At 39.0% G+C, this 65,429-nt stretch overlaps 16 protein-coding genes and 1 non-coding gene across 33 annotated transcripts in view; 10 read left to right on the top strand and 7 right to left on the bottom strand.

Moving 5' to 3' along the window:
• Positions 1–5,715: 5,715 nt before the first annotated feature.
• On the top strand, positions 5,716–8,218 carry CDC50 (cell cycle control protein 50A). Its single transcript, XM_011312998.1, has 4 exons — positions 5,716–5,896; positions 6,545–7,351; positions 7,409–7,574; positions 7,637–8,218. Exons 1-4 carry the CDS (start codon positions 5,845–5,847, stop codon positions 7,680–7,682), a joined length of 1,071 nt encoding a protein of 356 aa, XP_011311300.1. The 5' UTR covers positions 5,716–5,844; the 3' UTR covers positions 7,683–8,218.
• A 185-nt stretch (positions 8,219–8,403) lies between these two features.
• On the bottom strand, positions 8,404–10,132 carry asf1 (histone chaperone asf1). The gene is made up of 3 exons (XM_011313010.1): positions 9,735–10,132; positions 9,311–9,426; positions 8,404–9,074 (listed from the first exon to the last, which is right to left on the bottom strand). The coding sequence occupies exons 1-3, from the start codon at positions 9,841–9,843 to the stop codon at positions 8,703–8,705; spliced, it is 597 nt and encodes a 198-aa protein (XP_011311312.1). The 5' UTR covers positions 9,844–10,132; the 3' UTR covers positions 8,404–8,702.
• Positions 10,133–10,544: 412 nt separating this feature from the next.
• On the top strand, positions 10,545–13,722 carry LOC105271420 (uncharacterized). The gene is made up of 2 exons (XM_011312968.1): positions 10,545–10,874; positions 11,295–13,722. Exons 1-2 carry the CDS (start codon positions 10,805–10,807, stop codon positions 13,388–13,390), a joined length of 2,166 nt encoding a protein of 721 aa, XP_011311270.1. The 5' UTR covers positions 10,545–10,804; the 3' UTR covers positions 13,391–13,722.
• Positions 13,723–13,940: 218 nt separating this feature from the next.
• Cnot4 (CCR4-NOT transcription complex subunit 4) lies at positions 13,941–20,099 on the top strand. 4 transcript variants are annotated; one of them, XM_011312931.1, is made up of 9 exons: positions 13,941–14,028; positions 15,457–15,550; positions 15,614–15,944; positions 16,203–16,344; positions 16,470–16,589; positions 16,760–17,753; positions 17,984–19,416; positions 19,479–19,623; positions 19,712–20,099. In XM_011312931.1, the coding sequence occupies exons 3-9, from the start codon at positions 15,715–15,717 to the stop codon at positions 19,717–19,719; spliced, it is 3,072 nt and encodes a 1,023-aa protein (XP_011311233.1). In that variant the 5' UTR covers positions 13,941–14,028; positions 15,457–15,550; positions 15,614–15,714; the 3' UTR covers positions 19,720–20,099. The 4 variants fall into 4 exon arrangements, with proteins under 4 accessions (XP_011311233.1, XP_011311250.1, XP_011311258.1 ...); XM_011312948.1 differs by lacking the exon at positions 13,941–14,028 and adding an exon at positions 14,063–14,325; XM_011312956.1 differs by lacking the exon at positions 13,941–14,028 and adding an exon at positions 14,429–14,613.
• Positions 20,100–20,318: 219 nt separating this feature from the next.
• On the bottom strand, positions 20,319–23,689 carry ohgt (ohgata). Of its 2 annotated transcripts, none has more exons than XM_011312900.1 (6): positions 23,540–23,689; positions 22,282–22,558; positions 22,075–22,130; positions 21,687–22,016; positions 20,835–21,436; positions 20,319–20,751 (listed from the first exon to the last, which is right to left on the bottom strand). In XM_011312900.1, the coding sequence occupies exons 1-6, from the start codon at positions 23,648–23,650 to the stop codon at positions 20,544–20,546; spliced, it is 1,584 nt and encodes a 527-aa protein (XP_011311202.1). In that variant the 5' UTR covers positions 23,651–23,689; the 3' UTR covers positions 20,319–20,543. The 2 variants fall into 2 exon arrangements, with proteins under 2 accessions (XP_011311202.1, XP_011311211.1); XM_011312909.1 differs by having other exon boundaries at positions 22,282–22,446; positions 23,540–23,621.
• LOC105271387 (mediator complex subunit 26) lies at positions 22,573–27,650 on the top strand. Its single transcript, XM_011312920.1, has 4 exons — positions 22,573–23,406; positions 24,631–24,705; positions 24,989–25,270; positions 25,683–27,650. Exons 1-4 carry the CDS (start codon positions 23,344–23,346, stop codon positions 26,712–26,714), a joined length of 1,452 nt encoding a protein of 483 aa, XP_011311222.1. The 5' UTR covers positions 22,573–23,343; the 3' UTR covers positions 26,715–27,650.
• Positions 27,651–28,441: 791 nt separating this feature from the next.
• LOC105271368 (THUMP domain-containing protein 1 homolog) lies at positions 28,442–30,370 on the top strand. Its single transcript, XM_011312890.1, has 4 exons — positions 28,442–28,894; positions 28,976–29,340; positions 29,480–29,724; positions 29,801–30,370. The coding sequence occupies exons 2-4, from the start codon at positions 29,044–29,046 to the stop codon at positions 30,126–30,128; spliced, it is 870 nt and encodes a 289-aa protein (XP_011311192.1). The 5' UTR covers positions 28,442–28,894; positions 28,976–29,043; the 3' UTR covers positions 30,129–30,370.
• Positions 30,371–30,440: 70 nt separating this feature from the next.
• Positions 30,441–31,299, top strand: Pfdn4 (prefoldin subunit 4). The gene is made up of 4 exons (XM_011312878.1): positions 30,441–30,579; positions 30,666–30,770; positions 30,849–30,965; positions 31,099–31,299. The coding sequence occupies exons 1-4, from the start codon at positions 30,541–30,543 to the stop codon at positions 31,249–31,251; spliced, it is 414 nt and encodes a 137-aa protein (XP_011311180.1). The 5' UTR covers positions 30,441–30,540; the 3' UTR covers positions 31,252–31,299.
• Positions 31,300–31,867: 568 nt separating this feature from the next.
• Positions 31,868–35,162, top strand: LOC105271337 (SET and MYND domain-containing protein 4-like). Its single transcript, XM_011312820.1, has 6 exons — positions 31,868–32,375; positions 32,458–32,846; positions 32,916–33,160; positions 33,592–33,878; positions 33,941–34,224; positions 34,331–35,162. Exons 1-6 carry the CDS (start codon positions 32,189–32,191, stop codon positions 34,829–34,831), a joined length of 1,893 nt encoding a protein of 630 aa, XP_011311122.1. The 5' UTR covers positions 31,868–32,188; the 3' UTR covers positions 34,832–35,162.
• On the bottom strand, positions 34,578–39,482 carry LOC105271341 (nuclear receptor coactivator 5-like). 3 transcript variants are annotated; one of them, XM_011312851.1, is made up of 4 exons: positions 38,431–38,718; positions 37,043–38,315; positions 36,421–36,837; positions 34,578–34,663 (listed from the first exon to the last, which is right to left on the bottom strand). In XM_011312851.1, the coding sequence occupies exons 2-4, from the start codon at positions 38,289–38,291 to the stop codon at positions 34,635–34,637; spliced, it is 1,695 nt and encodes a 564-aa protein (XP_011311153.1). In that variant the 5' UTR covers positions 38,292–38,315; positions 38,431–38,718; the 3' UTR covers positions 34,578–34,634. The 3 variants fall into 3 exon arrangements, with proteins under 3 accessions (XP_011311153.1, XP_011311145.1, XP_011311137.1); XM_011312843.1 differs by lacking the exons at positions 34,578–34,663; positions 38,431–38,718 and adding exons at positions 35,279–35,816; positions 39,401–39,482; XM_011312835.1 differs by lacking the exon at positions 34,578–34,663 and adding an exon at positions 35,279–35,816 and having other exon boundaries at positions 38,431–38,717.
• On the bottom strand, positions 39,030–39,101 carry TRNAQ-CUG (transfer RNA glutamine (anticodon CUG)). Its single transcript has one exon. It is a non-coding gene; the product is annotated as a tRNA-Gln (tRNA).
• Positions 39,118–39,744, bottom strand: LOC105271354 (histone H4). The gene has a single exon (XM_011312865.1). The coding sequence runs from the start codon at positions 39,705–39,707 to the stop codon at positions 39,396–39,398; it is 312 nt and encodes a 103-aa protein (XP_011311167.1). The 5' UTR covers positions 39,708–39,744; the 3' UTR covers positions 39,118–39,395.
• Positions 39,745–39,960: 216 nt separating this feature from the next.
• On the top strand, positions 39,961–40,391 carry LOC105271331 (histone H3). The gene has a single exon (XM_011312808.1). The coding sequence runs from the start codon at positions 39,981–39,983 to the stop codon at positions 40,389–40,391; it is 411 nt and encodes a 136-aa protein (XP_011311110.1). The 5' UTR covers positions 39,961–39,980.
• A 288-nt stretch (positions 40,392–40,679) lies between these two features.
• LOC105271308 (multidrug resistance-associated protein 4) lies at positions 40,680–45,489 on the top strand. Its single transcript, XM_011312776.1, has 8 exons — positions 40,680–40,822; positions 40,882–41,124; positions 41,188–41,392; positions 41,465–43,460; positions 43,542–43,772; positions 43,859–44,089; positions 44,171–44,472; positions 44,707–45,489. Exons 1-8 carry the CDS (start codon positions 40,749–40,751, stop codon positions 45,400–45,402), a joined length of 3,978 nt encoding a protein of 1,325 aa, XP_011311078.1. The 5' UTR covers positions 40,680–40,748; the 3' UTR covers positions 45,403–45,489.
• On the top strand, positions 45,490–50,407 carry LOC105271317 (multidrug resistance-associated protein 4). Of its 2 annotated transcripts, XM_011312787.1 has the most exons (8): positions 45,490–45,850; positions 45,911–46,153; positions 46,215–46,419; positions 46,508–48,488; positions 48,569–48,799; positions 48,886–49,116; positions 49,194–49,495; positions 49,624–50,407. In XM_011312787.1, the coding sequence occupies exons 1-8, from the start codon at positions 45,777–45,779 to the stop codon at positions 50,296–50,298; spliced, it is 3,942 nt and encodes a 1,313-aa protein (XP_011311089.1). In that variant the 5' UTR covers positions 45,490–45,776; the 3' UTR covers positions 50,299–50,407. The 2 variants fall into 2 exon arrangements, with proteins under 2 accessions (XP_011311089.1, XP_011311098.1); XM_011312796.1 differs by lacking the exon at positions 45,490–45,850 and having other exon boundaries at positions 46,102–46,153; positions 46,225–46,419.
• A 101-nt stretch (positions 50,408–50,508) lies between these two features.
• Positions 50,509–50,925, bottom strand: LOC105271298 (histone H2A). Its single transcript, XM_011312765.1, has one exon. The coding sequence runs from the start codon at positions 50,898–50,900 to the stop codon at positions 50,523–50,525; it is 378 nt and encodes a 125-aa protein (XP_011311067.1). The 5' UTR covers positions 50,901–50,925; the 3' UTR covers positions 50,509–50,522.
• A 10,183-nt stretch (positions 50,926–61,108) lies between these two features.
• bru3 (bruno 3) overlaps positions 61,109–65,429 on the bottom strand; it is a 253,996-nt gene continuing 249,675 nt past the window's right edge. For 9 of the 10 annotated variants that reach the window (XM_011312724.1, XM_011312688.1, XM_011312698.1 and 6 more), the window contains 3 exons: positions 63,985–64,143; positions 62,025–62,206; positions 61,109–61,889 (listed from right to left, as the gene is read on the bottom strand). In XM_011312724.1, the coding sequence (XP_011311026.1) occupies positions 62,082–62,206; positions 63,985–64,143 (284 nt within the window). In that variant the 3' untranslated portion in view covers positions 61,109–61,889; positions 62,025–62,081. The remainder of the gene's footprint in view (positions 61,890–62,024; positions 62,207–63,984; positions 64,144–65,429) is intronic. The other variant, XM_011312672.1, reaches the window with a different exon arrangement.

The following is a 65,429-nucleotide window of genomic DNA, read 5'->3' as shown; positions in this document are numbered from 1 at the left end:
GCGCGGACATTTTGCCGTTGAGTTTGAACTGTCGGTGCTATTTTGGGGGGTTATTGAACTGATAATCAATGACATCGACAGCTATTGAAGTCCAATTGCATTTATCGAGGCGCAAGTGCGCGCAATTATTGACAGGAATGGAAAGAAAAATATTGAAAAATTAATATCCGGTCTGTATTGTTGATTTAATTCTATTTTTCATCGAGAAGAAATAAATCTTGTGCGCAAAAGATTTCAGGTTTCGATTTTTCATTATAATGAGAATTATTCCCTAGTCTAATTATTTCATTTTTTAATTCATTCCAATAATTACTATTCTAGTTCTCATTTTTAATTGCAATTCCAATTATTCTCCGGAAATTAATTTGAGTAATTAAAAAACCGGGGAAATCCTCCGAATATATTTTAAAATCTTCATTTTCTATTTAGGATTTTTTTAGAATTCCCTAAAAATTTCCTGTAAATTCTTTTCTCTCATTTTTTTTTCTCTGGTAATTTCCAATTAACTTTCTATTCCTGTACGTGACAAATTAATTTTTAATTCTTCATTCCTTTTTATTGAACATTTTAAACTGGCGAAATAACGCGGAAATAATGATACAACGACCGGCGATTGCGGTTTGTAAATTTGCGCTGAATTTTCACGTACATTACGGCATTTTGAAATGTCAGGGGTGAGACATTTATTGTCGGTGTGATATACACGCACCATTGTCCCTTTGAATTTAAGGCAATGTCGGTATAATGACACGTCGTATTTTTTAACTCGAGTTTTAAATATAGAGTGAAGTATTTTCGTGGAGAGTCGAATGCAAATGAATGGAGTAGTTGACGCATTGCGGACTCGGCACAAATTATTGGTGCAATAAACAACAGTCATTTTTCAAAGGATTATTCCCTTTGACAATCGATGATACGAGTTGAATAAATAGAATGGAAAAATTATTATCATCCAATATAAATTAGAGAGCATTTCATTTTATTTCTTATTCGCTCTTTGGTATTTATTGAAATTGAAATTTATTGGTATTTTCCTCTCTGTTATGCATTCATTAGAATTCTCAGACTTTATTCGAATGTGATTATAAATTGGAATGAACTCATGGATTTCTTCTTCGTACTATGATAATCTTTACATTTTGAAACACCAGGTCATTGATAAGGGGAAATATCTGTTGAAATAAAATTAAGAGATAGAATTCTGAAGAGTCTAGAGCGGAATTTCGTCGAGTGATCATCGACTTTAACGGATTTGACGGAAAAATTGAATTGAACAATTGAATAATGAAGTTTTTTATTGCTGTCGGATTTTTTCTGTGTCTCCTACAGCTGTCGACTCAAAAATCAAGATTCGGTGAGACCTCAAGACATTTAATCATTATTTTTCTCTGTGTGGAAAGTTCCAACAGAAACTCAACGGAATTTTCAGAGATTACGCTAGATTTCTCTAGTAATTTCGAGTGATTATATTTAATTACGTTAATATCACTTTGTTTATTAATTCTTTCGTCACAGAGGGAAATTGCGACAATCTGAAAGAGCAAATAGCACCTTACGTAAATGGATGTAACCAAATCACTTGCGATGGAACACCTTTCGCCCGTATTTCGCCGTAAGTCCGTCAAAATTAATTTTCCTTGTCAATCGTTAATAATTCGGAATTGAGAGGAGATACCAATTTTTTTATAAACACCTTTTTTGTAGCTCTTATCGTTCTCTACAAAAAATGTCAATACAGAAAATTCGGTATGTGCCCTCGATATCGTCTAAAAACTGTCCGAAAAAATTCACTTCTAGTTTAGATTAAAATTTAATCAATAACTTGAAAAATTGATCATTCGGTTGGATAAATTTCAGATGCGGTCTCGTCAGACCTCAATGTGGCCCCGGAAAAACTTTCGTCGGAACGAAATTCGATCATGAAAAGGAATATCCCGAATGCTGTGTCCAGATACTCTGCGAATAAATCTGTCAATTGACTGTTAATTAATCAAATTCCCACAACTGTTACTTTTGCTCGAACCAATTCTATTAATTATTAAAAAATAAAATTATCACAAAAAAAAAATTTGGAATTACCCCAAAAACATTCACATCAAATTCCCCTACTCCTGTACATTTAATTGTTATTATTAATTCCGTTAATTATTTTAATTCCCTCCACGATCTTGTGACATTGACACATACCTCGATAACCCCCGCTGTTCGAAAATAGATGATAAGAGACAATTCGTAAGACTTTCTAATCGTCGATAGTAATTTATAATTTTTTAATACAAAATCTCTTTTTATTTAAAAAAAAATGGATTGCAGTGAGAAAAAATGGCATTTTGGGATTCCAGAAATTGAATTTCCCACATAAATCTTTTAGTTCAGGAGCTGATAGATTTATCTTTTTCATGATAAATCATCATTCGGATGATGGGGAGAGGTCATTGGTAATCGATTGAAGTGATCAATCGAGGATCAACTATCATTAATTTATCGATAGCCTTTCAGTTGGAACACAAAGTTTAGCCTGTGAATATCGAGGGACTAGAACGAGCCATGAAAGGAATTGTGATAATTACTCTGTTATTGTGCATGACTCGCCTGTCAACACAAATACCGAGAATCTGTAAGATAATATTTACAAAATCACCACTGAGTTTCAAAAGATTTCACTTGAGTCTTTGAAATTAAATCAATTGGATTTCTACACTGCATGATAAATCCATAAAGATGAATTCATGTATCAATTTTAATTTATTAAAAAATTAATGTCATTTCAAACATTTGGGGAATCAATTTAAATAATTCAATTCAAGTAAAATCAATTTCAATTTCAAATAACTCATTGAGTGAATGATTAATGAAAATTCAGATTATTTTTTGCGGAGTTAATTCACGTTTGGAGTGAATTATATTATTGTTGTCTTGATAATCATTCCAAATGTCTGTCATTAAGGTTTTTTTCGTAGGGGGAGATTGTCGTAATGCCACACAATTCCTGGAGCCATACGTAAACAGCTGTGTTGATATCCGATGCGATGGATCACGTCGTGCTTCAATAACTCGGTAATTATCTCTAATTTCCTTTAATTACTTTAATGATAATTAATGGCAATCGATCTGTCATTGCAGATGCACCCAAGTCGCGCCGATCTGCGGACCGCACAGAAATTTCGTTGTCATGAGATTCGATGACGAGAAAGAATTCCCCGACTGCTGCGTGGAAATTATTTGTGAATAATTGTAATCACTGAATCATCAATAAAACAATTATCCATCTTTATTGCAATTTCTACATGAATAAATAATCCCATATTTCTTTTTTATGTTCCAATTTTATTTCCCGTATTTACGGAAGTATTCAATTATAATTCTATAGATCAATCAATGTTTTAATTCCAATTACAATTTCTAATTGACAATTGCGTTAATTGGAGTGGAATAAAAAATTATTGACAAATATATTTGGGACAACAATCGGGATAAACTTTTGAGTCGTCTTGTGGAATTGAAGTGGCTACCATTGGAGGTGAACAATTAACAATTCCGATTTGCGGACAGCTGTGGGAAAAAATTGATATTGTTATTGACGCATACCAATCAATAATTAGATCATGAAGAATTACCCAAGTTTGTGGAACCCATCGCCATCGCACGTTATAGAAACGCAGCCATTGCTTTCACCTGATATATCAGTATTACTGCAGTCCCCCTCTATTAAAAAATATAATAATATAATATAACAAATTACAAGATAATCATCGATCAAGTCTTACGGATTTGCGCCATTTGGAGAGACGGATGCAATAAACACACGAGAACACTGAGAATAATTACAATTTTCATTGTGATAATCTCTTTTGAGAACTGATGTTCGATGCTGCGAAATTTCTTCTGAACTAGACGGCATGTGGTTTTATTATCGCATTTATATATGCCCTCAGTCGATTAAAAATCGGAATCAATGATGACCTACTGTGCATTTTCAGAGTTTTGTGTTTTCAATTGATAATGTCCTTCGTCGGTTGATTATCGGAAAAATTGGGGGACGTCTCTTTTCAGAAAACTGAACTTTACGTTAGTCACAGATAAATATATCTGTTCAATAATCTTCGGTCGGATGGTATAATAAATATTGAATTACGGAATAAGTATCTTTCCACTCATAAATCAGATCTAAATATTGTAAACAGAATTCATCGGTTTTTGCCATAATATTTACAGCGAATGACACATTTTTTATAATCTTCCTGCAGTGATGTAATTCGGTTATTCAATATTGAAAATAGTGAAAATTCCCGAGATAATTACGTTAATTCATTGAAGTAATTAATCTGTTTTATGAAGCGAATGAAGAATCAGCGAATTTTCGCTGACTATATATGAAAATCAGAAGTCAGGATGACCCGAGGCGATTCTTTTCTCCGGTGTAACTCAATTTCGAAGATAAAATTGAATTGTCTCGTTGAGTAAACACCGAAAAGTCGCTCGAAGAGAAATAAAATAAAACTTTGAGAAACTTTAACTTTGAACTTAAAGTCCAGTGATCACTTGGCAGTCAGTATTCCGGTCGTCATGGGAAACCACCAATATCATTACTATTTGGCGATCGTCCGCATCCCCGTAGATCACCCCCCCTTTCCCCCGAATTGTACGTGATCCGAGTGTCCAATTTTGGAAACTATGTGCACCAACAGTTATTCCACACTTCGAGGATCGATTTCTAACCACCGAACTAATCTTGGAATTTAACAATTTTTCTCGCTCCGGATGCGTCTGACGGACTTCAATCAAGCGAGTCCTTGCGGGAACCTTGACCTCATCTCCTGGAGCTCGACGAACTCGTCAGGATTGATCGAGAGTCATTTTATTCATTTATTACTTGGTTACCGATATTTATAAAATTCTATCAGATAAAAAATGAAATTGGAAAGAAAATTGATTAATTAATGACGAGATTATCAATCTCAATTTTCTTCTATGATGTAAATTAAAATATATTAATTAATTACGGGATTTCTATAAAAATTGAGATGGGGGTGGAGAATCTGTTGGAGTCGATCTGTAATTCCACAGCAATATATTTCATCAAGCAAACATGATACATCTGAAATGAACTCATCAATATGATTCAAATGAATCATCCTTCGAGGGCCCTATCATAAATTTCTAATGATTAAGCATCATTTCACAAAGGCTCGATGAAACATTGATGACTCGCCCGCGCCAAAATCAACATCCATCACAGAAATCAGTCCCGGCATTGATGCGTTCTCAATAAATGTTCCATTCATTACCTTTGATGACTCGTTTTCAGTAATTACTAAATCATCAAATGACGGAATTGAAAGGTCCACTGGATGTTCCCGAATTTCGCGATCGATTCAAAATAGAAATCCACGTGCTGTCCGCGAAAAAAAATTTCGAGTCAAATTCATTGGGAAAAGGGACTGTTTCATTTTTATTAACAATTGATTGTCTATCTATTAATAATAATAATAAATAAATCCCTCAACCCCAGGGAAAATACCGAAACAAAAATTATTCTGCCTTTATCAATTTTTTTGTCGATCGCAAAACCGCATGAATGTACAATCGAAAATAATATTTATTAAATATTAACTCCGGTATGAAATTAAAAAATTGTAACTCAATTTTGAATTTACCGCGCTGAATGTCATGCCTTGAAGATGGCGTCGCAGTCATCGAGCTGTCAGGGATTGGTCGAGATAACGACTTTTGTCAAACTAGGTCATTATCGAGTGTTAGCAAATGAGGAAAAATATTCACGTGAAATAAAAAAACAAGTGAATTTACTAATAGATTAGTGAAACCAATAAGTCAACTGTCACAATGACGAGTGTCAGTGAAACGAGTTCGTTGCCAAAGACTAAAAAACCATCAGGTAAATTTCCAAATGCTCACGTAACCTCACGTATTCACCCAAAACAATTACTTCATTATCAGAAATTAAATTTCATCCTCAGAACAATTGAACTCGAAATTTTTAAAAATCCTCCATTACTTCTTGTTTTTCTTGCTTTTCTTTTTCTTCTTCTTCTTCTTTTCAATTGACTCTTGTGTCACGATTGTAAACATTGACAGCTCACCTTGAAACCATTGATTTACATTTTTGTGGGACTAAATCCGTCGCAATTTCACGATGGAAGGAATTAAACGAGAACAGATTTCGTAGAAATCGTAAGAAAAATATCACCAGATAATGATGACTCAATTTATCTAATGTAAATAAATCTATATCATCCCAATACTCTTTTCGATCCAATTCCAGACCCTTCCCCCAGAAAATCCTTCCACTCCAATAAAATGGATACATTTATTTAGATAAAACAAACCAATTTATTCTGTTCAAGCATTTCATTTTTCATTCGTCCTATTCACTCGGAATTAATTAATCACTTAATGGCAATGAAAATTAAATATCTCTTTCGAGAAAGTACGAAAAATTCAAATGAATTGTCTCCTGTGATTGGGATTTCCCATTTTTCCGGATCGAATGTTATTAATTTATTGTTGTTATTATGATTATTAGACAGTGCCTTCAAACAACAACGTCTTCCCGCATGGCAGCCAATCCTGACAGCAGGAACAGTTCTCCCCACATTTTTTGTTATTGGAATAGCCTTCATCCCCGCAGGAATCGGTCTGTTGTACTTCTCCGAGGAAGTGAGAGAGTATTCCGTGGATTATACAAACTGCAAGTCCATCCAGGATAATCGAAAGTGCTCGGAGGTGATTCTGAATAAACCGGGAAGCATCTGCCAGTGCAACGTGGATTTTCGCCTCGTCGAGGACTTCAAAGCGGACGTCTACATGTACTACGGCCTAACGAACTTCTACCAAAACCACAGACGATACGTCAAATCGAGGGATGACAATCAGCTGTTGGGACGACTGAGTGATGAAGTGTCGAGTGACTGCGGTCCCTTCGCATACTCCGAGGGAAACGATTCAAAACCCGTTGCACCATGTGGAGCAATTGCCAATTCCCTCTTCAGCGATGAGTTGAGTCTTTACTCGAAGGAATTGAAGAAGGATATTCCCCTCATCAAGACGGGCATTGCCTGGCCCTCAGATAAGAATATTAAATTCAAAAATCCACCTGGGGACCTCAAGAAGGCCTTCGAGGGATTCGCCAAACCCAAAAATTGGACTAAACACGTGTGGGAACTCGATGAGGAAGATCCCAGCAACAATGGCTTTCAGAATGAGGATTTAATCGTCTGGATGAGAACTGCTGCTCTTCCAACCTTCAGAAAACTCTACAGGAGGATCAATCACACGGAACCTGTATTCAAAGGACTCATCAAAGGAGATTACGTCCTCAGGGTTAATTACTGTGAGTTTTTTTTTCTGTCACTTGATTTCTTTGAATTACAATTGAAATTTATTGCAGCCTATCAAGTCTCCTCGTTCGAGGGCAGCAAACGGATGATCCTGAGCACGACTTCCCTCCTAGGAGGCAAAAATCCTTTCCTGGGGATTGCCTATATCGTCGTAGGATGTGTCTGCCTCGTTCTAGGGGTTGCACTATTGATAATTCATATTAAATGTTCGAAGAGGTGAGGAAATTGGCAATTCAAATCGGCGAATGATTTAATTGTTCATCGACTTTTTGTTTCAGCACGAATGAGATGATTAATGTAAATCAACACACGCCTTATCAATAATCAGAGGAAGGAATTAATCCAGCAGGATTTTAGCACGAGTTCATATTCTCGAAAACTCAGTGAAAGTCACGAGTGTTTTTTTCATAAAAATGCACATGGGACGTTAGATTAATATAGTTCCCCGCGAAGAACCCTCGGTAATTTATTTATTATCCACAGAAATTACTCTGGTTTGATTTTCTAATGGAAAATTTCCAATGACGATTCATTTTCTCAAATTGATCAAATATTCGTTACAATTCTGTTGCAAAGTGATAAAACTAGATAATTTACAGTCTTATTAATCGATTTCGCTTTTGAGAATTTAGTCAGCTACAAAAAAGTCCTTCGGGTGCTTCACCTCAAGTTAATAGTTTTCAAGGTAAATTATTATAAATACGAAATTCGGTTTATCTGATTTTATCACTTCGCTACTCACTTTATCAGTTGCCTAATTCGTTTTGTTTTATTATCCAGTATTAGTTTATCTTCTGTTCTCACATATTTACTCTAAGACGATACAAATGCATTTGACATGCGTTATTTTAACTGTGAAAGGTACGAATTAATAAAAAATGAATGAAAAACTCCAGTGACTTCTGTTTTAGGTAGAAAAATGTTATATTCCTCTCATCAAGATAATCCGTGTATTTACACTATTACTCCTAAATGCATTAATTAAAATATTAACGATCTAATCGGCACTCCAAGGGATAGATTCCCTCAATGAACACTCACAATATCCTAAAAAATATACAAACACTTTATTTTAAATTCATCTCGTACACTAGATTTCCATTGGGGAGTGAAAAAGTGGGTGAAAATTTTGGGAATAATTGTACGAAATAATCAGGGGAGGATTCTTCCTAATATAACGAAAAAATATAATAGAAATGAATAATGATCATCAGGAATTGATTCTGATGAGTGGAACGAGAAAAATAAACGAACAGAAATGATATTTAAATATTTAGAGTCCCTCGGTACCCGAGACAATCAACTTTGAACAGTCCAGTGAGGATGGCGAAAACACATCTCCTCTCACATAACTTCCATACTGTTTTGAGTGTTTTCACTAAAGCCTAGTTTTGAGGATGATGCTTCCTGGGTGCTCTCCTCCATCGTGTGATCCTCCAGGGCGTCTTGGGTGCCGTTCGTTGTCGAGCCAACACCGTCGTCCCAGTTTATCTTGAATCTAGTGACTCTGGGTTTGTCACCGAGAATATTTCGCTGGACTTTGTCGAATTGTGGCTGGGCTGGGGGATTTTCACGTAACTCTGGGTCTGTGTACTCGTTGTTTATGAAGTAACCGACTCTCACGAACTCGTTTCCTCGGTAGGAACACGTTAGGAGAACTACTGTCACTCCTAGGGCGTCGTTCACCGGGATACGACTGACGTCTGGGGGGTCAGCCTAAAAAAAAAAAACATTTTTATTGAATTACAAAAGTGATGAATTGAAGAATTATCTGTTAATTCGGAATTCGTATTTGTTGAATTTTGAAATCTCTTAGAATTTTAATTTCCCTTTATGGTAGAATAATATTTACAAACACTCAATTAATCGATGCTGAAAAATCCATTCGAAGAAGTTCTCAATAACAACTCGAACCCCAGCGCTTTCTAATGACTTTTAATCATCGAACTTACCTGGAACACAAACATGTGTCGTCCCTCTGGAATGGGTCCCACGTAGATGGTGTCCAGGATCTGATCAAACTCTTCAGACTCTGCACTCCCCACATAAATCATCTTCCACTCAAGATCTAAATAAATTAACACATTTTACACTCATAACCAAGATCAAGATTTCGAAAAAAAACCATTAAAAAAATTAATTCAATTGATCTAAAACTAATAGACGAATACAAAGAAAACTCCAAAAAATTCCCCAAAGAAATTCCCTGCACGAAAAAAATGCTGCGAAGCAGAAAAAAACAGCAAGATAGATCCCGAATGATTGAAAAATTTAATTGCCTTAGTTTTCATGATGCGAAATTAATTAAACCGAGTCCAAAGTCCCCTAACCTCTGAGAAACCCTCCCCTAGCTCTCAGGACGCCCCTAGGAATTACCTTCTTTGAGTTCCTCGATACACTCGAAAGTCACCTCAAACTGGAAAGGATTGAGAAAAGGCGATGGATTGTCGAGGACCGCGACATTGGCCAGCTGTACCTTAGCCATTTCTCAAAAAATCCTGGCACTTCTCCAAAATAAAAAAAAAAATCTCTCAAACACCTCCAAAGCCCAGAGAACCCACTCTGGCAGTTCCTGGAGAGAAATCCTTGAAAAACAATAACTTTGAACAATGCCCCAAGTAAATCTACTTCAGATGATACAGATGAGGTAAAGCACAATGGATCCGAGATGAACGAATGACCGAAAACCAACGAAAACTGGTGGCTTTGGCGGGCTGAACACATCGGCTGGGCGGCAAATGTATTCGTGACATCCCGCTAAATTCCACGAACGAAAAATTCCACAAGAGCCCCAGACCCCTAGATCCCTTACCTTAAAATCCCCTGACATCTCTCTTCAGGATTGAACATCACTTTCCCTCAGTCGACAAGCGAAATTCCCAGGAGTTTCTCCAGCACATCCCTGGAAATTCCATTCCCATCCTCTTTGAGGGTTTCAGGAAATTCTAGGGGTCATGGGATACTTAGGAAGCCACTTGAAATCCCTGGAAATCACTGGAAATCACTGGAAATCACTGAAAACTCCCTAGCGAAGTCAGGGAAGCGTCAGGGGAGGCCGAGGAGATTCAGAAAATTCCCTGGTTTCCGGTGAAATGTCACAGATGTCTCCACGAGTAAATTTTTGAGATCCTGGCATTTTTGAAATGGCGGAGGTACTTCTTGCTGTTTATGGAAATTGGAAAAATCAAGCCGACCACGCCATGAGGTGCATTTCCCGCCAACGAGGGTAACACCTACGTGATGATTTTCGGCGGCAAACAATCGTGAACAGATCCTCGGGATGTTCTCACGTTGGTGATGAGATTCGTTGGTTATTGGGAGAAATTGTGGATTTTTCTGTGTGAGTTCAAGTGAGTTCCAGCCAACCCTCTGGCTTTTCATTCAGTCTTCAGGTGATTATCGTCAACTTGGATTTTGTTTTGTTTTTGGGGGATCCAAGGGAAAAAATGCTGAGTGTGACGACGGCGACGGTTCACAGGGCTATGTGCCCTGGAACACCTCAGAATCCTGGATCAGGTGAGTTGTTTGGGTGTTTTTTTTTAAGACAGTTGAAGGGGATTGTGGCGTGATTTCCTGGGGGGATATCTCTGGGGGTCTGTCCAGATGCTTCAGATGTTCCAGGTACTCTTGATGCTCTCGCGGATGATTTCAGATGAAATAATACCGATTTGTGCATTTATTCAAGAAATGTAAGGATCAACTCATTTCCCCAATTTTTGGGAATTTGATGCGTTCACTTAATATCGATCGATTTCGACAACTATCCATTTTACGGGGAAATGTTATACGACCTTTTTCGTGGGAAATTTAATGAGCTAAAAAAAAGTCCTCTACGGTTTTTATCTTGAATTTATAGTTTCCGAGATAAATAGATAATTAATGAGGTGTTTGGTGAAAACTTTGAATTAACTATTATATTTTGCAATATTGTTGCAGATCGAAAGGAGAGATCTTGGAGTTGCGACTACGATGGAATCTCAAAGCGCCGGAGAGCGTCATCATCAAGAAAAAATCTGTCCCTTCATCTGAGTGATCCCTTGGAACTAAACATTGAGGTCTCGAGTCACCCAATTTTCCCGAAGAGAACTCCAAAGTCCAAGATCCCCACCCCCAAGGTCCAATCCTGTTCTATCAACACTTCAAAGTCTCGAAAACATTCTGTGGCTGTATTAAAAGAGGAAATCACTCCCTCACACAGTCTCTGCTTCAATCCCCTGTACAAAGAGGCGTCACGAAAAGCAGAAGAGATCTCAAATCCCTCGAAACGCCCTGATGACGAGATTTCCCAGGCTGCCCCATTGACCGAATCCCCAGATATTCCCCCCGAGGAAGACGTTAATAAAGAACCCGAAGAGAAACAAAATGAAGAAAAAATTCCAACCGAGGAAATTACCGAAGCAACTGATGCGAATCCCTCGCCAAAGGACGAGCCCCTCCTCAGCAGCTCGCCCCACCCTGCAACAGGTGGAAAACGCAAACGAGAATCAGAATCTCGTCTGTCTCTAGCCCTGAAGCTCCTGAAATCGACTGACGACGATGCAAATTACTCTCAACGTAGACCAGACCTGGACTCAACCGTGGACGAGCCAGAGGACAAGACAGTGATACCCCAGCCGACCCCAGAGGACGTCGTGGATCCCCAGCTGCACGATGACAACTGGAACACTGAAGACAACTGGAATAAACTCCAGCAGGAGCAGCAGTGGGAATACAATCAGCAGGACAACTGGGTGATACCTTACGACGACCATCAGGAGATCTGGCAGAATTCCCAGTCGAATAATTGGACTAATTGGGATGATGGAAGTGCTCCAACTCCTGCAGACGGTGTCTTCGAGCAGGTACACCCTGAGGAGCCATACTACATGACAGGTTTTCCAAATCCACCAGCTGAAAATCGTTGCTGGCTCAATGCCACTCTCCAGACAATATTTGCCTTACCCCTGTTGGATCACCTGGGTAATCTAGACATGACCAAGTGCTCGAAACTCACTAAAACCCTGATGGCCATTCAGCTATTCTGGAAGAAGGGACCAGCTGACAAGGACATGACGTATCAAACAGTCGCGCGATTTAAATCCCAACTTGATATCCTGGACGACTCGTACTCGTCCTATCGTCAGCAGGACGTCTCTGAGTTCCTGATGAAACTCCTGAATCACGTGAAGACCGACTGCGAGAAAATTATCAAAGAGATGAAGAGCTCAGAGCAAGAAGTGGAGACTGAGAACGTACCTGAGGCCTCGAGTGTTGTCAAGCACCAGAGATCACCTCAGACGTCGACAAAACGATCTCCTCTCACCCAGATCTCCCCATTCAAGAGTAGAAACTCTAGTGAAGCAATAGAGGGCTCTTTGCCCAGCCCAAAGCCCCAGGAGTCACAGGAGCTCGAGGAGTCGATTCAGAATCCCATCGACGAGTTCTTCCTTCTTCCTATGATGGAGCACTACGTCTGCCAGAACTGCAGGAAACATCGACAGAGGAATATCGATAATATGATGCTCTATGTCGATCTGCCTGATAACGGGAGTGATCCCATCGAACTCGCTGCTGCCATCAGCAAAACCCTTGAGCCTGAGGACAGAACTCTCACCTGTGGCAAGTGCAAGTGCGAGGAGCACAAGCTCTACACGACATTCAGAAAATCACCGAATGTTCTCATTGTTCAGATAAATCGGTATGGAATGAGTGATGGATTTGTGGCGAAGATGAACTCGATCGTTCATATTCCTGAGGAATTGGAGATCAGCAGTGAGGAAAGTATCAATGAAGAGAAATCACCACAGAAATTTGTACCGATCTGCACTATTGCACATGTGGGAAGTGCTATGGATTGTGGACACTACACGAGTTATGTGAAGCATGGGGACCAGTGGTTTTATTATAATGACATGAGTGTCACTCCGATGTCCACCAGTGAAGCCCTGACTGCTGCCCAAACCACTGCCTATCTCGTATTTTTTGTCAATGTTGATATTCTCAACAAGTCATCGAACACTGGAGATGTCACGACTGATGAAGTGTCACGATAACATTTTTTGTTTTTGTTTTTTTTTTCTTCTTTTTTGATGATTGATCATCTCAATTTTGCAATTTATACTGGTCCCCTGGACTTCCTGGACTTTAGGATTCAATTGAATTGCGTCCTAAGGACGATTATCTGCACTTGAAGGTGTACGCACTTTATGTTTTGTGTCTACGCAATTATTCGGGGGGGGAGACGCCGTTTGTATTTTCAAAACGCTTTGGCATTTAATTATTTAGGGATACGTGTATATATTTTCTATTGGAAAACCGAGGATTTTTAAGGATTAGTGTTCTCAGAGAGTCATTGTATTTTTCTGTGTGTAATTAAAGAAGTTTATCGAACATATTTTCAATAAATTATGATATTTCTACATGAATTTGTGGGAGCAGTCGACGTTTTCATTATTTTATTCGTACCCTTTAGCTTTGGATAGAAATGAAATTCAAAAAAACCCTCCACCCCTGGACTTCCGTCCTCAGGGCGGAAAAACCCACGATCCCGATGTTCACCTGCGCAAAACCCTGTGCGCAACTACACCAGTGGATTTCATTGGAAACAAGGGGGCCCTCTCGAATTCTCACACACATAAAAAAAAAAATTTCCCAGTAGAAAAAAGATATTTGTAGTGGAAAAGTTGAATACGTAAGTAAACAACAACTGAACCCTCCCCTCTCGGAAGCCATTGCCCGATCCCGAAAAAAAAAAAATCCGAAAAATCTCCAAATCCGAAGTGACCCCCAAACACCTAAAATTCGTGAATTGTTGTTCCTCCGTGAAATTAAGGTTAAATCCAATGTTCAATCGTCTCTCTCTCCAACCCATCAATTGCTCTAATTCCCTCTCCATTCCCCTAGTCCTCCAATTCACCCCAAGATATTTTTCAAAAAAATTCTCCAGTGAAGTGTAAACCTGTGACATCAGTGCTAAATCCTTGAGAAGGTGAAAGAGAAAAAAAATATATCAGAAACTGTCTTTAGGCTCATCTCGAACATCTCTGATTACCCCATCGAATTACTCCCTACGCTCTTGTCCCTCTGGATTTGGATTTTCCAAGACAGATTATCGTCCCATGGTGATGATAAAAAACGTCAGAAAAATTCCAAAACAACAGGAACAACGTAAATTCTCCGTGCCCCCCACCCCCTCTCCCCCACCCATCTGTATTCACTACAAAGAGACAGAGACAGTGAGAAAACGTGAAGTTATTGAAAATAATCCGAATTTTTGGTATAGTTATTCGAATAATCGAGTTAGCGTTCTGAATTTGTTAATATTCGAGCGGTTGTTTAGTGGTTGAGTAATTGTGGTGGATTGAATCATAGAAGTCTCTCCCCTCTCTCTCCTTCATGTCTCAGGGCATTCCGACGCCATATCCACGATCACGAGTAATTGGATTATCCTGGGGCTTTCCTGGATTTTTAATTTTCATCGAGGAGTGACTGGCACTGGGTGGGGGTTGCATTAGAGGGCTTTTTTTTTTCTTCTCGTTGTTGCGTTCTTCGGAGACTGTAGCGCTCGTACTGTGACGTCTGACGAGGGACTAACCCAACAGCTGTTTCAAGCCCTTCGTTATTTCGGACTTTTGGTGATTTTTTGAAATTTTTTTTTTGGGTTTTGTCGATCTTTGGGCACGGGGGGTTGGAGGTTTCGGGGGTCAGTGTTTCGCGGACTTGGGGGACTCTTTGTCCTCGGAGGTGACAGCTCCTGTCAGAATTGTTGACCACTCGGTTGTGCGTCAGTTTCAGGGGGGGATGGCTCACATTTTTTTTTCTGACCAATTCTCTCAGATTTTTTTTTCGTGGGTTTTTTATAGGTTTTTTATGGTCATTTGGGGTGGAATATGTGGGAGGGAGAATGATCGGTGGGTTCAGTGGTTTATAGCTCGTGGGGGATGAGAATGTTTGGGGGTTTGAGGGGGGTTTGAGGGGTGAGAGGATTTCTTGGAAATGAATAAAAATTGAGATGATTTTACTCAGGTGTTTTCGAGATATTGAGGATTCATGACGCGATTTTGTACCTTTGAATTTTTTGGTTGTCCAATTTTGACAGATGATGTGATTTTTGTTTCAGACAAATACACAGCGTGACTCGTTATTTCGGTCGAGGTGGTGCAAAGGTTCCCGAGACATTAGGATTTAAACTGGTGATTGGATAAATCGAAAGAGTGAGTGACTTGACGAGTTTCGCTGGTGAATTTTTACAATTCTGTTTGACGATTGTTTTCAAGATTGTGAAACAGTGGAGACGAGGATCTGAGGGATACCGAATTTATCAGTAAATCAAGGAGTTTGTTGAGAGGGTGACGAGGAAATTGACTGGAGAGTGATAATGTCTGTATTGAATCAAAGTGGTGAGGATGCTGTGGAGTGTCCACTGTGTATGGAGCCCCTGGAAGTGGATGATCTTAATTTTTTTCCATGCACATGTGGATATCAGATATGCAGGTTTTGTTGGCACAGAATTCGGACAGATGAGAATGGCCTGTGTCCTGCCTGCAGGAAGGCCTATTCGGAAAACCCCGCCGACTTTAAGCCCCTGTCCAAGGAGGAAATATCGAGGTTTTTATCTTTATCAATTTATCCCGAAAACCATCCACTTCACAAAAAAACGACACGCGACTTTTTTGCTGAGGATTAAATTCCTGAGAAAAAATGTTTTTTCATATTTTTTCCTAAAGTCAATAGTTCCTAAGAAATTCAGGATTTAAGGAAACAGTAAAAATTGGAATTATTTGCCTTTTGCATTTCGCTGCGCAAATAAATTATAATAAATTGAGATGAATTGGAAAAATGGATTAACGAGAATTACTTCGACAGGTTGAAGGCTGAAAAAAGGCTGAAGGACCAGCAACGTAAGCAACGGGTAACGGAAAATCGAAAACATCTAGCTAATGTTCGAGTAGTTCAAAAAAATCTTGTGTTCGTTGTCGGTCTCCCCATGCGCCTTGCGGACGCCGATGTAAGTAGATTAGTTGAAAAAAATGGGGCCAATAACATTCATCTTAATTCGTGTTGAATTCAGTGGATAGATACCCCCAAGATAAACACCCCTTGAATCATAATCACTCACAACAAGTATTCCAGGTTCTCAAGAGACACGAGTATTTCGGTAAATTCGGAAAAATACATAAAGTCGTTATTAATCAGAGTACATCGTATGCGGGTTCCCAGGGGCCCAGTGCGTCGGCGTATGTGACTTATCAGGTTTGTGAATTAAACAAAAAATTAAAATATCTGCCTTCGACTCTGCCATATCATGGAAAAAATTTTTTTTTAATCACACTAACTCCAGAATTCCCAAACCAATTGATAAAATTCTCAAAGACAACCAAAAAGCCATTGACCCTTGATAACAAGTGAAACTAATTCCTCAGCGCCAGGAGGATGCCCTGCGTGCGATAGAGGCAGTGAACAACATCCCAGTGGACGGTAGAACGATAAAAACATCCCTGGGAACGACGAAGTACTGTTCCCACTTCATGCGAAATCAGGGATGTCCAAAGCCGGACTGCATGTACCTTCACGACCTGGGGGATCAGGAGGCGTCATTCACGAAGGAGGAGATGCATCAGGGAAAGCACCAGGAGTACGAGCGAAAATTAGTGCAGTCGTTACACGTTTCGGCGTCTCTATCAGTCAATCGAAAACCAACGCCATCACCACCAGTGACAGGCACGACAATTCGTGAAAACGGTGCAGTGACAACATCCCAGACAAAGGAGGCCTGGCCCTCGTTGCAACCTGGCCAAACACCAACACCGACAAATCCTAAAGACACTCCACCCCCAACGCAACCTCCACAGGCCAATGGATCAACCCCTGCCCCTGGGATACCGTCGTCCCAATCAAACAATACTTCACAGCAGAATAATAATAACAAGGGCGAGGGCATTGGTTCAAATTCACGTCGTGGCAAGAGCAACAGCGAGAGCAAAGTCCAGGCAGTGCGAAACAAGCATAAAAATAATCAGAATAAAGAGAAACATGGAACAACTCGTACAACATCGAGATCAGAGTCTAGCTCTAGTGGTCATGGTGTCACAAGTGATAAGCAAATGGAAAAGGACATCAGGTGCTTCGTGGATGATCAGAGCTGTGAGGCTAGTGCCAATGGCAGGTGCATCGATGATCAGGTGAGACAGAGACAGGACAGCGAGTCAACGAGTGTCGAGAAGAGTGTCAGGGATATTAAATTAAATGGTGTTACACGTAATGGTGAGCATTCGGAGAGTGAGAGTGAGCCACAGAGGGAGGGAAGTACACCAGCTAGTACAGCATCAAGTAGTTCTGATCATACCTCTGAGTGTGGCAGCAATGGACCTGAGAGACTCGTTGTTCAGGATGATAACTGCGATACCACTGTTTTAGGTGAGTCTCAATCACTCATGTTTTCTTATTATTTAATTTATTATAAAATTGTATATTTGGAAAAGTAAAACATGTTTATTACCCAAGAGATTATTTAATGTCGAAATAAAAGGAAATCTTAATAAGTGAGAAGTAGAAAGATATATTTTATTTCGACATTAAACACAATAAGTGAGAAACTATATAATTCGAGTCTTGTAGTGTAGAGATGTTTTCAATTCCTGTTTCAGGCACATCACCGATAACGAATACAAGCGCCAGTCTAGCGTCAGTCAGCCAAGCACCGCCTGGTTTGCATCAAATAAATACAAATTCTAATGGACTGCAAACGCAAGTCCACCATCGATCGTTATTTCAAACGGATAATAACAGTTTCTTTAGTTCCAATACGTTTCAAAAAATATCCACTGTCGTGTCAGTGCCCCAGAATTCACAGTCAGCAAACTCCAGTATCGACTGGACAGCCCCAGCACTCTCCTCGATTCCCGATTCTCTGCCCTCGGTCCACTCAACTGAGGATTGGCAGGCAGCATTCGGTTTTGAGCCTGAGAAGCGTACCACAAATCACCAGCTACCCCCAACAAGCCCCACAGCATCACCCAGCGTGCCTTTCAACGCTGACGCCTTCCTAGACGACGAAGACTATCCCGAGCAGTCCTATCAGAAGCTCCGGGACTTTGAGCCCTCACCAATGATAACGACAGCAACACCAGCCTCAAAATTCATGGCCGACTTTCACCAGAATTCTCTGCAGCAGAGGCTCTCACTGCAGGCGCAGCAGAATCAGGAGAATTGCGAGTACATTAAGCAGAATGGTCACAGCATGGAGAAACCAGAGGATCCAAAGGCGGACGATGATCTGGGCTTCGATCCCTTCCACGAGACCCAGAAGGCACTTGCTGAGCTCATGGAGAATGAGATGCAGCTGCAGCAACAGAGACTCATCCAGCAGCAGCAGCAGCAGCAGCAACAGCAGCAACAGCAGAATCATCACAATCATCGTCACAGCCACTACTTTCATCAAACCCAGCTGCACAGGGGCGACGAGACGACAAGAAATCACCAGAATCTTCAGAATCTGCCTCAGCACTTTCCCCAAGTGGCACATCTGCATCTTCATCAGGCACAACAACTCCAGAATATTCAGGTGCTGCAGCAGTCACACAGTTTAATCTCACGTCTTCCACAGGGAATGATTGCCACTGGGAATCAGAGCCCTGCCCAGCCCTCGATGCCTGTTGCCAGTATTGGGCAGAGGTCCAGGCTACCACCACCTGGATTTCCAGGCTCTACGCCCAATCATATGAATTCATTTGGCCTAGGGATACCCAGGGCTGCACCCAATAACTCAGCACCTCAACAGAATTCATATTTACCCAATGGGAATATCATTGCACCACAGGGAATTAACAAGTGCACGAGTGAGGGAGTCTATGGGATCAAGGACTGGTGTGAGATTAATGGACAGCAGGGACCAGGACAGGTGTTCAGTCATCAGATTGGACAGAAGGGCTGGAATAATTTTGGACCTGTTGCTGATTGGACTAGTATTGATCCAGCTATTGTTAGCTCATCGAGACCTGTACCTTTTCAGGGCAACAGCACGTGGCAGTTCTCAAGGATTCATCAAGGGACTCACAATGTTCCACACAGTGCGCAACAGGTGGGTTATCGGAATAATTCGTTGATGGATTTTTTAATGGCATTTTGTGATTGAATCTTCAGGAACAGAGCGCACCGGCTCAGCACTGGGCAATGCAGCCACCTCCTGGATTCGGTGGTCCATCATTGAGTCAGTTGAATGGTCAGCAGTCCAGCACAGCTGCACAACCGCACACTAAACTTATTTCCGCAGGGCCGGAAATCGAGAGTGAGTTTACAGATTTTTTTTTATAATCCCAGGAAATGGATTTTAAAAATTATCCATCGACTCAACTCACTGATTTTTCGTTTTCCAGACTTATAAATTAAATCACGATAGAAAAATGGAATCATGAGATGACCAGATGGCTAGGGATCACGGTACCGAGACGAGTGGATTGAATAACCAGTTGGAAGAAATAACGAAGAAACCATTGAATGACGGGTTCGATGGTATTCTCGACTATTGGCAGCAGGATTTTCCCCCAGAGTCTCCTTCACTCATCCTGCGCCCCCCCCTGATCTAAATTTGTAATAAAATATTTCTTCCACACCGGTGACACAACAAAAAAAAGAAACAATTCTGATAAGAGGAAAAATATTAAATGATTTAATGAAAAATGAGAGAATTTTGGGACCGCTAAACGACTATTAGCGGTATGCGAATAGAATGGGAAAATGAAGAAATACAAAATATGATTATAATTATAATGATAATAATATTAACGATAATAACAATAATAACAATGATAATAATAATAATATTAATTAATAACGGAGCGCGCAATGGCATCGAAGCAATTATTTGGTGATACAACTAATTCATATTCAGTGAATCATTAAATGAGAGGAAATCAGTCATCTAAATGCTTGTTATCCAATTCCATTGGTTCTGGTGTTCAGTAAATTTTGAGAACGGAAATATTCAGGATCGGAATTAAACCACTGCATTTTGCCAATTGACCTGTCAATTTTCCAAATGTGATGATTATGAAAATTTGTCTCATCAGATCTCCATGATTTTGGAAATTATGAGAATCCACAGTAATGTGGATTGAGGGAGGGAATGAATCGATTCAATCCGAGAAAGGCGGCATTTTTTTAAAGATTATTGTCTCGTGACAAAAATAGGAAAGGTAAGTTAATGTGTTATCCCCCCTCGAGATCGAAAATTCCAGAGGAGTCGTCGCAGTCTTCTTCGTCGTCCTCGTCGTCGGGTAGTTCCGAGTCTCCCCAGACGAGTCCAGCTCGGGTGAGACCCCAGAAGGATTTTGGAGTCAAGTCCGATCGCGTTGCTGTGAATTTCCAGCCCTTGTGGTACCCACAGTGCGCACAATTGGCGATTGTCCATGCGTATCTGTAATTTTCACAGAATGAATATCGCAGGGAAAAATCTTGATGGTCTTCCAAATTATTCATGCGAATTGGAGATAAACTGACCCAGGGAACCAACTGCACTCAGTAGACGGTGGATCAGGCCTGAGTACGAGTTCCCGAGCTCGATGGAGTGTCACAGTTTCATGAATAGCCCCAGCAGGATTGCAATACGCACTCTGGATGCCCTCAGTATTCATGGGGAAGACGTCCGCCTGTTTTGCAATAACCGTCCGACAATCCGAACAGACGAACAACTTCTCCTGGAGTTTTGCGAGTAATTTAGCCTCGACCTGAAGCCTCTGAATGGCGCAATCCATCTCCAGGAGTGAAATTTTCACTTTGTCCTTCATTATGAGATTCTGTGCGACCCAGAAGGATAACTCCGTGGGGTCAGAGGGTATGTTGATGCCCCTGGAACGCACGAAACGCAGGTAGTGATGGATTTTCATCGCCAGACGACGGGGATTGTACTGGTGATAGACCCATGCTGGCCACGGTGTCAGTACTGACTCCAGTTTAGCCACTTTGTCCTGATCTTTTGCGTCCTTTTCATTCTTGGGAATTACCCGGAGACGATCCAGACACGCCAGACGGTCTTCGTGGAAGGGCGGACTCAGTTCCGTCTCAGGTAGAATTTTTACGTCTGCGGAAATCCGTCCTGATGACTGCAATTTCAATGTTTCGATTTTAATGAGGGGTTATTACCAAGAGATCAGGAACGATAAACACTTTACCCTTCGCTAAATCGCCATCTTTCTGAGAGTTTTAATATTTATCATCACATTAACAATATTGACTATTTAAATATTAGAAATAATTAGTTGAGATTTTAACGTTCAAATTCTAATTATGAGATGCAATTAATTTTATTCATTTAAATTAATTAAATTAATGTGAGGGTTAATTGGTGCTCACACTTCGTATTCGGAGAATCCTGAACCTCTGCCTGCCTTTGGCTTTGACCCGGACCCCATCGGATCCCGTGTTCTCGGAATATTCGTAAATTTCGGCAGTTGTACCGATGGGAAATCCTCGATCATACCTCAAGCAGGCGACACCAAATGTCCTGTCTTTTTTTATGCATTTCCTCAACATCTCAATCGTTCTGATATCATATTCCATTATCGGTAGTGTCTGTCCTGGGAAGAGAACTACCGATTTTTCCGCGAGAAGCGGCAGATCCACGTAAATTCCGTTGTCCAGGAGAGTTCTGCCTCGTAAAACTTCGAGATCGTTACCTAGATACTGTTTTTATCGAGATTATTAACATCGTCTGGATCTTTCGATGGATTTATCGACTTACTGAGTGCGAAGTGGCGAGAGTCATGTCGAATGTATTTTCAGGGGCTCCAGGGGAGTCTGTAAATACAAAAATTGAACTCTGAACCTTCTTTCTTATTTAAATAAAGAAAAGAACATTGTTGTTCACAAACATTATTTATTTGTCATTATTCTTAATGTTCATGATTGAAATTAACCCCTAAACGAAAAGAGAAGAATAAATTCCTACCTTCGATCTCCTCGACTCCATCATCCCCATCCCCGGGTGCAACCTCGGCATCCATCGTTGCGCGAAAATCAGCAACCAACGATGAAAGCCCCCTTAACCACTGAACAATCACTTTCTCCACAATAATCCCCAAAAACTCCAAAACCTCCCCAGTCCCCAGTCCTCCTGAAAAATAAGTCCCCAACACCTTCAAATCCGTCGAAATCCCTCGAAATCCCAATCTGTTTCGCGCATCCAGAGGTGGGGGTACGAAACAATCTCCAACAATCTGAAAACTCTACTCGATATTTCGACATTGCGATTAATCGATACGACATTATCTCGATACTGTGATATGTCGATATGTCGACCGTTCGACTCGTCCCTAAAACCGAAAAATTGAATTCTCAATGTTCGATCGACAAAGAATTCCGTAAAAACCGATTCGACTAATGAACGACGGGTATTAACGATGAAAACCAATAGAATTCCGGGAACCAAGAGAATTTGTATTTCCGTCGTATCTCCCGCGGATTGGCGGAGGTAAACGGACACGAGCGGAGACCGGCGGAGACTGACGATAACAACCGACAGGCGGGTAGTGGGGATACGTAGAGAGCCGAAATGCGGCGTAAAGTGTCGAACATACGTAAATGAGAGACAGAGGGGACGAAGGACTGTATGTTTCGGATGTAGGAGGCACTTGGGAGGCAGGGAGGGCACGCGAGCGAAGGGGCCAATGCCAGTACCTTCTTCGTCGCCATTGCCAGTGCGTTCTCGCCCTCGCATTCGTGCGCTACAACTCGTGTGCGACGGTTCTTAAATGCTGAGAACGATAACTCGCAATTATTCCAAAAAAACCGTCTAAACAAGAGGCAAAAATCATAAATATCACCACGAAAAATAAGAAAAATCACCCCCAAAACAGCTCACCCACCATAAAGCTCAGCCCCTGTAAACAAGACAAACTCCCCATCACACCGAGTAAATCATTTGTCAGATAATCATTTTGAAAATAATAAGTACCAGGAGCACAGTTGTGGGCCCAACCCCCCCAAATAAATAAAAGTGAGCTCTCTACCGATGCAGCAGCATTGCACCGAGCTCACCCAAAAATTGTTGAACTCGATTGATAAGGAGTACAATGTAAGTAATTTATCAATCAAAACCGGGTTGGGGGGGCTTTTTTTTAAACGACGAATGGGGGTTTGTATATATTTTTTTTCTCGATTATTGGGATGTAATGAATAATCGGTGATACATAACCCCCCCGACTTACGTTCGAAAAGTGTGTGTTTTCACCGACTAAAGCCCGACAATTCCGCCGTCCGTACAGGCAAACGGCTATCGTGCCACTCTCGTTTACTCGTCTCCGTAGCCTCAACTCCATACTATCGTGACATTTGAATTTGTGTTGGTGTTAACGTGCGACCAGTTGGTCACACACACACGTGATTAACGTGGGGAAATTCATTCATGTGCATGATGTTGCGTGGGTGTGTGTTGGGGAACGGGAAGAATGGCGACCACGACGTCGAGATCGAGATGATGATGAAATTTGTATTTTCAGGATTAACTGGATATTTTTAAGTTGATGTTATTTTATTATTCGTTGAGGGGGAATTTTTTTGGGGGGTATCCAGGGTATTTGGGGTGATTTTTGGGGAGCACTCGGTTTGGGACGTGTCACCTCGTGTATGCGGTTTTCTCGATAATTTCATTATGAATTTCAGGGATTTTGGGAATTTAGCTGATACTTGGGCCCTGGATGAGGGTTCAGACACGATGAAATAGTTTTTTAGAGTATTTGTTTATGGGAAAAGACTGATTTCAGTGGATTTCAAAGTTGAATGACTCTTGGGAGTTTTTGGTGGGGTAATTGTTTTTTGGGATGATTTCTCAGGTTTGGGTTGTTTTCTGTTGAACAGGAGAAATTGAAGTTATTGGTTTGCCTTTGAATAATTTGATGGGGAATTGGGTTTGGGGGAGGGAAGGGAGAGGAAAATGGAGACATATTTTTTTTTATGCAAAGTTGTTCCTCTTTGCAATGGACTCAGAATACCCTCGACTGGGGAATGAATTCTTTAGTTATAAATGTTTTGACACGATTGAACTGTCTGTTTTAGTCTGTCGTATGTTGATTGGTGTAGGGGAATTTTTGTTGATTTTGTTGTCGTTTTTTTGGATAAAGTTTTTTATCAGGAGGATATTCATCATTTTTTGGAGTTTTGGGAGGGATTCTGTTGGAGTCTTTGCTCCAGAGGAAGTCGTCTCCTAGAACTCTCCAACTCTGAGATTTAGAGAAATGAAATAATTCTAATAGCTCATTAAGAAAATGGACTAGATGATGAGGTGTACGTGATATTTCAGGTCGTCGATATGGGCGCAGTCGTGGATGTCATCACAGCCCTGGAAAAGACGACAATCACCAAAGAAGTGCTCGAGGTAATCCCCACAAATGACCAGAAACTCATTAAAACGATTCAAGTCATGTGCCTCTTCCTTGAGTTTCCAAAAACCGCTATATCTCCGAAACTAACGAAGCTAGAGCAATTTTGATTATAATCTTTTTTGTAGACCGAATAAAAATCTACGAAAAAGGTTCTCACAAAAATTTCGCAACCTGCGTTAGATTTCGAGTTATTGACGGAATTGGAATTGACTTGAGATGTTTACCTTTTTAGTCATTCATTGACGATTTAGTTATGAATGATTATGACTGATGTAGAGTACACGACTGGGAAAACACATTAATGAACTACGGAGGCAAACGACAAATGACGCACTGGCTAAACGTGCTAAGGATTTGGTGCGGAGATGGCGAGAAATGGTCCTACCGCCCACCAATTCGTCGTCACAAGTACCAGCACCAGTAGCTGGGGTCCAGGGAATAAATGGAACGAAACCACAGAGCCCAGGGGTGCGGATTTTGCCCAAGTCTCGTAGTCCACCTGGGAGTAGAATTTTTAAACCACAGAGTCCACTTCTACGAGATGGAACAGCGTTGAAAGTATGAGAAATCATCAATCAATTAATTAAACTTATCCCTTAAAAATTGAAAACCAATTAAATTCCATTTTTAGTTGAGTAGTAAAAATATCTAATCTATCCTGTCAATGCCTATTAGAGTTTCATCAGGATTGCACTTAATTCCCTCAAACGACGAAATCAAGGCCCACGAGGTTTTCGGGAAAATGACGCAATGAATTAGTGAAAGTATCGACAAAAACTCAAGTCTCTGGTTCTTAACATAAAAAAAAACAGCCCTCGAAGTCGATACTTTCCTCTTCCCCATTCACTCGAAATTTCTCAACTAAATTCGATAAAATGTCAATCTATCGCCATGAGAAATAGTTTTATGACTGAAGACTCTAATCACAATTTATAAACGACAAAACTATTTAAAAAATGAAAATCTCCAGGTGCTGAGTCCAGCGCTGTCCCTGACGAGCGAGCAGTCGCGCTCACCAAATCCAACACCCCCTAAGCACCATAATCACCGGCTGAATCAAACGATATCCCCAAAATTATCAGCAACATCACAGAATCCATCGCTGGACGCAGTGCCACGCACCCACAGCTCAAACAAACGTCTACGAAAAGACGATACAGACGTCCTGAGCCCGACGAAGGACGAGCATACAATTAAGAAAGCCCGGATAAACGGTGAGAGCATAAATACTAATATAACAGATAACTCGCAAGTGCCTAGCCCATCGCCAATAGATCCAGGTGTTGATTCACTGATACCGGACGACAGTAGCCTGGACACTGGCGTTGGGCCGAAAAAACGTGGACGAAAGAAGGGAAGTAAATCAATGAAGAGCCAACAGCAGCAGCAGGATCGAGTCAAGGAGAAATTGGCTAGTATATCACGTAATCCAAAGTTGAAAACAACCCAGGAGTTGTTGGCGGATTTGCAGGCCAGAGGGTCAACAGGCGCTGGCACCTGTACCAGAGCTACTGAGCCACCAACAACTGAGGAGATACTCAGGGGCTCTGAGGACGTCACTTATACCAGGAATAATCGAAATAAATTGACTAATTTGGGGAAGAAGAATGGAGACGATGTGGATGGCGTTGAGGATAATCATTTGGATGGTGGACAACGTGATCTTACTGTTGAGGAAATTCTAGCTAAGCTACCACCTATTAATCATGACACCATAAGGTGGAGTGATGATGAGGAGCCTGATAGTCCAGCCAAAAGGGATGTCAATCAGGATGACGTTGACAGGCTGCATCAGCAGTGCGTCGAGGGACTCAATGGCAATTATCAGATCAGAGTTAATTCCCAGGGGAGGGACGACGCATGTGATATTAAGAGGATATCGAATTTTCGCAGAAGGAGTAATGATCCTGATAGAGAGTTTAAGGAGTGGCATGAGATGTTAGCTAGGCCAAGCTATGACGGCCAAATCCTCCACATATTGCCTTACGTTATCATTGATTAATTAAGGGCTTTACAGCTGGTGGAAAATTCAATTGGTCAATTATCCAGGGGATATGTCTGTGGTCTACCGATTCTCCGGAAAATATCTGTCTCCCATTTTTTTCTTTCGGATCAGTTTTTTGAGAATATCTTGGAGACCAAGGAAGATACAGAAATTTTCGTCGATCCCTTTTTCATAGCTCTCCTTTTTTTAAAGGGAAAATGTATTCGCGAAAATTTCGATATCTTCATTCAGTTAATGAGTATCAGCTAAAAACTGGCCTCGAAAAATGCAATGAATTACTGAATTATTGAGAATAGGTTGAAGAAGTCTTTTTAATTGCCCCGGGCACGGATATTAAAAACCAGAGACGTATCCACGTGGAATGACAGGTGTATCAAAGCTGCAGCCACTTGTTTCTTTTTTTTTCTTATTTTTTTTTCTTTTCTGGAATTATCAGAACTCGAGCAGTCGTTGGGGCTCTTATTTTGTCATTCTCCCATGTCTTCCGTTGGTCGTTTTTTGAATTATTTATGCGATCGCTCGAGTTCTGATTATCAGGCAATGGGAAGTGAGAGAATGTCGTCGATTTGCACTGGAAAATGAGTTGTTGAATAAAAAAATTAAATGGAACTCCAGGACCAGGGCAATTGCCTTGTTAGCACTTGGTTTAGCGTAAAAATGATTAATTTGAGGTTTTCTTTTTCAATTATTATTACTTAATCAATTCAGTGATTGAAAAGAGAATTATTGTTCATTGAGTTTTTTTTTTCCTGGAATAGTCGTAACTGTAAATAGATGATGTATAATAAGGAATGGAGAGACATTGAATTCGTTACCGAGGGGATTTGGGCGATCAATTTTTCGATCCCATCAGGAATAATGATGAAGGTTGCAATTGTAAATTGTCCAACAAATGTGAAGTGTGACTGAGAATAGAAGCTGTGGTGAACAGAAGTATTTTTTTTTTCAGTTATTTTTCTCCTTTCGGCTCGGACAATATGTAAAAAAATTCACGAGAATTTATAAAATTTCGGTAGCAAAAAACTAAAAAGTAACGACTCATACTTGTCAAGTTTTCGAGGGATATCTCTGGATCTGGAGGAGATAGCGATAACTTCGTTAGAACTGATTTTGTGGACTTTAATGCGGACTACAAGAAATGTTATTATACAAATTTTGATATCTCCGTCGGATGCAGAGATATTCGGCGAAAACTTGCTTATAAGATTAGGGAGTTGTTATTGTAGGTTTTTGGTACCGATTTAATGAGACAATTGTAATTATGGGGAAACAGGATGAATAAAAATTTTGGGGAACGTGCGTACGGTTTTTATATTCTTACTGAAGCGGATCGTACCAATCGGTGAATTTTGTGGTTGAATGCAAAATTCTGGTACATTTGAAATTAATTGAGGTGCCTTTTCATTGTTTCTATGTTCATCGAGCGTTTTGTTTTCTCTCATCATCACTCTGTCATCTGTGATTCAGTGGAATATATCTCGATGATGAACAATCCAAAAGTTCATTAACTTCTGCAAAATCATTCGAGAAAAGAGCGAAAAATGAAAAAAAAAAACAGTTAAGATAAATAAACTTGGGAGTTTTCTCCACTTTCCCTCTGTCAAATGGTCCACACTAAGTATAAAAAAATAAATTATATTTTGCACTTGTAAAATTATTCGATTTTTGTTCCAGAAAAGGAATTTTCAAAGATTTTAATATAAACGCAATGAAAAATACAAAACCAAAAAAAAAATAAATATCCATTATCAATTTTTTTTAATCGCATTATTCGCGTCGGCTGATTATTATCATTTCAAGAGTACGTAGGAAACAATGACTCGGAGGATCAACAGCAAATGAAAGACTGAAAAAGTGTCCCATATGAAAATTATTTTGTGCGCACGTGTTGAAAGTGTATTAAACAAAAAAGAAATATCAGCGGATGAAAAATCAGATAAACGCCAAATGTCCGTAAAATGCGTTTGAATCGTTTGAATTCATGTGAATAATGAGATTCATTCAAATATATAAATACGTTTGTGACGGTGTAACGCGTTTCAGTCATGAACGCGGAAAAGGAAAAAAAAATAAAGTTATTTGTATTTCTCAATTATTCTCTCGCTAAATCTCCTACCTTCTAAGTTTTCCCAAAATAAATACTTTATAAATAAACACAGATGAATATTTATATAAATGTATTAAATATTAACAGATTTTCCCATTTTAAACAAATTGCATGCCCTTGAATTAATTTCAAATTTTGTTTACATTCCTAGAATTTCTAACCCCAAAAATTCATGTGACTGTGAATTAATTGACTCGAAATTTTAATTGAATTATAACGATGGAAGACAAGAAGAGGAAATGGAATAAGTCCTGGGGGTGTCAGAAGAAGTCTAAGCAATTGTACATCGACGTGGGTATGACTGGATTTCTGTGCACTTGCAATTTTAAGGAGAAAGAGTGCATCAGAGATGCCTACAGACTCCTCGAGTCATTTTGCAGTGAAAAAAATTCAGTGCCAGAAAAACCCGAGACTGTCGATGAAAATGTGGAGGACGAGGACATTTCTGATGCCCTGAACAAGGAAATCCAGGCACTCAGTGCACAAGGCAAAAAACCCAACGAAAAGAACTTCCAAGTGAGGACAGAACTCGATAATTCATCATTCAATTACAACTGTTATTCATTTGTTCCATAATTTTATATTTCTTCATTGTTTTGCTTCTATTTACATCTAGAAAGTGATTGGTTAATTAATTTGATTGAATTATTGACAGTACATTGACACTGGAGTTAAGAACGTCATCTTCATGCGTTCAACACTGGCAGATCCTCTGGAGCTCGCCACGAGGATAATCCATCACCTGGACGAGACTAAAGAGCCTCGGAGTAGATTTATACTGAGACTTATTCCAGTCTTGGGCATTTGCAAAGCCAATATCGAAGATATCAAGGCAAAAGCCAATGATTTAATCGACAAATACTTCGTGCAAGAGCCCAAGACTTTTGCTATTGTCTTCAAGTAATTATCCAGATGATCACAGCAAATTGCATAATTTTTCTCGTACATTCTATCTGATAAATAACTCGAATTGCAGCCGACACTACAATAATTCAGTGCAGAGGAACGACGTAATCGAGGCCCTGGCAGCTCTGATAGCAGAGAAAAATCCAGGGAACAAAGCAGATCTGAAAAATCCTGAGATTGCTCTTGTTGTGGAGATTATTAGAGGACACTGTCTCCTGTCAATTGCCCCAGAGTACTTCAAGTACAGGAAATACAATTTGACAGAAATTTGTGTGGTAAAAGAAGAAGGGGAGAAAGTTAAGAATGAGACTGAGGCGAAAGAAGAAATTACTGAGGAAAAAGAAGAAGAACCTCCAGAGGTTCTCAAAGCTGATGACGAAGCCCTGGAGATTAAATAATTTTTATTTATCGTTCTATTTTTCTATTTTTTCTATTTTTGAGAACATAAACTGTCCAAGTCCTCTGAATAATTTTTATTTTTCGTTTAAATTCGTCGTACTCGTGAAAAAATAAGAATTTATGTTTTATTTTCGCTCTAATTTGTTTCTTTTTCTGAGGACCAGTATTTTTGCTAATTTACGAGTTGATTCTTGTACTAAGAGCTGACGAAAGACTAATAAAGATAATATTTGATTCATAATGACATAATGAGTAAAAAAATTATTTCTCCACACGATAATAATTATTTCGACACTCACGCCTCTGGCAGTTATTCCTGGAACTCCAAACGAGCCCGGAAAAACCGACAATTTCTCATCGAAATTTCTATAATTACCACAGAAAAAGGTGTAATTGAAGTAATTAGGACAAATGGCAGGAGGAGCAAAAGCCCAAGGAGCTTTCCAACCGGTGTGTAATAAAAAATTCCTCAAAATTATAGTTTTTTAGTAAAAATTCTCTGAAAATTCACTCTAACCTCTTATTTCTCACCCCAGGACTCTGACATTCACATTTCTTATGAAGATCAGCAGAAAATAAACAGATTTGCCAAGCAAAATGCACAGATGGACGATCTGAAAGAAGAATTAAAGATCAGACAGGTGAAATACTCGTGAAATGTCACGTATTTTTGTGTTCTTACCATAAATGGTCATGATTCATCTTCTTCGTATCTTTAGAATGATTTGAAAAATCTGGAGGATGCCTGTGACGAACTCGCACTGATGGATGATGATGCCAAGATCCCTTACAGGATTGGAGATCTTTTCGTTAATCAGGATCTCGAAAAAACACAGGTTCGATTTTTTTTCTAGCGATTTTTAATGATATCAAACTAGATAACCGAGATATTCATAAAAAAGCTTCTCTTGGCCAGAACCCTCGGTTAAAAAAAAAATAAATTACTTTTCATTTCTCTTTTTGTTGTAGAAAACCTTGGAAGAGGCTAAAGAGAAAAAACTCGCGGAAATATCGGAATTGGAGAGCAAGTGCTCCGATTTAAAGACAATCATGACAGATCTCAAGGCCCAGCTCTACGCGAAATTCGGGAGTCACATTAACCTGGAGACTGATGAGGATTGAGTTATAATTTAATAAATAAAAACTGAAACGCTTTATTTCATCATGCAACTCTCCACTTCATATTTCCCCGCTCTCACACGTCAAATATTTCAATAAATTTTTATATACTAGACTGGAATTTTCTATTGATTCATTAAAAATGAATAAAAATCTCTCTTCCAGAAAAGATTAATCGAATCTCAAAAGAATCTTCAAATATTCCTTCAGATTTTTCAAATAATTGATGGAATTTTTGGAGAAAGCATTGGTTTTTAAAATTTATCGATTATTTGATTTTATCGATTCGAATAGAATAAAAAATCGAGGCGTCGATTCTAAATTTTCCCGGGTAGTTTGAGCCTTTGCCAAATGAGAATCAACTCTTCAGAATAAAAAATACCGACAAACATAGAACCACCGAAAACTATTATTGGATGTTAATTATGACCTGGAGGTCTTATTTCTAATTTTTTTTTAATGTTAAATTATCAGGGATTTCCTGAGATTTTCCCAATGACAGGAAAATTATCCCTGGGAAGTAGTGACGATTGGATCATTGATGATGGCACGTGAGGCTTGTCAATCCTTCGAAAAATGTCTAGGTACGGCTTATAACGGCCATTCGTGGATAATTTTAGTCATCACCTCAGTGAGTTCAAGTGTCTCGTACTGAGACTTACCGAACACCGGCTTCAATGCTCGTCAGTCTCTTCACAACAGTTCAGTCTTTACTAAATTATTTCAACCCCCAATTAAAGATTTACATTAATCCATCTCCTGCGAGAAATTCCCCTTTCAATTTAAATCATTAAAGTGATCACGCGATAAATTATTTATACGTAATTATTGGGATCAATCGAAATCGATCGGCGAGTGATAATTCGTTTTATTATTCGAGGGTGTTAATTTATTAACGGAACTATTCGATAATTTGAGATTTTGGTAATAATTCGGTAAAATGGATTTGGCCAGGGACTTGATTCTTATGATGAAATCGAAATGCAAATCTCACGTGGGGTACGGTCTCCAGGCGGAATGTGAGAGTCTAGTGGGTCATATCCTGGAGAATATGGCAAAATCACAGATGCCGGCGCTACGGATTGATAAGAAGAATGACGAAACGTCGATGAAATATCGAGAGGAAGGTAACGTGTAAGAAAATAATTGCCGAAAAATTTTCCATTAAATTGTGAAATTTCAAATTTTCCGAGGGATTTTTTTCTCCAGGAAACGAGTATTTCGTCGCTGGAGACGATGTAAAAGCCATCGAAACGTACACGAAGAGTTTGGCATACGCAAAATCGAATGAGCAGATGGCGTATGCCCACGCGAATCGCTCTGCAGCGCTTTATCGTAAGAAAATGTATAAAGAGTGTATAATGGACGTGAAAGAGGCCCTAGACCTCGAGTACCCCGAGGAAAAGCGGAAGAGGCTGGAGGAGCGCGGGCTCAAGGCCATGGCAGAGCTCGCGAAATTATTGAATGAAAAATCCACAGACCTTGATGATGATCTGGAAGACTGCCCGTTCACTCAAGTTGACTCCACCCAGAAGAAGAGGTTTCCTCTGATTTCAGTTGAAGAGGCGGAAGCTCCTAAGAAATCCCTCGACATACATGTATGGAAAAAATTGATGGACTTCCACTGGAATTCTAGCTCGTGATGATTTTTTTTTTGGTGCCTTCAGGTGCCCAAGGAGATTTCGGTTTCTGGAGAGGCCTCAGGGACTTTTGTCAAGCCCAGGTACCTTCTGCATCCTGAATACATGTCTTTTCCTCATGGACCCAGCAAAGAGGCTCCAGCTAATAGTGATGGAGTGGAAATTTCATTCTCTAAGAAGTATGGGAGACATCTCATGGCCACAAAGGAGTTCAAGCCTGGGGACATCCTCACGATGGAGAGACCATTCTCCTGGGTCATCTACAGGGACAAGTGAGAGGTTCTGAATTTATAGGGCAATCAATAATTTCGATCAATTCAAAATTTGTCCTGGCAGATCCCTAAAAATTCTGTTGATTCCCAGAAATATTTTAGTAAATTACAGAACATTTTTTGTTTTAATCGCCTAGGGATTTCGAGGAAATTCTGGGAGTTCAGGAGAGGTTCAAGCATTGTTTACAATAATTCAAGATACTAAAACTTATAATTAATAACTGATCTGATATATTTCATTAAGAGAACATCTTAAAAATATTTTATCATAACAAGTATTCGTAACGACTTACTTGAAAATATCTAATTAACAAAATAGGAGTTTAAAACATTGACAATAAATTAAATTTTCCTCCAACTCATCCCTCAGTTGAGCTCCTGGAGCTCGAGTTGAATGGTCAAACCACAAAAAATGAATTTTCTAAATGAAGGTTCTACACACACTGTCACCACTGCCTGGAGCGCTGCTACGTCCTCTTGCCCTGTCCTGAGTGCCCAATCTCTCAATACTGTTCAGAAAAATGCAGAACAGAGGATTGGGACTGGGCCCACAAGATGGAGTGCCCAGTGCTGTCAGGACTGGTGAATCTCCTGAACGTCGACGAGGACAAGGTGCGAATGGTGATGAAGATAATCAGAATGCTGATGCCTGCAACATTGAATGGAAAGAGAATTGACGAGTTGAGGAGTGACATGAAGAATGCTGAAATGAATCCAGGTGACTTACGCCTTTTTAATTTATTAATCGACTGTATAATATTTGTTTTTGCCACCTGCCAGATGACAGAACTGCTGGCTTCACTGATTTGGGAGTTCTGGAGAGCACCAGTCCCAGATCAGCTCTGAGTTTAGCAACAAATATGATTACAAGACCTATTATTGGAATTAGTGCATTCGCATGTGTTTCTGCACTTGGTGCGATGCTTTTGGCAACTCAGACTGGTTTTTTTGGGAGGAAGTACAAGTGGAATGAACTCAGAGACATCACTAAATATCCGGACATCAAGTTTTGTGGGAGTTTGATGCTCAGGGCCTGTGTCATCACCTCCTCTAACTGTTTTTCAGTAAATTTTACTTTTAAAAGATATGGGGAGAATTTGGAGTATGTTTTATCTAGTTTAGACTTCAGCGCTTATTGAGTCTAGTTGATATGATCATAATTGTTTTTAGATTCAGCCTGAACCAGGAGTGAAGTCCGGCTCAGGGCTGTACGTGACCCACAGCCTGTACAATCACTCGTGTGCTCCAAATACCTTCAGACATTTTGAAGGACTCACCATGATAACTCGTGCAATGGAGCCCATCCATCCTGGGGATCAGATATTCACAGGATACGGTGCTGACTACTCCTACATGCCACTGGCAAAGAGAAAAGAGAAACTTCTCGATGAGTACTTCTTCGACTGCGAATGCCCAGCATGCATCAACGATTGGCCCACGTACGATGAGATCCTGAAAAATCATGTGGGTTCCATCACCAAGGACAAAAAACTCGTTCAACGCCTGAAACCATACAAACAGAGATTACTGGCAAATAAATACGACATTGAGGCTGTCAGGGAGGTGCTTTGCATCCTCCATGCTGACGTTAAGATGCCATGCGAAGAGATTTTACATGGAGTTCAGTACCTCAGGAGTTTCTACTTGGGTAAATTACACAGAAGTCGTTAATCATCGCTTATTCGCTACTCTTCGATATCTTCTCAATTTACAAGGCCTTCACATTTTTTTTCGCTTTTTTGCTTTTCTCACGGATTTTGACGATTCAGATTCAACACTTTCTTGTGGTTTTTAGATCCCTAGAGGCTTCAGGAGTCTTCGATGACGTGGGAGAGATTGGAAGTTTTTTTTTTCTTCGATTTATTGATACTCAAATATTACATACATCGTGATTGAATTGAATACATTGTACACGTTAAAGGAAATTGTTTAGGAAATAATATTCTAGATGGGACCTGTGGGCACCAATTAATTGAGAATAAAACGTAATTTCACGTTTTTACGTATTACTCGTAATTGAACTGTTTTCAAGTCATTGAAATGTTTCAGAATCTGAAATGATTTCGTATATTCAGTCTCGAAATGATGTGGAAAATTAAATAATCTCACACGTGTGAAAGGATCAATCGATAATTCATAATTATTCCGACTATTTCCCTTCTGATTTTGTTCTTTAAATTTGATTTTTTCGAACGTTGAATTCCCTCCTAATTTAATCCATTTAGTTTTTTACAATTTTTTCACACGTGAATTAAATATTGACTGATTTGATCCGAATTTAATCAGTGGAAATAACATTTTTTCCATTTTTCTATCAATGGAGGCGATACAATCAAGATTTTATTTAATTCTGACTATCTCCTACACGTAAAAAATGAATACAGTATTCATTGAGATTGATAATAATTGAATAAACGAATAAGCTGAGGAAATAATTCTTAATGAATAGTAAAAATAATTTAAAGACGATTTATATTGGGGAATGCAGCAAAAAGTGGTTGTGCAGATGAAGTCGTCGACTGCGGATCTCCAATGCTCTTGAGGAGATTTCCCTGGAGAAGACTGTCGAGTGCTTTCTGCACAGTTGGATCGTTGAGAAGTGGAGATGGAGTCACTCCAGTTCCAGATGTTGATGATGTCGATGTTGTTGACGTGTCTGCCAGTAATAGGATAAAATAATAGGATGAAAACGTCCATTTCTTTTCATTATTCAATATTATCTCTGATATTCTTTAAGATTTATAGTTGTATTCTGTACCTTTTTGTCACCACTTTATTCTTTAATTAATTTTAATCACCCGCGAGCGGTTCAATCGCACGTTTTCTCCGGGCGATAATTCCCGAGTAAATGAAATAATATCACGCGATAACGGAAAAATCGTCTGGTTGAGAATTCCATCGCGTGTCGATACCGCGACTCGGCGAAAATGTGCAAAAGTAATGCATCAGATCCGGAATAAAAACCAAAACGTTTTCTTTTAAATTAAAGAACGCGAGGCGCACGGCGCCAGGAACTCGTCCTCCAGTGGGAAATCTCCAAACAAAATCCCTTCGGAATTCAATAAAACATTTTTTACTGAATATTTCAGTAGGGATTCAACAGAATTGTCCAGCGAATGTGCCAGATATTTCAGTGAAATAGTGTCATGCATTGGAAATTGTTAAAATCATTCCCTAAAATCATCTAAAATCTTTCGCAAATTGTTTAAAGTTGATTTGTGAGGCTGAATAAATTCAGGAATGAGATCCAAGTGTTTTACCTGCGGCCCATGTTGCTGGTGGGACTGGAACTGGAGCTGGGGCTGGTACTGGGCTGGGAGCTGGTGCATTGGCATTTGGTCGGTTACTGTTGAGAATATTCAATATCCTCGACTGCAATTCCGCTTGTTTGGGGTCACTGACTCCCATTGTACCTCCAGGCATGTCCTTGGCGTCCCCCAACTCCACCTGAACCTGCTCCTCGCGTTTTATCTCCAGGTACTTGAGAACTCTATCGTACTGGAGAACTGTCAGCTGGTGATTGTCCGCGAGCATGTTCAGTAGCACCTGAATGGCGTCTGGATGGCGATCACTGGTGAATGGAGTGTTCAGGGGAACTCCACGCCCACCTGATTTATAATTACTGAAGTCACGGCTGATCAGGTTCAGGGCGTCCTCCACGGGCATATTTCTGTGCTCTGAAAACAATAATTTTTGTTTTCTATTATGCAAATGGGGAGGATATCACGAATTATTTTTGAAACGTTTTGGACAATTGAAATCCTTCATTAATATTTGAATATTTAAAATATGAACAATAAATGAAACAAGATGAATAGCAAAAAAAATTAATTATGACGATTTTTTTCTAATGGATAGAATAATGAAAAGAAAAACAATTACCTTGAGGAAGTCCATGAAGAATATTGAGTGTCAACGAGTGATGTTCAAGGTTGATTGGCACAACAACGACAGCATACAAGCATCCCCGATTGGCGATATTCCCTAGGACACGACTGAGTGACACCTCCTCATTAGGAAACAGAAGATCAACAGTGAGTCCCATTTTTTTGAGTCGAGCCTCGATGGCCTCAGCGTATTCAGTCAAGCTCTTGTGAACGACAATGATCTCGCAATCATTTTTCTCAGCAGGCGGATAGTCTGGATGGCCCATGGGCCTGACATTGGGTCCAGGCATCATATCCCTGAATCGATCATCGAATCTTGGCTCGTTGTAGTCCCTGGGCCCAAATCCAGTCCTCATTTTGTTCATCTCCCACTCCCTCGTCATTTCCTCTCTCCCACGATTCAGTGGACTCCGATCCCTGAAATTATTCCCCAGGTTGTCTCGATTTTTATTCCTGTTCTTTCCACCACGACTGCCTCTTGTTCTTGTCTGGTTGCCACCCTGATTGTTCTGGTTCTTGTTCTGATTTTGATTCTGATTCTGATTGTTCCCGGGGCGATTCTGATTGTTGGCTTTGCCCTGATTATTATTGGGTCCGCTGTTAGCGTTGGAGCCATTGGAGTTGCCACCGGACTCCTCGGATCTATTCTGGTGCTGCGGGAACTCGTCGTCCTTATCCTGAGTGAAGTTGTTATTCTGATTTTCAGAAAACTTCTGGTCATCCTCTAGGTCGTCCTCCTGGTCCTCAGTGAAGTCTCGCTGGGGAGGGTTATCAGAGGACTTCGGAGGATCCTCGAAGGAGCTATTTTGCTGATTTGAGCTATTGAACGAGCTGTTCTGCTGGTTTGAATTGTTGAAGGAGGTGTTTTGAGGAGTTGAGCTGCTAAAGGATTGAGATGGAGTGAAACTTTGTCCTGGGGGAAAGCTCATGTTACGTTGGGGTTGACTTCTGTTGGGAAACTGCTGATTACTGAAGGAGGAGTTGCCGTCTTTCTTCGCAGGCTTCACGTCAATTCGTCGTCCTTTGAGCATCTGTCCTGCCTCGTTCCTGATGGCAGCCTGAGCCGACTCCTCGTTCTCAAATTGGACAAACCCAAAACCTCGATTCATCAGGGCACCAATTACTTGTCCGTACTTGGAGAAGTGCTCCTCCAACTCCATCTTCGTCATCTCGTCGGTCTGGAGATTGCCAATGAATATACGACAATTCGCTGTGCTGGGGTCTTTCAGCAATCGTGCACTCATTTTTTCTCGGATTGTTTGTTTATCCTGGGGAGAAAGGAATCGTTAAATTGAGCATTCAGAGGTTAACTGGAGTTCGTGGAGGAAAAAGTGGAGTGGAGTCTCTTAAAAGAATGGAAGGCAAGGTCTAAATGAATTTTACCTTTGACACTGGTTTTAAACACCTCCAACTCACACTTTACCCCTTGGAGATGGTTTTGTAGAGTTTATTGGCAATCGAGAATTCTAACTAACTTTTCCACACTATTACTCGCGCATGCGCATTGCCGAGACAGGTGTATCCCTCCGCCGGAGGTTAAAGGGGATGTTAAAATTAATTACAATAATTATGTTGCAACGATCAAAGAGTGTAATTTGGGAGAAATAAGATAATTGGAAAAGCCTTTCTGACACTTTAATTGGTGTTAATTATGAGAGATTCCGATAAGGCTGAGAATCGAAAAGGCAAAGAAATGGTGTCGAACCGATTTACGAGTGTTGCCGATCGTGTGGCGTCTAATATTCTCTTTTGATTTCTTCAATTGATTTTCTTGATTGAAAGTAAAAAAAGGCTTCAATTGTGTGTTTCAATTATATAGATTTTTTAACTTTGATATTCCAATCGATTCACTTATCATTTTATAATTATTGCAAAGAAGTTGCTCATTTTTGATTGAGGTTGATTTGCCATGTTTGTCGTGTCTGACTTGAAAAAGTTTAGCCTTATGATTTTAATGTGTCAATTGGAAGAAAAAAAAATAAAGGTCCCACCGAGATTTGAACTCGGATCGCTGGATTCAGAGTCCAGAGTGCTAACCATTACACCATGGAACCTTGGATGAAGGTTAACATTTCGGTCTTGGTACTTAATGAAAAGAAATATCAAAAATGCATGCTAAAATAACCGAATCATTATATCCATAAATTAATTTGACTGTTCGTTTTCTCATTTCGCAATTCAATATCCCGTTATGAATAATTTTATTTAATAATTGTATGAATAGAATTGAAATTTCATGCGACTAAAATGAGGATCGGGATATTTAAGGAATAGGAGAAATCGAATAATCTTCGCCAAAAACATATTGTGGCCCTGAAAAGGGCCGATGTAGATAGACTGCATAAATTTTAACCTCCAAATCCGTAAAGAGTGCGTCCTTGACGTTTCAGTGCGTAGACGACATCCATAGCTGTGACAGTCTTCCTCTTGGCGTGTTCAGTATAGGTAACAGCATCACGGATGACATTCTCCAGAAAGACCTTGAGAACACCACGAGTCTCTTCATAAATCAATCCCGAAATACGTTTAACACCTCCTCGGCGAGCCAAACGACGAATAGCTGGTTTAGTAATGCCTTGGATGTTGTCACGAAGAACTTTTCGATGGCGCTTGGCTCCTCCTTTTCCCAATCCTTTTCCTCCCTTTCCACGACCAGTCATTGTAGTTACTTTATGTAGAGAATGTTCCACTGGAGAGTTCCTCGCTGGAATGATGCTAAAAATTTGAGTGTGCGCAGTTTTATAGACTCCTGGTACAGTAACCCCCCACTACCTCAGATTGAGCCAATCATGAGACAGGTCCAGGTTTACCCCCTCTACCACGCTGAGAGCCAATGGGAATGTGTCGCTGGGTGATATATTGAGGAACATCGCAGTACGGAGCACAATTTTTTCTCATCCACCGAAGCAGCATCCTTACTAATTGGAGACGCAATGGCTCGTACTAAGCAGACAGCTCGAAAGTCAACCGGCGGGAAAGCACCGAGAAAACAGCTAGCTACCAAGGCCGCACGTAAGAGCGCGCCAGCAACTGGAGGAGTTAAAAAGCCCCATCGCTACAGGCCGGGAACAGTTGCACTCCGTGAGATTCGCCGTTACCAGAAGAGCACAGAATTGCTCATCCGCAAACTGCCTTTTCAACGACTTGTTCGTGAGATTGCCCAGGACTTCAAGACCGATCTTCGATTCCAGAGTTCTGCTGTGATGGCTCTTCAAGAAGCCAGCGAAGCTTATCTCGTTGGTCTTTTCGAAGACACCAATCTTTGCGCTATTCATGCCAAGCGAGTCACCATCATGCCCAAGGACATCCAGCTAGCTCGACGCATCCGAGGAGAGAGAGCTTAAATTATTTCAGTTTACATTGAAAATAATCGGCCCTTTTCAGGGCCATATATGCTCTCCAATGTGGGATTTACAATTTCGATAATTCATTAAATTTTCCGTGTCTGCCGTGGCTTGCAATAAAAAGTTTACAGACAAATACAGTCGCGACCTCCGAGAGACTAGCACATGCGAAATATGAGGATCAACAATTATCACTTAATTACACATCAGAGATAAAACGGGGAGACGTCGTCGATGCCAATAGGAATGCAGTGAATTACAGAACTCAGTATTATTAATGCACTCTGTTCAATCTACATCGGACCTTATTGTAGTAGATATTGCTCCGTTCGAGATAATTGTGTTGTCAGTAAAAAAATGGATAAAACTATAAAGCGTGAGAATCCAAACCCACGGAAAACAGCAAATGTTTTTAAAAAATTATCATTCTGGTGGGTGTTGTTGGTCTGAATCAGTAAAAAAACATTATTAACGATTCATTTATTCTCAGGTGGCTAAAGCCGTTTTTTCTTTATGGAAAAAAGAACGATTTAGAGAGCAAGGATTTATACAACACTCTACCCCCTGATCTCAGTGAACCACTTGGGGATGTTTTAGAGAAAAATTGGACAATGGAAATAGCCGCAGCACGTCGTACTGGAAGAAAACCTCGACTTTTCACTGCGATCAGAAAAACATTCATGTTATCGCACATTTACTACGGCGGATTGTTATTTTCTCATTCAATGATGTGGTATGGATATTAACGGACGTGACTTGTTCCAGTGTTTCATTTTCTGTTTAAATATATTTGTAGTGTACTGCTGCCTTATGTTCTCGGCCTTCTTATCAGTTACTTTGCTCATGATTCAACAATTACGACAGGCGAAGCATATGGGTATGCGTCGCTAGTCGTAATAATATCAATTCTCATGGCTTTGATTGATCATCATTCGAATATGGGACAAATGGAGATAGGAATGCGCCTGCGAATTGCAAGTTCTTCATTAATTTATCGAAAGGTTATTCGATTTATATAACGAAATACTGAAATAATTATTTATAGTTAATTCATCAGTGTAATTTCCTGACAGATTCTGAAACTTTCCAGGAGTTCGGCGAACAAAACAGCGGGTGGTCAAATAATAAATTTATTATCAAATGATGTGGGGAGGTTTGATCAGGTATTTATATTGCTTCACTATTTGTGGATATCTCCTATTCAGTTTATAGTGATAGCCTGTTTAATCTGGCAAAATGTGCAAATGGCCACTCTGACTGGAATTTTTCTCCTCGTGATTCAAACGGTACCAGTACAAACATATTTGAGTAGATTAACAGCCAAATTGCGAGCTAAAGTGGCAGTACGTACTGACGAACGTGTCCGACTGATGAGTGAGATAATAACTGCAGTTCAGGTTATCAAAATGTATACATGGGAGAAGCCCTTCCTACGATTGGTCTCGTTCGCGAGGAAACATGAGATCGATGTTCTTACTGTAATGGCATATTGGAGGGGAACTATACGAGCATCTATGGTCTTCACTGAACGTACAACATTATTTTTCACTGTGATGACGTATGTGCTTTTGGGAAATACTATATCAGCTGCAAAAGTATTCTCTATGGCCCAGTATTTCAATCGTCTACAGGCTGGAGCGACTTGGTACATCCCGACGGCTCTGACATCTGCATCAGAAGCGACAGTCACGATAAAGCGACTGGAGAATTTCTTACTACTCGAGGATAATAAACCGCAGACTGTTGAGCAAACATCAACTGAAGCAGCTTCAATAAAAATTGAACAAGCCACTGCATCTTGGGATCGTGCCTCAATAACAAAGACATTGAATAACATAACTACAACGATAAAATCGGGCAAGTTGATTGCAGTGGTGGGTCCCGTTGGTGCTGGGAAGAGCTCTCTGCTGCAATTGATTCTTGGAGAATTGGATTCAACTGCTGGACAGGTGGCAGTCGGTGGATCGGTGTCGTATGCTAGTCAAGAGCCTTGGCTATTTACAGGAAGTGTGAGGAATAATATACTCTTTGGACAGCCCTATGATGGGCTGAGATATCGTCAGGTGGTGCGGGCTTGTGCATTAACCAGAGATTTTATACAACTTCCTCAAGGGGATAAAACGTTAGTGGGTGAGCGTGGCACGTCACTCAGCGGAGGACAACGCGCAAGAGTCAATCTCGCACGAGCAGTCTATCGCAAAGCTGATATTTACCTTTTCGATGATCCTCTGTCGGCTGTCGATGCACACGTGAGTAAAAGTTTGTTTGATGAGTGTTTCAAAGAATATCTAGGTGACAAAACAAGGGTTCTAGTTACGCATCAGGTGCAATACCTCAAGGATGTAGATTTTATTATCATGGTAAATCATGGAAGAATTGAAAAGCAAGGGAGTTTCAAAAATTTTTCACCCGATGATTTCAAACTATTACACGCTGATACCGAGGTGGAAAAAGAAGAGGAATTAATGGGAGAGAATCGAATGGTTAATGGCCGAGGGCTTGCAAATGCGGTCTCTCAAATTTCTTACTCCTCGGGAGCTGATAAGGAGGAAGAGGATGAAGAACCTGAGGAGACGGAAGAACTTATGGGCAAGGGAAAAATTTCGAGATCGTTGTTCGGAAGATATTTCGGAGCTAGTGGCAGTTATTTTTTTCTGTCTATGTTCGTTGTACTTTTAATAGCCGGCCAATTAGGCAGCAGTGGCTCGGATTTTTGGGTTGCTTATTGGACTAATCAAATAGAATTGCAACACAAGACTGACATCCTGCAAAATTATTCCTTGCATATTGAAATTGCCAGAATTTCTGAGGATAGCAATACGACTCGTATTGAAAGTGATTTTCCTCCTCCAATAAATTTAACACGCCCAGCTCCTCGAGATGAATCTTATGATAACAACAGAGCTCTTTGGATTTATGGAATGTTCGTAATGACGTGTACTATTTGCACAACATTGAGGAATGTTGTGTTTTTCAAAATTTGCATGAGCGCAAGTAAAAATCTTCACAATCTCATGCTTGAATGTCTGCTGCAAGCTCCCATGAAGTTTTTTGACAGTAATCCTTCAGGTACCCGACCAAATTACTGTAAACATTATTACTCAAGGTCAACCAGGTGTTCATACAAATTTTATTAATGTCATTCCGCAGGACGTATAGTCAACCGATTTTCTAAGGACATTGGATGCGTGGATGAACTTCTCCCCATTGCCCTCATAGATTCCATTCAAGTATTTGCGGTGATGGTAGGAATATTATCTCAAGTGGTTATTATTAACTGGTGGACTATATTTCCGATGGGTGTGATGGGCTACTTCTATTTGAAAATAAGATCATTATTCTTGGCCACGGCGCAGGACCTGAAACGACTGGAAGGAATCAGTAAAAAATTGCAATATGTTGAATGCTAATTATATTATTAATGTATGAATATTCTCGGGATGAAGTCCTCTGTTCAATAATTTTAGCAAAGAGTCCAGTGTTCTCCCATGTCAACGCATCTCTGGCTGGATTAGCGACCATTCGATCAGCTGGGGGCCAGGAAATGTTGCGGAAGGAGTTTGATAGCCACCAGGATGTTCACACCAGTGCCAACTCGTTATTGATCTCATCTAGTGCGGCCTTTGGGCTTTGGCTAGATATAGTGACCATCGTCTTTGTTGCTTTCATTACTTATAGTTTCATTATTCTAAAAAATGGTAACAATCCGCTATTTTTTTCTCATCTCATCACCGAAATTTCGATGTTGTAATATCATGGTATGAATTGGAAATATGCAGATACAACATCCGCTGGAAATGTTGGCCTGGCGATATCACAAATTTTGATTCTATGTGGTATGCTTCAATACGGAATGCGCCAGACTGCAGAAATGACAGCTCAAATGACATCAGTGGAGCGTGTGCTACAATTCACTGAGTTGGATAAGGAGGGGCCTTTCGACAGCCAAGCTAATGCAAAGCCACCAGCCACTTGGCCTCATCAAGGACAAATTAAATTTGATCACGTGTATTTCAAATATTCCGAAAAAGATTCTCCTGTTTTGAAAGATTTGAATATCAATATCGAGCCAGGCTTAAAGGTAATATCAGCCTCTATAAAATCTCATATGATTATTGCCTGCAATGAATATATAATTGTTGGCTAGTAAATTTTCAATCAGCCTGCGAGATAAGATAAAATAAAGACATTCTGCAGAATAAAAACGTAACACGAGTGATAATAAAATGAAAAAGTGTCACGATAAAATCGAGAATATATATATATATATATATATAAATTTCTCATAGTACTTATAGGAATATTATCAATTTAGGTGGGAGTAGTGGGACGTACTGGAGCTGGTAAATCTTCCCTCATTGCTGCACTGTTCAACCTAGCACAACTTGAAGGAGCCATTCACATTGATGAAGTTGATACAAAGAAAATCGGCCTGCACGACTTGAGAAAGAAAATATCCATAATACCGCAGGAACCAATGTTGTTTTCAGCGACACTCCGTGATAATTTGGATCCCTTCCACCATTTCAAGGATGATCAACTCTGGGCTGCTCTGGAGGATGTAGAGCTGAAGGGTTACAGTGAGTCTCTGGATTATTTAGTCACTCACGGGGGCGCCAATTTCAGCGCTGGCCAGCGACAACTGCTCTGTCTCGCCCGGGCTATCGTCAGGAATAATAAAATAATTGTATTGGATGAAGCAACTGCTAATGTTGATCCAGCGACCGATGCCCTCATACAACGAACAATTCGCGATAAATTCAAAGACTGCACAGTTCTGACGATAGCCCATAGGCTCAATACTGTTATGGATAGCGATAGAATACTCGTGATGGATCATGGTCAAGCTGTGGAGTACGATCTTCCTCATAAACTTTTACAGAAGCAAGACGGGTATCTGAAGAGGATGGTTAATGAAACTGGTACTACCATGGCAGATAGATTAAAAAAAATTGCTGAAGACGCTCATACTCGTAATGGTCCGAGTGATGATGAGACACCCAACACATAGCTGGATTCATTTTATTCTCATTTGCACCCAATGTATTCATGTGTATTATAAAAAAAATACAATAAATAGACCTGAAAAAAGTGGCTATCCAAGGGCAATCTCTTCATCTATTAAAATATGAATGGTTCGTTTTTTTTAAATTTCATCAAGTGATGTTTGATATAAAATTCCACCTACTGGTGTCCGTTGGAGCTACACAACGTTTGATAAAACATTTCGAAGATAACGTGGGGGCACTTAACACCAGTGACAGTGGCGATTGTGGATTTATTAGCTATCTTTGGTTTTATAATAAAGGAGTCTGCCGAATCATGCAGTTCAAACGAAGTTGATATTTAGCCCACGCGAATAATTTGATAATTGTAGTGGGCAGAATGGACAAAAGTACAAAATATCACAATCCAAGCCCTCGAATCAGAGCCAACGCCTTCGAAAAATTATTTTTTTGGTGAGTGTTTACTCAAATTCGATGAAGAATTTTCAAATCGCCTCTTTTATCAATTGTCAGGTGGCTGAAGCCTCTATTCATTTATGGGAAGAAAAACGACCTGGAGAGCAAAAATTTATACAATACTCTGTCATCAGACCTAAGTGAACCCCTTGGGGATATTTTGGAGGACAATTGGAAGAAGGAGATTATCGGAGCACGTCATGCAGGTAGGAAACCAAAATTCTTGAAGGCAATCAGAAAAACTTTCATGTGGTCGTACATGTATTACGGTGGTCTGTTATTTTGTAATTCAATATTGAGGTAAAATATTGACGTAAAAAATCTAATTTGGATTCGTATCTTTTTGATAACATCTCTGCAGTGTTTTACAGCCTTATGTCCTCGGTCTTCTGATCAGCTACTTCGCTCATGGCTCAACAATCACAACAGAAGAGGCGTATACGTACGCATCACTCCTCGTAATAATGTCAGCCGTTATAGCTTTGATTGATCATCATTCAAGCATGGGCCAATTAGAGATGGGAATGCGATTACGAATCGCGAGCTCTTCATTAGTTTATCGGAAGGTGATTCGATTACTCTTATGTAATGCTACATCCATTATTTATAATCAGTAGAATATTAATGCCTGTGATCTTATGATTGCTCTGATAGATCCTGAAGTTGTCCAAGGGATCAGCAAACAAAACCGCTGGGGGGCAGATAATTAACTTGTTATCTAATGATGTGGCGAGGTTCGATCAGGTATTTGCAATGCTACACTGTTTGTGGATAATTCCAATACAGAGTATAGCAATAGCGTATTTAATTTGGAAAAGTGTGGAAATAGCTACACTGGCTGGAATTTTCCTCCTTGTGATTCAAACAGTACCCGTCCAAGCCTATTTGAGTAGATTGACTGCTAAACTGCGAGCTAAAGTGGCGGTTCGTACTGATGAACGTGTGCGACTGATGAGTGAAATAATAACTGCGGTTCAGGTGATTAAAATGTACACGTGGGAGAAACCATTCCTACGGTTAGTCTCATTAGCTAGGAAACATGAAATCGATGTTCTCACTGTGATGGCATACTGGAGAGGAGCCTTACGAGCATCGATTGTCTTCACTGAACGCACAACATTATTTTTCACTGTGATGGCGTATGTGCTTTTAGGAAATACCATATCAGCTGCAAAGGTATTCTCTATGGCCCAGTATTTTAATCATCTGCAGGCTGGAGTAGTGTATTACGTCCCGATGGCTCTGATAAATGCATCAGAATCAACAGTCACGATAAAACGACTGGAAGATTTTCTGCTGCTCGATGACAATAAACCACTGGCTGTGGAGCAAACACCAGCTGGCGCGGCTTCAATAAAAATTGAACAGGCTACTGCGTCTTGGGATCATGCTTCAATAACCAGGACATTGAATAATATAAATACAACGATAAAATCGGGCATGCTGACTGCAGTGGTGGGTCGAGTTGGCGCAGGGAAGAGTTCTCTGTTGCAATTGATTCTTGGAGAGTTGGATTCAACTGCGGGGCAGGTGACAGTCGGTGGATCCGTGTCATATGCTAGCCAGGAGCCTTGGTTATTTGGAGGAAGTGTGAGGAATAATATACTCTTTGGACAGCCATATGATGAGTCGAGATATCGTGAGGTAGTGCGGGCTTGTGCATTAACCAGAGATTTCATACAACTTCCGCAAGGGGATAAAACGCTAGTGGGTGAGCGTGGCACGTCACTCAGCGGTGGACAACGTGCAAGAGTTAATCTCGCTCGAGCAGTTTATCGCAAGGCTGATATTTATCTTTTTGATGATCCCTTGTCAGCTGTGGACGCACATGTTGGACGAAGTTTATTTGAAGAGTGTTTTATGAAGTATTTAGCTGATAAAACGAGGGTTCTCGTCACTCATCACGTTCAGTACCTCAAGGATGTTGATTTCATTGTCATGTTAAATCATGGAATTATTGGGAAGCAGGGTAGCTTTAAAGAATTCGGACACGATGACTTCGCACTGTTGAATATTGATGCTGAGACTACGGATGAAGAAAAAAAGGAAGAGAATGGAGTGGCGGATTTGAAAGTGCCTCTAATCTCCCAAGTCTCTTATTTTTCTGAAGTTGATAAAGAGAAAGACGAGGAAGACGAGGAACCTGATGAGACGGAAGAGCTCATGGCCAAAGGAAAAATTTCAAGGGCACTATTTTGGAAATACTTCAAGTCCTCCGACAGTTATTTTCTCCTTTTTATGTTTCTCGTGCTCTTGATATTGGGACAGTTGGGAAGTAGTGGCTCAGATTTTTGGGTTGCTTTCTGGACAAATCAAGTGGAATTGCAACATACTGGAATCTTGCAGAATTATTCCTTAACCGACGAGACTCTTGATAGTGCTAATCGTGATAAACTCGAAAATGCTGGAATTGTTTTTATAAATTCAACTGCTCCCGAATCGAGTGGCGCTCATTACCATAATAATATGGCATTGTGGATCTATGGAATATTAATAGCGACATGCACCATTTGTACAACAGTTAGGAATTTAATTTTCTTCAGAATTTGCATGCATGCAGGCAAAAATATTCATAATCTCATGCTGGGATGCTTGCTGCAAGCACCAATGAAGTTTTTTGACAGTAATCCTTCAGGTACCCGACCAATTACCGTAAATATTATTGTTCAAGGTCAACCAGGTGTTCATAAAAATTTTATTAATGTTATTCCGCAGGACGTATAGTCAACCGATTTTCCAAGGATATTGGATGCGTGGATGAACTTCTCCCCAATGCCCTCATAGATTCCATTCAAGTATTTGCAGTGATGGTAGGAATATTATCTCAAGTGGTTATTATTAACTGGTGGACTATATTTCCGATGGGTGTGATGGGCTACTTCTATTTGAAAATAAGATCATTGTTCTTGGCCACGGCGCAGGACCTGAAACGACTGGAAGGAATCAGTAAAGAATTGCAATATGTTGAATGCTAATTATATTATTAATGTATGAATATTCTTGGGATGAAGTCCTCTGTTCGATAATTTTAGCAAAGAGTCCAGTGTTCTCCCATGTCAATGCATCTCTGGCTGGATTGGCGACCATTCGATCAGCTGGGGGCCAGGAAATGTTGCGGAAGGAGTTTGATAGCCACCAGGATGTTCACACCAGTGCCAACTCGTTATTGATTTCATCTAGTGCGGCCTTTGGGCTTTGGCTAGATATAGTGACTATCGTTTTTGTTGCTTTCGTTACTTACAGTTTCATCATTCTGAAAAATGGTACCTCAGCTATTTTTTTCGCCTCTAATCAAAGAAAACCCGTTGTTAATATCATAATGTACATCTAAAATATGTAGATACAACATCCGCTGGAGATGTTGGCCTGGCTATATCGCAAATTTTGATTCTGTGTGGTATGCTTCAATACGGAATGCGCCAGACTGCAGAAATGGTAGCTCAAATGACGTCAGTGGAGCGTGTACTACAATTCACTGAGTTGGATAAGGAGGGGCCTTTCGACAGCCAAGTTAATGCAAAGCCACCAGAGAAATGGCCGTGTGAAGGGCGAATTGAATTCGATCACGTTTATTTCAGATATTCGGATGAAGAAGGTCCTATCCTGAAGGACTTAAATATTATTATCGAACCTGGCATGAAGGTAACTCAAAATACCGTTAATAAATCACGAGAAAGAATACAAAAACGATAGCGATAAAAAAAGCCTCGTATACAAATCTCCTCTACATAAAAAATAACATATGTTTTAATATTCATGGATATTATTAGGTGGGAGTAGTGGGACGTACTGGAGCTGGTAAATCTTCCCTCATCGCCGCACTTTTTAATTTAGCGAAACTTGAAGGAGCCATTTACATCGATGCAATTGATACAAAGAAAATTGGCTTGCATGATTTAAGAAAGAAAATTTCCATAATACCGCAGGAACCAATGTTGTTTTCAGCGACACTCCGTGATAATTTGGATCCCTTCCATCAATTCAAGGATGATCAACTCTGGGCTGCCCTGGAAGATGTGGAGCTGAAAGGTTACAGTGAGTCTCTGGATTATTTAGTCACTCACGGGGGCGCCAATTTCAGCGCTGGCCAGCGACAACTGCTCTGTCTGGCCCGAGCTATCGTCAGGAATAATAAAATAATCGTATTGGATGAGGCAACTGCTAATGTTGATCCAGCGACTGATGCCCTTATACAGCGAACAATTCGCGATAAATTCAATGACTGCACAGTTCTGACGATAGCCCATAGACTCAATACCGTTATGGATAGCGACAGAATACTCGTGATGGATGAAGGTCAAGTTGTAGAATACGATTGTGCTCATAAACTCTTACAGAAAGAAGACAGTTACTTGAAGAGTATGGCTAATGAAACTGGCATAATCATGGCTGAGCGATTGAGAACAATTGCCAAAGAGGCGTATCGAAAGAGTCAAGCAAAATAATTTGAAATTTCTTTTTCAATCGTTCAAGTTCGATTATAACATTTAAATGAAAGAATGTACTGAATAATAAATACAAAAGAAAAAATAAACAGCTTTCCTGCTTGGAATGAAACAGTTATGACTAATTTAAATGTTAAATTAATAAATGTTTGCAAAAATTGATATTATCCTTCGTAATAATTTTTTGTGGCCCTGAAAAGGGCCGATTGTTATTGCTAAGCGATTTAAGAGCTGCTTTTCTCAGTTTTTTTCGGCAACAGAACAGCTTGAATGTTCGGAAGAACACCGCCTTGTGCAATCGTAACTCCAGACAACAGTTTATTTAATTCCTCGTCGTTACGAATAGCCAACTGCAAATGTCTCGGGATAATTCTAGTCTTCTTATTGTCACGAGCAGCATTGCCTGCCAACTCCAATACTTCAGCAGCGAGATACTCCATCACTGCTGCTAGATAGACAGGGGCTCCGGCGCCAACTCTTTCGGCATAATTTCCTTTGCGCAGGAGACGATGAATACGGCCCACTGGGAATTGTAGTCCAGCTCTGCTTGAGCGAGTCTTGGCCTTGCTCTTTACTTTTCCTCCTTTGCCACGTCCAGACATCGTAGAATTTCTGTTGTTTACTCGGCGAGAGTTAGAGGTGAAGTGTGCATAGGGCAGAACGTGCGCGAATTATATAGACTTCGGCGTGCGCAGCGCCGAGCCAATGGCAGTAGCGTCGGCTCTGATTGGCTCGGCGGTGCAAACGCCTGAGGGCTTAAGACAACGGCCGTTTGTTCCCCACGCGCATTCCCCTCCTGATCATCGTGCAGTGCAGAGGTCCAGTCGATACCGGCGGCATTAAGCCCTAGCAGTGAAGCAATGGAAAGATGACAAGGAGTAAAACGGCCTTTCAGAAGCATTCTGAAAGGCGTATTTTAGCAACGCCGCGGGCGATATTCTTCAAGAGAATAATTGCGAAGACTTTACAGTTGGCGCGTTACGTTTAGACGTTCTACACTCATCTTCCCAATACTAAGCAGCTGCTATTAGTCGTAAAAAGACTGGATTTTTCGACGATGCAGTTTTCGGCGGGGAGGGCGCACGAGGATTATATAAATACTGGGGCTTTGGAGGAGCTCGTCAGTTGCAATTCTGATCTCCAAGCGAACGGGTCCAGCCGAGAGGGGAAGGATCATCCACTAACGAAAATAGTGGGTGCTGATGGCTTTGAGGATAGTAACTTCATGAAGACTCTTTACTGTCTTCGGTTAAATCGCGGCTTTCGGGCCCAGCGGCGAACAATTTTGGATCGCGCGCCGATACACATTCTCTGACAAGTCTGGATTTATCATCCGAACCGAATGCAGCTGATGTCCTAATGTACCATACTCCCACTGATCCTTCCTTCCTGGATTCCAGAAAGTTTTTGCCATAGCGTGGTAGCGAAATTAACTGCAAGTTACGTCGGACGTTTTTTGACTCGAGGGGAAATGTGAGTTTACTTTTAGTTTAATTAATTGAACGGGGTGAAATAAACAAAGCAAGAGCTAAATAATTCTCTAAAACGAAGAACAATTCAATAATCGAATTAATTTTCATTTAAAATGAAATTTATCCAGCACGGTTACTTAGTTCAGAATTAGTTCAATTGTCGAAGAATATAATATTAGTGTTTAATGATTCCTAATTTAAAATATCTTGATAATTTAAATTAAAAGTAAAAGATAAATAATAAAAATATTGAAGAGATATAATAAAATAATTATAAATATAGTTCAAAATACAACTTAAAAGTAAAAGATAAATAATATAAATGGTAAAAATAATGAAGAGATAAAATAAATATTAATGCAATTAAAGGTACAACTTAAAAGTAAATTATGAGATAATAGTCGGTATTTGCACTTGAGGGTGCACTAACTGATCGATTGAGCACGGGCAGTGCAGTGTACCCTGAAATGTTGAATAACGTATACCACTCAGGCGTTTATTTTGTTCTTCACACGTGTGCTTGTGAAATTCACCCGAGTGAAAAATGAAATAAACTCCTAAAGTAATATATTATTAAATTAATGTGAATATCGTGCAGTGAAAGTGATGAACAATTGTGATAGTATTTCCTGCCATATCGATGTTTGTACTTGCAGCACCATCTCCAGGATAAATGGTGAGTCCTACCCTCAACAAATATATTAGTACCAACTGGCACTAGGATCGATCTTCATTCATTGGATAGACATTTATTATTTTTCAATGGATAACATTTGGCGGTTTCATTAGTAGATTCTCAATTATTCAGTACTCGGGATATTGACCATGAAAACTCGTAAATTATTAATAGGAAATAATGTTTATTATACAGTGTACATATTTATTAACTTCATTTATTTTATTTCTGTTATAAATTTTATATTAATAATTATATTATGCTTTGCCGAGCGACGAATGCCTTTATCAGTGTGCGCTTAGACTATAACAATCTCCGTAAAAAGTATAGAAACTTCTGTTTGTTAATGTATTTTTTTTTATTTATTTTCATTTCTTTGAAAGCGATCAATCAATTAATCATTGATCACCAAAGAATTTCCAAAATATGTCGCGCTGAAAACGGCAGAATCGTTCGGCACACAAATGAAATTTACTGTCGAAGTTGAAGTAATTGGCGCATTGTATCTTTTTTATCTCCATTTTCACTTTTAAATCGCTCAGTTTCATATCTCTTCCCTTCGCGTTTGGCTTTCACCCCATCTTAAATGAATTCCTCCGTTATCTTTCTCATCTCTCGCAACTCGCCGGCTCTGTTATCTTCGAAAAAAGTGGCGTATATTCCCTATGTTCGCATCACACTTGGACGCATATATAGATTAGTTAATCCCTTGACAAAAATTTTTTTCTCATCCTCATTTTCTCCCTACAAATACTCGACCCTAGGGTTAGTATCAGTTTATTCTTTATTTTCATATAATATGTATAATAATAGAAATAATGTCGTTAATATATCTATAATGATTACCGTTTTTTCATTTTTTTTTCTTCTTTTTAATGATAAAACTATCCGAATGGTACATTCGCTCCTAGTGGCCATGTTCGTACTAACTAATTGTAAGTGATTCTCCTCATCGTCTTTAATAATTAATTCATTTCCCATCATTTCACTTCATATTCGTTTCTTTATTCCTCATGTAGTCTGTATGCGAGTTAAATAATTAATTCTTTTGGTTTTGAGTGTGGAATAAGGTACGTCGTACATAGAATACTTCTCGTCTCAGCGTTCACAAAAAAGCTTACCGAAATTGGGATGCGATTGCGCTCACACGAACGTACGAACATTGCACGTTTTCATCTTGCCCATACTCATAGCCATTTACTCACTTGATTTCTTTTCGATATTTTTCCCGTAATTCACACGTCAACTCTTGGTTCTGCAAACTAGAAATAACTATTGCCACCTGATTTTTTCGCGAACGGCTGATTGTAAAAAAGGAAATAGAAAATATGGAAATTAATAGGAAAATTGCAACGATCACGTCGCGTGCTCCGCCCGTACGTCCTTTTCCCCTTTTAACGATTTACTTTCAATGTTTGACGTTTGTGAACGAGTCTCTCGTTCGTGTGTGTTTTTTTTTTTTAATAATTTTATTTCCTGCTGTCGCCCAAAGTGACGACAAGCGTAATGTGCTTTCGTTTTCTTTATTACTGAAAAAATGACGATTCATAAGGCGCGAAGAAAGTAAAATTTAACCGGGGAGAGATCAAACGCTTTGCCAACCCCCAATTGATTCTTCAATATTTTTTTTACCGTTGGAAATGATTTTCTATTTCTCCGCAATCTCGGTCTAATTCTGAATCAACTGATACTTCATCCCACTAGTTGAAATAATAATCACATGAAAAATCTCTTTTATTATGTTAAGAATTGTTATCTAGCCTGCTAACGTAAGTGTTTGAGTGATAATTACTGCAATTATTTACTCATTGTTTAGCATATTACTGTGTATTTTCCCCTTATTAGTTTTTTTTCATCGTGTATTGATTATATCAATAGTAATAAATCTACCTAATTACTTCATTTTTTCATTAAATATAATTGCAATAATAGGGGGAGGGGGAGGGGGCATTTTCCATCGTAAATCCACGCAAAAATTCGGAGATATAACATCGTATTGTCGCACAACGCACTTTCAACCGTATTCATTGCAATTATATAGCTTTAAACAATAAATTCGAAAGTAAAATAGTTACTTAGTCTAGTCGAAACTTAGTCGAAAGATTTGATTTTAATTGATCGCTATACCTCAGCCTCGTGCCTCATTTTTTTTCTTAAAAAATTGAAGAAGTAAAAATTGAATTGTAGACTCAGAATTTTTACATCGACGAGAATAATTGAAACCATAAAACGTGAGAGATGAAATTTTACGCGAGGATAAAAATTCGTAACTTCGCGTTTTACAATTTCACTATGAATATCTCGACTTCCTTTGTTCAATTTCATGGCACTAGATCCTGTAAAGCATCAAATTATTTTAAAAAATTAAATTAAACTGACAAGAATGACCCCACGGATCCACCGAATTTTGAAAATTATTTTCCATCGAATTCTGTCTTGAATGTATTCAATCGGTTCATCCACTCATGCATTTATTTATTTATTCATTTATTCATTTATTTATTCATTTATTTATTTATTCAATTATTTATATCATTCTGTGTGTGCCTCCCTAAGCTCAACACACTGATATGCTAAGACCTCATCTTTCACTCACTCATTTGCACTAGTGATCTATTGTGTACAGTTATTTACCTTCATTTTTCATTCAATTGCTTCATATTACATCGTTATCTCTGTGTTTCACTTCTAGGACTTTAAAATCCTCTAAAGATTGTGACGTCCTTCAATCCTTCCGTCCTGGCCCATAATTTTCCTATTTTCCGATTACAATATAATTCTATAATTTATAATGACAGTAGTGGTAATTAAACTGCTCAAGATGACAGTCAAATGATGGTTAATTAATTATGATTAATTCTTTATCCGTTCATAGAACTATTGTATCTTCTTCTATCACTCACATGCTTTCATTATTACAATCCGTGAAATTTTTTGACATCGAGTTTCGACATCCAGTCCTTTACTGATTATGTAAAAATATACAGATTGGGAATGGATGAGTCCTTAGACTATTAAAAAAATCTACCACCCATCGGTTCTTTCGGCGTTTCTCATTCCTTTTTATTGAATACTTCAAATTGTCAATATTGCAATGAGAAATTGATAAAGAATGTACAGCATTATGAATAGAAATTAAAGCCAGGGTATATCAGCTCGTTATAATTATCTTAATACTGCTCATCAGATCGTACGAAAAATCAAACAATAAAATAATAAAAAATAAGCGTATATAATTGATTCTGGACTAGATTTATCTGGGCGAAACTAGACTCGAGTCTATGCGTAAGGATCACAGATTTTTTCCAGCATTTTAGTTGTCGGCCAGTTGAGAAAACTAAAACCTCTCGTCATTCTAATTTTTTAAATATCGTTTTTAATATTGATAATTTTGGGGAGATGTATTTCGCGTACATGAGCCGACAAAATCCACCTGTTGATCAACTGTTGCGTTTGTTGAGAGTCATGCGCACATATAATTTCTCATAAACTCCTTCTTCATAGGTTTTATCTGACCTCATGAATCTCTAATTAAATAACAAATTGATATTTAAGCTGTTCATGGAATAGCTGTTGAATTATTCCAACACTTCCCAGAAATGCCGTCTCCTATTTATTATTCACATCTCGACTAGAGTTACATACGGAAGTATATAATTTGCGCAGGTATACAAGCGTAATCAAGATTTGTCGAAAGCGGAATGTATATATTCACTTCCATTTACACCGGTCATGGTATTCCGTTCGTATTTTCACTGGGTTATTCATTCATTTAGAAATAACTTGCGACGATTAAATATTCCTTCATATTCACCAATGAAGTTGTAACACGTGACGGAATTCACGCAACAATTGAAGGCTTACAATTTCGCTGTTGAATGAAAACAATCGATGTTCGAATATAAATTCATTTTTTTCAATAAAATAAAGGTTGATGAATGAAAATTTAGTCCGCGAATTGTCTCCATGTACGAGTCATATCATATCATTATCCACCAGGAGGAAGGATGATCAAAAATATGAGGTCGTCCTTCAATCATTCACTCGTCATAACAAAATCATCATTCTATAAACGCGACGCGCCGGGTGCTCCTATATCAAATTTGAAATAAATTCATCTCAATGTTGGGAAATATCTCCATCTCATCATTATCGTTATCATCACCGGGGTCATTTGAGTATCTCGATTAATCTCAGCTCAATTCATCATCCGCCATGGATTTACAGTTAATTTTAGAGTCCACTTTCAATCATTATATGTATATTATCGCATCTTAACTGTTAAGAATTTTTATTTATTTATTAATTTTAAAAACTTCATTTTTTTATTTCACTTTTTTTACTCTTTGGCGGTTAATTATTTAAAATATGTTTTTGTTTGTTTACTTTATTTCTCATTCAGCTACTTGTCTTCATTTCTTATCTATTCAATATTATCATTTTTCAATTATATGCATGATCTTTTACTTTATATTAACCATGTAGGTAGTATATTTTATCATCTTAAATGGTAATAATGATAATAATGATAATAAAAATAATAGTGGTAGTTAATCGTAATCATAATCCATAATAATTGTTTTTTGGTTTTTATTTATAATATATGTATAATATTTATATTATATATATAGTTATGTATGAAAACACACACATATGTACGTCCTTTTCGCTGGCTCAGCACATATGTATGCGTACATACATTTATCTTTTGTTTATTACGCCTAAATGGCCTGCTATATAAAACTATGCTATGCAATTCTTCTCTATAACGCCCGATAAGAATTATCCTTGCCCTTCCGTGCATCATTTATGCTGGTTTTATTTATTACTCTCCCTCTGTGATTTTTTGTGTAATTGTTTGTCAATGACACTGGGTACATCACGCTCTTCCCTCGGATTTCCTTATAGACGTCCCTGATTCGTCGATTAGTGAACGCGCGGATATGATGCCCATTTTTCCCCGAGAACTCCTACTTGTTTTGTTACAAAGAGAACTTGATAATTCGGTTTAGGAAGTGGTGAGGAATAAAATTAGAAGATCAGATTTGGGGTTTTAAGGAGAGGAACAGTTGGTCCCCGGATGGATCGAAAAATGACCGGGATAGAATCCGTGGAAAGTCCAAGAGAGATTTCGCACGCGTCTAAAGGAAGTTAGAAATTTAGTCCGCTAGCCATCGGAAATAATATTCCTAAAATAGGAAATCAGAAAAAATCCTGAGTTCTAAATCCCAGTCTTATTCTTTTAGTATCAGGAATGAATCGTTAAAACTCATGAGGAATTCAAAAACACAAACAATAAATCCTTAGGATTCTAGTTTTGAAATTCGAATAATTCTTCTATGAACAAAATCGCCAACTTCAGCCCCGTGAAATATCAAATATTAGGATGGGCACACGTCCACGCACGCTGAGGGTTGAACAATGTCATTTTCTTAACGAGCAAGCCATGACCAATCGCCTTTTATCGTTACAATTACTGTGTACAAGAGATGTGGACCTCGAAAATTATCAATTTTTATATACAGACCAACCTCTAGTGTCAACAATTCTTTAAATTTTTCATTTTAATAATTCTTTTCAATGCGTGTATAAATACCTCTCGTGGATTGCAATGCGAGTCTTCCTGTTGAGCGACGTAAATCAAACGAATGACTGAATTTCTCTCTAAAATTTTAATAATTTCACTTTCAATTATTTCCCATGAAGAGTAATCGAACTAATAATAAATAAATAAATCAATAAATAAAGTTCACTTTTGGGGATGTGAATATCGCGGCGGTGATTTTCTAATGACATTAAGGGTACTCTCACGTTTTAACTCTATTCAATATCATGTTTAAGAAGTCTGTAATAAAGAGATAGTACAAGGGCTTGTTTTTATTTTCTCGCAGGCTTTCCCTTAATAAGAATTCTCACATTATTCATAGTACAAGGTTTTTTTTATTTACTTTTTCTTTTTTACGCAAATAATTGCAAAAAACATACCCTGTTTCCTAAAATTCGCCTGAACACGTTTAAGCATCAGTATTAAAATTACTTCTCTGTTGCACATCCATTTGGCGTGTCCGCGCGCGACATTAAATTCCAATTGAATTCCACGTCAAATTGGGCATTCGGTTGAAACGCGATGTACAGTCGATTAGGGGGAGATAGGGGGAGGTTGAGTGGTGGAGGGGGGCAAGGTCTTCTATTTCTTTTTTTTTTTATCATTTTTATTTATTTCCCTGTATCAGCCATTTCGAATTGTCATTCTCTGCAATTTGTGTTATGTATTTAGATGTGTAGTTACTGCATGTGGTACAAAAGAAAAAAAAAGATCATTATCGACTTCATTCCACGAGTGCATTTGTCTCATCCAAATACCAATCGAATGACATTCATCCCGTCGTCTTGTCTCTCGTTTAATCGTCTTCATCGATGAATCACACGTCATGTAAAAATAAATTCAAAGTTTGATTTGTTTTTCTCTACCATTTTCGAGACTTAGAGTTAAACTGTTTTCAACACTTTTTTTTTCATTTTCATTTTATTAGTATCAAGGTAATTTTTTCATATTAAAAGATGCGACACTCTACATCGTTTCACCTGCTCTTTAGCAAAAAAATTTCATCTCGATAAAATAGCTGTGTCATGATTTATTCTTCATGTCTGTCTTATGACAAGATACACATTTTCCATCTTTCATTGTTTCTCTGTTTTAGCATTGTCGCTAAGTATATTAAACGCTAGGTATTATTGTAATCGTTAAATTGTAAAATCATGTTTATTTTATTCTTCTTTTATTTCCTCTTGTTTTAAAAAGCTTACATTCGTAGTGATATTATTATTTGGTGCTCGGGTAAATGTTTGTTACCAATTCCATTATATTCTTCGCGAATTGGAGAGGGTTTTACGCGCGAATTAATTTATATTTTAATTCTGTATTTTTTCGAATTCCCCCTATTTCTTCATTCAACGATCTGGTATTTTTTCTGCTCCGTCATTTCAATCAATCCCTATTAACATTTCAATTTCCTTTTTGCCAGGAAGAGTTAAATAAAATGGAAAAATAATTGCTGAAATAATTCTAGATAGCGTGACTCAGTTATTTCAACGTTTTCATATTATTTTTTTTGTTCAATTATTTCTACGTCATATCTAAGCCCGGACTTTGCGTCTACAATTCATCGCGGTATTATTACTTTTTTGAGGTCATATTTTCTTTTACAAACGCAACTGGCGAAATGTGCGTATGTATTTACAATTTTTTTTTCTTTTGCGCCTGTAGTTATTTACAACGCACGATTACCTCGTGTTTTTAATGAATACATACGTAGATGTGGACCATTGCAATGCTCAGGCGTTAGGAATTACTCTGATGTTTTTATTTTCTTCCAATACAGCGTCCAAATCTATTTATGACAGATTGTTTGTCAAAAAGTGGGACGCTACTATTTTTTTTTTCTGGAACGCCTCGTAAGATTTTTCTATGTACGTATCAACTAATGCTTAGTATAATTATCTCAACCATTTCCTCAATTTATCCGTACTATCAGGTTATACTGTGTGATGCGTTTTGTTCAAAATTCAATTCAATTGTTTATTCATGCAATAATTGGTTACGCGTTAACATAACATTGTTAATTCGTGCCACCGTCGGTGACACAAAGCTTTGTTGATAAATTGCAATAACAACTTATTGTTTACACTGATTTTTTTGCGCATTATCGAAGTCAACATTGTTCATTATTAATTCGTCGATCACCAACATTTTAGTTGAATTTTTCTTTGCAATTCATTATTTAATCTAGAGTGATTTTTCTCTTTGAATAAAACTATAATTAATAATTCGCTAAGCCCCTAGTTTGACTCGATCAATATATTAATTCTTTATATTTCTATATGTATATATATAAATATATATATCTGTATATTACATATATATATATATATTTATATGCATACATTCATATGCTTTCAATGCTTTTTTTTACATTTTCTTTTTTTTCACGGTTCTTTTCCTTTTTACTCCCTCTTTGGTTTCATCTTTTAATAGTAGTAATTAGTATTTGGTACTTTGGTTGATTATTTTCTCTAGGTTAGAGCAATCACTGCGTTTTGCCAAAACGGTCGTTCGATCATTTTTAATTACTCCTCCCCCACCCTCTCGACCCTTTCAGATAGCATCACTCTCGGGATTGCCGTGATATAACTGAAATTGAAATTTATTGTTGGCGTGTGTCGCTAAAAAATGATAAATTCTTTCAAACAAAAGTGAAAATAAGGAAATATAACAGTTGACTAGGTAAAAATTTTGTTTGAAAGAGTTGACCTTTTTTAAAAATCATGAAACATTTATGCATGGAAAAAAAACATTTCAACGGGCATTGTTCCACTTTATATCGTTTTTATTCCGCTTTTTACATTTTTCACAGCCTGATTGCAATTCCTCGAGAGATACCAACCCGACAGTGATTTATTGGACGTCATTATTTAGTTTTATTTTAATTATACTACTCTCTTCCGACGTATGCTCGATCGAACGAACGTGATCTCTCTATTTCCGTTCTTTGGACTAGTTTCCTTTGGTTGATTGAACTTAAGAAAAAACACCTCACTCCTGCGCTAATGAATCGATATGAGTTTGAAAAATAGCTTTTGGAATTTTTTGGGCTCTTGAAACGACATAAAAATCTTCTGTCAATGGAATCTGAGAGACATTGTTTTCATTATTAAATACCGAAGAAAGAGCGCACTTGAGAGGATACACTTCCTTCTCAAAACGAGCTTGAGGACGCGACGCCGTTGGCTAAAACTACCAGTTTGTGGTTTTTAAAATTTTTCCTATCGTGGTATATAAAACCTACTACCTCGATATTTTAAACTTGATGTATAATTATATATTATTATATATAATATATTTATGTATATTTATATTTATATGCGTATCGTGAGGATAGTTCTGTATTGTTTTGTTCAATATCCTGTTGTTGATTTGTTATTCTGTGGAATTCGTCTTTTTCCATCGGTCCATTATCGGTTTAACTTGTTTGTGCGATGCCCATGGAGAGAAACCGTCAGAAAATTCGACGGATTATTTTCTCTCCACTTACCCCTCTCGATTGTCCTCAAAGATAAGACGAATGATTTCCGGGATTCTCCTCGAATTCATCCAGAAATGTGGCAATATTATGTGTGGATAGTTCAGACATTCTTCAGTTTATCTGGTTATGGTTATCAAGTTCTTCTTCCAATTTTCTCCCATTGCCGGCAAGCCCTCCGCTGGAGGCGTCGATAATGAGAGATAACCTCTCTCGGTCGGTTTGATACTCGCTAAATTTAATCTCTAGAGAATTAACTAACTAGTATACTAGATTGTTACGGTGAAGAGTATTGCTGCGATGATTCGTACTCTTCACACTTGATCGTCGAGCGTCCAACGGGCACGCGTTATCATGCATGGTCTGTAAATAATGGAGAGAAACACATTTAGCTTTGTTGAAGATAACAACTATTTTATTGCCGAGAATTAACATTTCATGAGCGGAAAACTCAGTGAATTCGTACAAATTCAAAATAGTTCAGCGAAATATACGTACTCTACAACCAGTGACGTAGGGCGTGACCCGGCCAGGATATCTAGGCTAGGTCGTGGGTTAGTACGGCTTGGTGTCCTTGGGCCTCTTCAATTGTACCTTTAGTCGCTTCATCCCTATCTGGAAGCCGTTCATCGACTGAATTGCCGTCTGTGCACTCGCTTGATTATCAAATGACACGAAACCTGAGCGTGAAAAATAATCAAATAAAATGTCACCATCAAAATAAATTAACCAATTTACGTAACGAATCGTTTCTTCGTGAGATTTAAAAAAAAATACTTGAGACGATATCGAACTTGGGGTCCTTAAGGGCTGAATTTTCCATTTGAAATAAAAAACTTTTAATGAACTATATTATCCCTGAGTTCACCAGGGCTAAGAAGAAGGAGAAAGAGGAGCAATCGGGCCGTCATAACGAAGGGACTTTGCCGAAAAGTCTTTTCAAGGAAAGGTTAAGCGAATTTCGAGGCCGTTACGAGCTGAAGTTTTTTTCTTCTCAGGATTACGAGGAGACTCGTGAAATTTCTCTCCATTAACAAGCGTAATACGCCGGCTTATTTGTTTTTACGGAATCTTACTCAAGTTTAAAACACTCCAGGAGTGAGTGATATATTGAAAAAAAATATAGGAGTAAATTAATTCTAATAAATGGGAAACAGCATTATAATAAAGAAAAGTTGACTTTCGTAAACGATCAATAGTATATGCGAAATAGCCGGGGGAGCATCTCATATCTATCGTCGAGAATCACGCTATCAGAACGCACAAAGGATATCTCCGCAGATAGGCATTTCGTTGGTGCGATTCTCTTTCTTTTTTTTTTTGAATTTTTTTTATCCTGCACGAACTATAAAAGGAATGTGATTCGACGGCTCCAGGGTAGGCGTTTATGGAAACGACATTCTGACCCGGGCACACAGACGCAATGGAGGATTCTAACTCCCAACTACTATCACTTTTTCCCCTCCTTTTTCTCCTGTATAGTCCAGGGTACGAGTATAGCCTCCGGGGTGGATATATTCGAAGCTGGATGACCGGAGATAGGGCGCTACTCGGTTGAGGCACTCGGAGAGATAAAATCGTTCCTGCTTCTCGCTTTTCTCTGCTTCTCTCGCTTACACTCGATGGATCTACTATATATAGGGGCTGCAACCCCTTTCAATGAAGTGAAGACCGATCGATGGTTTTACTACCGTAGGGGAGAAAGATTTTTTCTCGGCTAAATTAATGAAAAAAACGGTTCTTCGTGAAGCTGGACGAGTGTTACCATTACGTTAATCGATGTAACGCTGTTGTTCAATGGCGGAGATGTTTCATGTTGACATGTGCGAAAATAACAGACTATTATGGTACGGAGGGAATGATTTTTGAGTCATCTCGTAGAGAGAATTTTCAAGTGATATAATTTGAGACAGGGCTCGCTTCGAAGAAAGTCTCGAGGATGCTTGTCTGAAGAATGCCTATAATGAAGACTCGATCGAAACATTGTGAAATTACTCAAGTTTTCATGTTGTTTCAACAAAAGGTATGGCGGAGAGGAAGGTCTGTTGACTTTCCACTTGCTCTTGAAAACTGTTACTCTCTTCTTCTATGGAAGTTGAAATTGGTGGTGAGATGAAAGTTTTCTTCGTTTGGAATTTCAAGTTTGATTACTAGTGATTAGAATTAAAATTTGAGATGAGATTGAAATTAGGTATTGCTAATTAGGTTTCCGAATTAGATTTGATATTAAAAAGTTGAACGAATGGCTGATTGGTTTCCGTATGAAAGCTTGAGAATCCGGTCAACTCAGAAATTGCTTACAATGCTCGAACGGCGGTTTACAGTTTTAGATAAAGCGATAGGTAGTTAATGATGGTTTCATTAGGTGATGGGATTGGTTTGGAAATAGGGAATGAGTTACTCGCGCAATTATTTTGGAATTTCGAAGTGGTTCATCTTTATTAACTCATTAACTTACCGAAGCATTTACTTTGATTAGTCGCTCGATCGATGAAAACTTTTGATGAGATGACACTGCCAAATGGCATAAACATCTGCATCAGCTCAGTATCCCCAAACTCCTGGGGCAGGTGGTAGATGAACAGGTTACAGCCCTCAGGTCCTGAGATAGAGCATCCTACCATATAAATCAGAGCACATCTAAACAACTAAACTTGAAGTATAATACTCAAGTTATTAAGTTGAATTTTTAATCTCTCAATAAATCTCTAATTCCATGGATTTTATGCCGCCTGTACCGAGTCGCCGAGTCGCCGTTCCATGTGGTGCCGGTCAAGTTTATTAAGGATTTCAATTTGCTATAGATAATTATCTTGAGCAATAGATTAATTACGTTAAATAATGAATCGATCGTATGACGAATGAATGAATTGATGATTTGGTGATCATAAAGTGAATGGTAAGGCATGAATGACTAAATGGGTGTTGTATTATTAAAAAATAAACCCCAAATTATCTCAATTGATTGGTGAATCATGACGGATATTAATGAGCGAAAATGAATGCAACAATTAATGAAAAATGGACTGGAGTCGATAACGGGCAGAATGAAAGTGACTTTGAGGCATTTAACTCTAGTACAGCCGGAGCTTCTGTTCATCAATGCAATGAAGCAATCAATAAATCTCAAAATATCAGGAGAATTGAATTTCTCTTTTTTCATGTAACGTTGAGTATTTATACTTTCAATTGTACACACACAAACACGGGGATACACAAGACAGGCATTTGGATAGTTTCATTCATCTCATGTACAGAGGTTCTCAGGGAGTTTGTGATAATGACAATGATAATGAGAATGATAATGGCGGATGGATGATTGGGTGGCGCTTATATCTATGTCACGGCGTTTTCATGATATTTCCTCCGGTGATAATTAACTTGATACCCACAATTAATGGACAAAACAGACCATAAATAGTTAATGAAGAACTGCTTGAACTCGCTGGCTATTCCGTCGGTTTGCTGTCTGGATTAATCATGCAATTATGATTATAAACTTCAAAGTTTCGCGAAAGTGCCCCACTGGGAATCCTTTGCCATGGGCCTTTGAGTGGTAAACATATTGCGCATTTCCCGAATTTTCGATTCAACTGGGAGGGGCTTGAGACTTTTAGTCTCACAGCGTTTTGCTAATCGCTGTTCGTAATTTGACGTCTCTAAGGAAATACATCCGGGTAAAACCTTAACTGAATCTAGTGCGGTTCAACTTATTCCCTTGGACCTACCAATATGCTCTGTATATTTATCCACTTTTCTCGGATTTTTGGTAACAGCGGGCTGACAGGAATGGATGAAAAATAAAACGGAGTGCTTTATCTCATTACGTTGTTAAACAGACTAATGATATCGACGTTAACCCAAAAGTATTATAATTGTAATAATATGTGTAGAATACAGATA

The sequence above is a fragment of the Fopius arisanus genome, unplaced genomic scaffold, assembly GCF_000806365.1.
Source record: "Fopius arisanus strain USDA-PBARC FA_bdor unplaced genomic scaffold, ASM80636v1 scaffold00004, whole genome shotgun sequence".
Taxonomy (NCBI): domain Eukaryota; kingdom Metazoa; phylum Arthropoda; class Insecta; order Hymenoptera; family Braconidae; genus Fopius; species Fopius arisanus.
This window is presented reverse-complemented; position numbering and strand designations above follow the sequence as displayed.

Excerpts from the sequence above, each read along its gene's own strand:
- CDC50 (XM_011312998.1), top strand. The coding sequence starts at position 5,845 with ATGACGAGTGTCAGTGAAACGAGTTCGTTGCCAAAGACTAAAAAACCA. Across the intron at positions 5,897-6,544 it reads AAAGACTAAAAAACCATCAG|ACAGTGCCTTCAAACAACAA; the intron begins GTAAATTTCCAA and ends TATGATTATTAG. Across the intron at positions 7,575-7,636 it reads CATATTAAATGTTCGAAGAG|CACGAATGAGATGATTAATG; the intron begins GTGAGGAAATTG and ends TTTTTGTTTCAG.
- asf1 (XM_011313010.1), bottom strand. The coding sequence starts at position 9,843 with ATGGCTAAGGTACAGCTGGCCAATGTCGCGGTCCTCGACAATCCATCG. Across the intron at positions 9,427-9,734 it reads TATCGAGGAACTCAAAGAAG|ATCTTGAGTGGAAGATGATT; the intron begins GTAATTCCTAGG and ends TAATTTATTTAG. Across the intron at positions 9,075-9,310 it reads GACACATGTTTGTGTTCCAG|GCTGACCCCCCAGACGTCAG; the intron begins GTAAGTTCGATG and ends TTTTTTTTTTAG.
- LOC105271420 (XM_011312968.1), top strand. The coding sequence starts at position 10,805 with ATGCTGAGTGTGACGACGGCGACGGTTCACAGGGCTATGTGCCCTGGA. Across the intron at positions 10,875-11,294 it reads ACCTCAGAATCCTGGATCAG|ATCGAAAGGAGAGATCTTGG; the intron begins GTGAGTTGTTTG and ends ATATTGTTGCAG.
- Cnot4 (XM_011312931.1), top strand. The coding sequence starts at position 15,715 with ATGTCTGTATTGAATCAAAGTGGTGAGGATGCTGTGGAGTGTCCACTG. Across the intron at positions 15,945-16,202 it reads TCCAAGGAGGAAATATCGAG|GTTGAAGGCTGAAAAAAGGC; the intron begins GTTTTTATCTTT and ends TTACTTCGACAG. Across the intron at positions 19,417-19,478 it reads TTCCACACAGTGCGCAACAG|GAACAGAGCGCACCGGCTCA; the intron begins GTGGGTTATCGG and ends TTGAATCTTCAG.
- LOC105271387 (XM_011312920.1), top strand. The coding sequence starts at position 23,344 with ATGCAGCAGCATTGCACCGAGCTCACCCAAAAATTGTTGAACTCGATT. Across the intron at positions 24,706-24,988 it reads TCACCAAAGAAGTGCTCGAG|AGTACACGACTGGGAAAACA; the intron begins GTAATCCCCACA and ends TGACTGATGTAG. Across the intron at positions 25,271-25,682 it reads GAGATGGAACAGCGTTGAAA|GTGCTGAGTCCAGCGCTGTC; the intron begins GTATGAGAAATC and ends GAAAATCTCCAG.
- ohgt (XM_011312900.1), bottom strand. The coding sequence starts at position 23,650 with ATGGAGTTGAGGCTACGGAGACGAGTAAACGAGAGTGGCACGATAGCC. Across the intron at positions 22,131-22,281 it reads TGGAGTCGAGGAGATCGAAG|ACTCCCCTGGAGCCCCTGAA; the intron begins GTAGGAATTTAT and ends TTGTATTTACAG. Across the intron at positions 21,437-21,686 it reads GGATTCTCCGAATACGAAGT|TCATCAGGACGGATTTCCGC; the intron begins GTGAGCACCAAT and ends TTGAAATTGCAG.
- LOC105271368 (XM_011312890.1), top strand. The coding sequence starts at position 29,044 with ATGGAAGACAAGAAGAGGAAATGGAATAAGTCCTGGGGGTGTCAGAAG. Across the intron at positions 29,341-29,479 it reads CCAACGAAAAGAACTTCCAA|TACATTGACACTGGAGTTAA; the intron begins GTGAGGACAGAA and ends AATTATTGACAG. Across the intron at positions 29,725-29,800 it reads ACTTTTGCTATTGTCTTCAA|CCGACACTACAATAATTCAG; the intron begins GTAATTATCCAG and ends CTCGAATTGCAG.
- Pfdn4 (XM_011312878.1), top strand. The coding sequence starts at position 30,541 with ATGGCAGGAGGAGCAAAAGCCCAAGGAGCTTTCCAACCG. Across the intron at positions 30,580-30,665 it reads CCCAAGGAGCTTTCCAACCG|GACTCTGACATTCACATTTC; the intron begins GTGTGTAATAAA and ends TTCTCACCCCAG. Across the intron at positions 30,966-31,098 it reads AGGATCTCGAAAAAACACAG|AAAACCTTGGAAGAGGCTAA; the intron begins GTTCGATTTTTT and ends TTTTTGTTGTAG.
- LOC105271337 (XM_011312820.1), top strand. The coding sequence starts at position 32,189 with ATGGATTTGGCCAGGGACTTGATTCTTATGATGAAATCGAAATGCAAA. Across the intron at positions 32,376-32,457 it reads GATGAAATATCGAGAGGAAG|GAAACGAGTATTTCGTCGCT; the intron begins GTAACGTGTAAG and ends TTTTTTCTCCAG. Across the intron at positions 32,847-32,915 it reads AGAAATCCCTCGACATACAT|GTGCCCAAGGAGATTTCGGT; the intron begins GTATGGAAAAAA and ends TGGTGCCTTCAG.
- LOC105271341 (XM_011312843.1), bottom strand. The coding sequence starts at position 38,291 with ATGAGTGCACGATTGCTGAAAGACCCCAGCACAGCGAATTGTCGTATA. Across the intron at positions 36,838-37,042 it reads TCTTCATGGACTTCCTCAAG|AGCACAGAAATATGCCCGTG; the intron begins GTAATTGTTTTT and ends TATTGTTTTCAG. Across the intron at positions 35,817-36,420 it reads ACCAGCAACATGGGCCGCAG|ACACGTCAACAACATCGACA; the intron begins GTAAAACACTTG and ends TATTACTGGCAG.
- LOC105271354 (XM_011312865.1), bottom strand. The coding sequence starts at position 39,707 with ATGACTGGTCGTGGAAAGGGAGGAAAAGGATTGGGAAAAGGAGGAGCC.
- LOC105271331 (XM_011312808.1), top strand. The coding sequence starts at position 39,981 with ATGGCTCGTACTAAGCAGACAGCTCGAAAGTCAACCGGCGGGAAAGCA.
- LOC105271308 (XM_011312776.1), top strand. The coding sequence starts at position 40,749 with ATGGATAAAACTATAAAGCGTGAGAATCCAAACCCACGGAAAACAGCA. Across the intron at positions 41,393-41,464 it reads CTTCATTAATTTATCGAAAG|ATTCTGAAACTTTCCAGGAG; the intron begins GTTATTCGATTT and ends ATTTCCTGACAG. Across the intron at positions 44,090-44,170 it reads TTTCATTATTCTAAAAAATG|ATACAACATCCGCTGGAAAT; the intron begins GTAACAATCCGC and ends GGAAATATGCAG.
- LOC105271317 (XM_011312787.1), top strand. The coding sequence starts at position 45,777 with ATGGACAAAAGTACAAAATATCACAATCCAAGCCCTCGAATCAGAGCC. Across the intron at positions 45,851-45,910 it reads TTCGAAAAATTATTTTTTTG|GTGGCTGAAGCCTCTATTCA; the intron begins GTGAGTGTTTAC and ends ATCAATTGTCAG. Across the intron at positions 49,117-49,193 it reads TTTCATCATTCTGAAAAATG|ATACAACATCCGCTGGAGAT; the intron begins GTACCTCAGCTA and ends TAAAATATGTAG.
- LOC105271298 (XM_011312765.1), bottom strand. The coding sequence starts at position 50,900 with ATGTCTGGACGTGGCAAAGGAGGAAAAGTAAAGAGCAAGGCCAAGACT.